This window comes from Zeus faber (genome assembly GCF_960531495.2).
Source record: "Zeus faber genome assembly, chromosome: 18".
Classification (NCBI taxonomy): Eukaryota; Metazoa; Chordata; class Actinopteri; order Zeiformes; family Zeidae; genus Zeus; species Zeus faber.
The window spans coordinates 7,737,519-7,809,607 of NC_137210.1; the positions used below are offsets into that span (position 1 = coordinate 7,737,519).

At 42.9% G+C, this 72,089-nt stretch overlaps 2 protein-coding genes and 1 long non-coding RNA gene across 3 annotated transcripts; all 3 read left to right on the forward strand.

Moving 5' to 3' along the window:
• The first annotated feature begins 113 nt into the window (after nt 1-113).
• LOC307244306 lies at nt 114-1,721 on the forward strand. The gene is made up of 3 exons (XR_013844647.1): nt 114-177; nt 601-676; nt 900-1,721. It is a non-coding gene; the product is annotated as an uncharacterized lncRNA (long non-coding RNA).
• Nucleotides 1,722-5,449: 3,728 nt separating this feature from the next.
• Nucleotides 5,450-20,620, forward strand: epc2 (enhancer of polycomb homolog 2; the record flags this gene model as incomplete). The annotated part of the gene is made up of 14 exons (XM_080019274.1): nt 5,450-5,805; nt 7,120-7,279; nt 9,133-9,278; nt 13,179-13,385; nt 13,567-13,715; nt 13,861-13,990; nt 14,091-14,309; nt 14,578-14,661; nt 15,550-15,698; nt 16,819-17,120; nt 17,878-18,017; nt 19,251-19,404; nt 19,488-19,848; nt 20,551-20,620. The coding sequence occupies exons 1-14, from the start codon at nt 5,653-5,655 to the stop codon at nt 20,618-20,620; spliced, it is 2,424 nt and encodes an 807-aa protein (XP_079875400.1). The 5' UTR covers nt 5,450-5,652.
• A 3,992-nt stretch (nt 20,621-24,612) lies between these two features.
• On the forward strand, nt 24,613-51,146 carry kif5c (kinesin family member 5C; the record flags this gene model as incomplete). The annotated part of the gene is made up of 25 exons (XM_080019527.1): nt 24,613-24,738; nt 32,548-32,635; nt 32,757-32,830; nt 33,797-33,901; nt 34,353-34,401; nt 34,519-34,574; nt 35,097-35,184; nt 35,603-35,727; nt 36,624-36,728; nt 37,607-37,755; nt 38,831-38,979; nt 40,689-40,885; nt 41,915-41,983; nt 44,235-44,441; nt 45,529-45,675; nt 46,533-46,721; nt 46,822-46,939; nt 47,038-47,114; nt 48,039-48,148; nt 48,472-48,573; nt 48,663-48,723; nt 49,307-49,378; nt 49,913-50,017; nt 50,337-50,553; nt 50,935-51,146. The coding sequence occupies 25 exons, from the start codon at nt 24,613-24,615 to the stop codon at nt 51,144-51,146; spliced, it is 2,997 nt and encodes a 998-aa protein (XP_079875653.1).
• Nucleotides 51,147-72,089: the final 20,943 nt, after the last annotated feature.

A 72,089-nucleotide genomic window follows, 5' to 3' on the forward strand; every position in this document is an offset into this window, starting at 1 on the left:
TTCCCTAGCTTCCTTTTGTTGTTGCCTTGAATATAATCTTAAAAATATTCATTAAACGCTGAATATTTTACGAAACAAATGGCTTCAAAATGTTTTCCAGGTTGAGCCTGGGAGTTCCCACAGAACACGGAAGGATGACCTGGATACATTACTCAAGGCAAACAGAATTCCCCAGAGGTGTGTTGAACAAGCATGAATGTTTCCAAAGTAAAATATTGGATTGTAAACCAGTAGGGCTTTTATAATACTGCTGTGTTTTTGTGATACAGTATTCATGTCAATGTTGATGCAAGACGCGCAAACAATTCGTTCGTAGCAAACAAATCCTTTACTGTAAATGACTCTATAGAGTTGGGTCACTCCAGCAAAGTAGTGTAAAGGATTGAGGGAGGAAAGTAAAATCATTAGAAAACTGTTTTGAGGCACAAAATATTTAAGACAAATTCATTTTTAACCAATCCAATTTCTGTCAGATATTGTGATTATGATATACGACAAAAATCACTATGTTTTGGTCAGCCGCTAGCATATATATATATATATATATATATATATATATATATATATATATATATATATCATATCAATTGTCTCTTTCAGTGGTGGGGAAGTAACAAACTACATCGAGGCTGCTATCCAGGATGCAATGAGCCAGTGGAACAAATTGTCTGCTAATGTGAGTATTGATAATACGCCTCTTTGTCTACGTATGTTGAATTTTGTTCATTTAGTTAGTTTGTCAAAAGCCATATCCTCATTTTAGCCTGTAGTAAGTGGTCTCCCGAATTCTAACATTAAGAATATTCCAACTTCAAAAGCCAGGGTTAGCTATTTCATTTTAAGATGTATTTATTTGAAATTACCTGTTTTAATGTTTGCGGTTTGCCTTCACGTCACAGAGAGCAGGACAAGTCAAACCCCCCAAACCCAAAAGGAGAAAGATCGCCAGATGACAGTGAACCAATGGAAGAAACCTGCTTTATTTATTATTTTACTTTTCTTGTGTTTGAGGTACTGTTAATGTTTTATTATTATTATTTTTGTAATAAATCCTCCTGTGACTTCTGTGAAGCCACGAACACCCAAATAAGTGTTCAACAACCAGCAGTTGTCCATTAAACTGCAGACGTAGTGTTGAAGTATTTGGGCCAGAACAAAATATTTTTGTCATCTATTAAAAAGTTGAGTGAAAAAATTCAGATGATCGGTATGATCTGCTGCTATTTTTTAGTATTTGGCAGAAACTATCGAACGTCTTATTATTGATTCAAAGAACATGCAAAAAAACAATAAAAAAAAATAAAAAAATGGCCATAATTCTAAATACATATTATTGATTCGGTCATAAAATCTACAGTATGTTATTAAATAACTACTGTGCTGTAATTTCATGTAATTAATGTAATTATTTTCTCTTCATTCAGGACTCCATTGAAAATAATCCAAAATGACAGCGTTTCACGTATGAGTCACTTTTGGCACTTTTAAAGGGTGAGACCTCTGGAGAATAGCGATGGGTTCACCGCTTAAATTGGGGATTTTATATGCTCCAAATCGTTCAAAATAGTTGTGATGTTCAAGAATGACAGAATATTTTGATCGATTTTGGTCACCCTAGAAATGATTAGGTTTTTTTTACTACTGAATATTACACAGACAGTAAAGTAGTAAAGCTAATGGTTATACATTTCTGTATTTTAATTGGGAATATATTTGTTCATCTATTTATAGATATAATTGGATCACTGCTTTTGAAACCTGAGAATTTATTTAATTGTATTCACTTAGAATACATTTTACGAAAATTGCCCATGATCAAACTGATCAAATCCTTTTAGTCTTGAGTACTTTACCAATGTGCCAATGCACATTATGGCCAGAACTTCATCTCCCAACACTGAGAATAAAAACAAATATCAACACTTAAATGACTCTAAGCAAAAAAAAAAAATCTATTTTACTATTTATTTTCATAATGGAACTTGTTGTTTTGGCCCTATGGTCACCAGTCTATATTTTTCTTCCAAAAATATTGAAATCCTTGCCAGCATGATACATCATTCCATTCTTTTCTACTAATATATTATTTTATTTTGTATTGTTTTAACCAGGACTTTTCATGAGCTTTATTTATATTACTACTTACTTAAACAAATGGTCAATGGGCTATTGTATCCTTTATTATTATTATTATAATTATTATTGTTATTATTATTATATTTATTGTGTTATTATTGTTATTACTAAATGATGATTATATTTATTAAACGATTATTATATTTATTTATTTTATTATTATATTTTTTCACTTTGACAGAAGTCCATTTTATCTAAAACTGTAACGATTTTTTCAAGAAAAAAATGGTCCAAAGTTAAATTGTGATAGAGTAAAATGAGTTCTGCTATAATGTCACTTTTGTCCCATCTGATCTTAGAATGATGTCGTCTTACATTGTGTTTAAATGGTATAAAAATGGAAGCCAAATGTTTGAAATGGAAAAACAAGCCAAAAAGCAAAGGGATGGACTCCTGTTGAATCGGAAAACGTTAATTTAGAACGACTCATACTGTGCCTAATGGCCACCTATGTGAATACAGAAGATAGCAATAATATCTAAATGAGTTGTACTCTGAAAAAAAGCCTTAGAATATTTTTTTCTGCCCTGTTTGTAGTTTTGTACGTTTTGTAAAAATCCTGTGTTAGAAAAAAGAAACAACTTTCTTTTAACCACGGTCTTGGATTCAGAAAGCTGTATTTTATTATTTTATTTAGTCGTAAATGCTTCCTAGTGGCGATATCACGCTATCATTTTTATTTTAATCTCTTTTTGACCCCCTTGGTTCCTTCCTTCCGTATTTTTGATTTTTACTGTGATTGTAATTCAGTATTGAGATATTGTTATTCTCTTTATCTCTTATGTTAATGAGTGTGTCCACTTGCACTGCCTTCTGGATTCTAACTCGTATAGATTATTAGGTTATTATAACCAATACATCTGACATCTACCCATGAACAAACAGAATGTTTTAAATATAAGAGTTAAAAAAAAACATCCACACCATATTAAACCAACTAAGACAGTAGAAAAATAGCCAAATTAACCAGGCTAAAAGCAAAGATTTGTAATACATGCCATTGGAAAACAAAAAAGAATGGAATACTTGAATATCAAGAATGAAATACTTGAATATTATGAACTTTAGTGCATGTAAACAATCTCATGTATCATTTTGCCATTATGAAACTGGATACTAAAAACAATATTTTTGCTATGTTGTTGGGAATTTATGTTATACCGATTAAGGGAAACAGTTATCATGTGTGGCAGAGAGTGCTTTATATTTGAAAATAAATTGTAAATAATTTGGTATGATTCAGTGATTATACCAGTTAGTGACACTGCGACGGGGCGTATAGGCCTATATTTTGTTAACAGAATCTTCCAGTGAAGTTTATTCTAAAGGTTTTATGACGCAGAGGTATTGTCTTTATTTTATATTAAAGGGTTGTATTGTATCAACCGACTATATCTCATGTCTTGATTGCTCACTTTGGTCCAGTGCCTTACAATTAAATAGAACTGTGTATTTAGTATACGCTGTGACGTCATTGCCCAAATTGGACACGGACTGGGGATTTATTTTCGATCCTGAGCATCCCCGATCGCGCTTTGTAATTTGCTCCCTTTCTCGGTTGCGGCAGCAGCTTTTGCTCGTCATCTGTTCAGGCAGTAATGGTCGTATGGGAGTCAGAAATGGGAGTGAGAAGGCGCTTCATGGTCGCGACGGGTGGAGACGGCGAGGTATGCTGAGTTCCGATCAAACTCGGAGATTTCAAAATTGGGGTCTGTGGCAATCACCCCCGAGCGAAATGTTTCGCAGCTTCTGTTCGGGGTAAAAAAAAAAAAAATGGACGCCCGCCGAAAACGTGTTAATTCTACACACCGTCACACGTATGCCAACATAACATACATGTGTATGGATTTTAGATGTGTGTGGCGTGTTTTAAATCAAATATATATGCTAAACAAATTATTGGGGTGTGCCGTTCACATGCAGCAGGGTGTGTCGCCATGTGGCCAACAGCTCTGTTGTCTCGGTAACTTGGTGCCAGGTCTGTCTGTTCCGAAATTCAGACTTTGAATTCCCACGCGTGAATCAATTGGGTCGTTCCTTTGTACTTCTCCAACTTAATGATCCGTATCCGAGTGGGATTTTTCCGAGGTCCGCTGAACGCAGCACGAGCTCAAGCAATATTGTGTTATTCGCGCGCACACGCACGCACACGCACACGCGCGTTCGTCACAGCCACGGCCATACGTCACAGCACACGCGTTGCGCGCAGAACGGATTCGCTGGTTCATTTCGTTATTATAGAAAAATACATTTTACAAATACAGATGCTTGGGGCTGGACAAGCATCTGTATTGGTCCAATGCACTGGCGTGGCAGTAGAACGGAACCATCATTATTTGGTGTGGGAGATTTAGATTGAAGTGTCGTCAGCATAACTGTGGAAGGCAATTTGTTATTTTGCATAACTTGGCTTAAGGGACCATGATATTAGTTCACTCAGACACATAGTTGCCAAGAGAGACCAAAATCTCTGGTTTGTAAATAAGACTGAATTATTATGATTTTTTTTTCAAGGTAACAAGTGAGAAAAACCTGTCAGAACGCTTAGTGCCGTAGCAGGGAAATTATTGACAAAAGTTCACTAATCTATTCTTATAGTGCAGATGTAGTGCACCTCCAAAGCTTTTTTTTTTGATTAGAAGTAAAAGATGGTCTGAATTTTGTATTTATTTTTTATTATTTTCCTTCCTTTCGGGGATAAGAAAAATCGGTCAATAGTTTTTTTTTTTGTGTGTGTTGTAATATTATACGTAAAGAAAAAAATCAGAACTTCGTCAAAAAAACCTTTTGATGGTATTAGGAGAAAAACAACTGTCTCTGTTTTTTTTTTTTTTAATTTGTACTCGTTTTAGGATGATAAATGAAACAGGTCTGAACTTTACGTTTTTTTTTAATATATATTTTTTACTTAAGAATATTAAAAAAAATAGATATATATATCAGAACTTTTGATTTTTATTTTTTAAGGCTGTAATGAACAGATTGTAGGAACTTTTTTATTTAATTATATATATTTATATATTATTTTACTTGGGGGGGGGGGGGGGTATGATATGTGATATATGATATATGATGTATGATATATATAAAATCTCTCTGAACTGTTTAAACTGGCCTTTCTTTCATGTTTAACGTTATTATTTCTCTATTCCCAACCCCTACAAATAAGCCGGGCGTCTTTCTTCTGGTCCTCGGTGCGCGCGTTGCGTGAGCTGCGCACGCAGGCGGCCCGTGTTTTTCAGACGTCTCGCGCTGGCTGCCGGGATCGTGTGGATATGTCCGCCATGTTTTCCACGGCGCGGAGAGCGGACCCGCCGAGAAAAACAGCCATGATAGCAGGTTAAACCCGAGCCAAAATGGCCTTTCGTACGGAATTCCGAGCGAGTGAAAACCCATGAATCCTACTCTGGTGGAAGCAGCCGCGTCCCCCCTGGATTTACGCCGATTTCTCGATCGCGTTCTGGCGGGATTCGACATTTCCTCCGCGTTCCGTGTGATTTACTATCGGCGCAAACAATGAGTAAATTATCGTTCCGAGCCCGAGCGCTAGACGCCGCCAAACCTCTCCCGGTTTACCGCAGCAGAGACCTCCCGGACCTCAACGACTGCGTCTCCATCAACCGGGCCGTCCCGCAGATGCCGACCGGGATGGAGAAAGAGGAGGAATTGGTGAGTTTATAACCGTAAAACAAAGATAATCGGGACGTTGGTCCGCTGGCTATGTAGGACCGCGGTATTCACGTAGGCTCTCTACGCAGGGACTTGGGCGTATCTCGCCTGCTGAGTCCGAGCGGGCCCCTCGGAGTTACGCCGGGGGCGTAGGCGGCTTCGTGGTTTCGGTCCCTTGCGTAGCGGCGCTCGGACCGGGGCGCCTTCCGCCGCCCTTACGGTGGTTTATTGGCGTAGTTCTCTTGGCGACTGGCGACGCAAGCCGCGCCGGAGCGGCAGGCGTGCTCCGGCGCGCTAGCGGGCTCCGCGATAGAGCTGACGCTAGTTAGCAGCTAGCCGGCTAGCTGTAGATGTCAGCCTCAAATCAATGTTACTTTTCCGTCTGCCCAACCTATTGGCCATGTCAATTGAAGGCGTACACTCCGATATTCAATCCGTTGCGAGGCAATTCCCTCTGCTTTATTCATCATGTGATGAAGGATATGGTTATTTATGTATTTGTTCGCATGGACAGGTCCATGTTTACAGCGCAATCTGACCACACACAACCACCACAAGTCCAAGACTATTACTTCTAGTACAATACTATTACAATATATTGCAATAGTATTCTAATAACAATGCAATAACATAGACTTTGGATACTGTAGACGTTGTAATAATGTTGTAATATAATCGCTGTAATCTATACCCATATTTATACCCACAGCCAATAGTAGCAAAGATACTGCTACTTAGCCCCTGCCATATTATTTTAATAGATCTTGGACATAGAACACATTTAGTATACTCTCTTTATTTTGGTAAAACTTCATTTGCTTTTGTGCTTTTTCTAGACTGATAAATATCTTATGCTAATAGTCTGTGCAATAATGCACCAACCCATACCAAGACCAATGCCTGTAAATGTAAACGCTTGAACAGATTGTGATTCATACACAGATCTTTTGAAGGTACTCTGTTTAAACGCATTACTACGCACAACTAATAATGACATGTTTTTCTTTTTAAATAAACGGCGATTTAATGAAAATTCCCAGTACCCATAATAATATAGCAGCGGTAGTAGGAGAGTAAAACTAGTATAAACAGACACGGTGACAGAACTCTTGAGGTCAACTTCTCTTGTCCTCGTCACGCTCCCACTTTTTTACTTGATGGAAAATGAATTCCCGCACAACGTTTATGCAGGAATATCTCAGTTGTTACCCGGGGTTTCATCATGCAGCGGTGAATGCAGTTGTGTGTTTCGGGGCCTCGGGAGCATTGTAGTAGGAGTCCTCAGCCCTGAACGCTGGTGCGTGTGGTCCTCAGGAGCATCACCTGCAGAGGGCCATCTCGGCCCAGCAGGTGTTTCGGGAGAAGAAGGAGAACATGGTGATCCCCGTGCCCGAGGCGGAGAGCAACATCACCTACTACGACCGCCTCTACAAGGGGGAGCTCAAGGTCCCCAAGCAGCTCATCCACATACAGCGTGAGTAGCCGCGTTGGTGTGTTGTGATGCGCCGTTTTATTTTGGTGCCTAAAATGAAAGCTGTGGCCCACAGTTCGCCAACGATCATCACAACATCTGACATGTTTGACGGCATTGTGTTGCACGCGCTTTTTACAATGGCATAATCCCACGGCGATCAAACGGCCACGGCCATTAAAAACGCAACTGATTATTATCATGGCCTGTAAAATCCATGCTCGACTTGCAAACGACTCGCTCGCTCGGGAGTCACTCGGGCGAAAGAGCGGGTGAGTGAGTGGTCTCACAAACTGAAAGTAATTACTGAGGACTAAAGTCCAAGGAAATAGACCGTTGCATTTGGCATGAAAACATGTATATTGGATGCGACTGATTTATTCTTTCATTCCACCAAAATGAATCATTTTGACAGAATGACGTGATTCCTGTGAGACTTGCATTCACGACTCAGAGCGGAATCGACTCTTCTGACTCCTTCACCGTTTGACCACCGACTGACTCAAACGAACAGTAAATGAAACGACAAATTTTTCCTGGTGACTCGTCAGCAACCATATCTCAAAGAATCAAACCTTTCATCGCTATGAATAGTCCTCATTCACCTGGAACTGATGAATAAGTGAAGCCTTGCAGTTTTGATCTTTGAACACAAGAGATGGTTTCCATTCTTTTATTTATTTTTTTATTTTTTTCAAGTGGACTTGTTGGTAGGAAAACAGTGCCTTAGATGGCCAACTAGTTCAATGTGATGGACCTCAGTTTTTCAGAGTCTTGAACCTGAAACTTTGAGTATGTAGGTTGCGCTGTATATCAAAATGGTCTGAATGTCCCAATGATTATCATGATATTATATTCCATATCGCCCAGCGCTAGTGTTAATGGCTTGCTAAGCTCTTGGGTATTTCAGTAGTTAGAGCCCTCATCGCCAACATTTTCACACATGGCGGTTGCATTTCCTGTGTAGATGAAAAGGCTGTATGCTTCTGCGGCCTTTCATGATATCCAAAATCAAATCGAAGGGGGACATTTTTATTTATTTATTTATTTTTTAAATCTATGTAGGCAAGCTTCATACAATACAGTTTCCCCTGTGCACATCAAGCAGAATCGCAAGAAAGCATTCCTGCTTCCGCACAATCAAGAAAAGGTGCACCGTTTAAAAATAGAGGCATGTGTGCCCTGGCTGCTTTTAACGAAACCAACGTTTGTCCCCAAACACTGGCTGTCATGCAACCAAAACTAAAAACAAAGCAGTTATGAAATGATCAGAGAAATAATCTTGAGATCACCGCAGCAATGTTATTGGCAGCAATTATTAAACCTCCATTGTTTTCATTTCCTCCGTTCCTCCTAAATCGGCGTTATTACTGATGCAGCCCGCGGAGAGTCTCTAAACGAATTTCACATTTTCTCTGAGTTTTCCACTGGATTGTGCATGGCCAGAGATACTGTGCATTGTAGCGAGGAGGTAGGAGCGGCGGCCTTGGAAAAACCTCATTATAAGACTTGGAACGCCGAGGCAGCGGTCTTTTCTTAAACACAAAAAAAAACACTCCACGCTCTGTCACCAAAGCACATTGTCGACGTTCAGTGTGTTTTCAGAAGGGCCGTTCACAGGCACAGACTGGAAATCAAATGTATTTATTAGGTAGTTAAAACGTACTCGAGCTAAAAAGCGCTGGCACCTGGGGAAATGTATGCTTTCATACCTCAGCCTTTGTAGATGAGAGGACGATGTCAGTACTGTACCGACAAGCAAATTCTACCAATTCCAATGCCGGGCACTAAATTCGCTATTCAATCATGTTAAGTGTCTAATTGTGTAGGTCTTTCCCCCCCTTTCCCACTCAAAGCTTTGGGCTTGGATAACGAACAGCCCGACTACGACATGGACTCTGAAGACGAGACGCTCCTCAACCGGCTTAATCGCAAGATGGAGCTCAAACCTCTCCAGTTTGAGATCATGGTGGACAGACTGGAGAAGGCCAGCGCCAACCAGGTACGCCAACCAGTGCCCTTTATTGGGCTCTGCCCGCTGTATTCGGGAAACGGGAACGAAGCTTGAATTTCAGATTTTGTTTCTCTTCCTCCACTGCATACCATGATCACTATAGTGTTCCTCTCATTAGATTGGGATCGTTATGATTGGAGTGGTGAGATGTGAAGGTGTATATCGCAGTGTTGCTGCACTTGACATGGTTCACACGGAATGGTTTTCCTGTTCCAACTGATGTGGAGCAATGGACATTGCAGCTATCTTACACTATGGTTCTTCCAACTCTCTTAGTTTCCTAACCCTTTATGCCGAGTTCAAACTCAGACAGATTCTGGCCTGATTTCCCGCTCGCCGACAGGTTTTTGGAGATCTCTGAGTAAAGCCACAGATCTGAGGCAAATCTTCGTGAGTGAGTGATGAGCATGTGGTGTGAACTAGTCACAACGCGATCTGACTGCTCGCCTATGGCTCGCTGACGCCGGCGAGATATCAAGCAGGTTTAATATCTGCTCGTGTCTGGGTCAAGTCTGGAGTGACGCAATGAGCTGCAGCCAATGAGAACAGACAGTGTGTGTGGGAGGGGGTCGAGAAGGAGCAATGGGACTGCAGCCAAAAACACACATACCTATTTTACTTTTCTTCGCTAGGTTTTTAATATATTTCTCATTTAAATTCTGCTTCTGTTCGGTTTTTACACTGAAAAAGAATCATAAAAAATAAACAACCCTTTCCTGCGCATGGTATTGCTTCATTTCCGGTGTCACTTCTCTTGTGTGTTTTCGTGACACCTTCGTCAGTTACTCCTCCTGGTGAATGATCTTGTCACGTGTGAGCCCCTGTCACCGATCAGTCATGTAGTGTGAAACCACAACACTGCAAGATTCCCCATCACAGGACAGAAAGTTGTGTAGTGTGAACAGTACTGCGATCTGACCACTTTGAAAGCCATGTAGTGTGTCCATGGCATTAGTTCCATTCAGAATAACGCCGCTTTATCACTTTGAGTTGGTGTCTAAAACCTCGTGTGCTCGCTTTGCTCACCCTTCTCCCTTTCCGACGGTATAGACAATGTACGGGCTAATGATGCACTCGCCAACGATGTTGTCCCCGCGATCGGCACACCACAACAGTGTGTTAATTTTAAGTCTCCTCATGGAATGAAACAAGTGCGTATGCAACAAAACTGTGCGTAATAGTTTCACTTTCTCTGTGACTCTCTTTCCGATCAACCCCTCTCCATGCGTTATGCGCAGAAAATAATCTTAAAGAGTCTACGAATCGAACCCATCCCCACACTGTTTTTCGTTGTTTTATTTGGAGGAAAGGGGCTCTGCTCTCCATGTTGTTCTCCGCCATCGGAGCGCACGGAAAGCCATGTTCGCGGACGATTCACAAATATATAAAAATATGTTTATGATTCCCCTTATTTATAATTCCTCATTGAAATGTCATCCCTGTGCATTTTGTAAGCTATCTGTTTTATCCTGTTATTGTAATGCACAGACCGGGGAGGGGGGGAAGACTGCTCAATTCTCAGTCGGCTGACGGGTTTCGGACTAATGATTCTTTCAGGGGTCAGCCCGAGTAACCTCACTGAATGGTTTACTATTGAGAAACTCATCACACTTCTGCAGCTTCTCACTGTGCTTAAATGCAGTCCAAGGAGAAAACGAGTAAAACTTAGAACAAATAGAAGACTTAAAATCAACTTTTTCAAAACGGGAAACTCGCTTCAGTTACACCCACCCTTCCTTGTATTTTTTCAAAATTTTTTAAATAAAGGTAATATCCTGTTTTATTTAAAACTTCTTATTAGGCTCAGTGTGATCATGCAAAATTCCAATCACCGATTGCTGGGGGGCAGCGATCGGCGATATACAATTTTATCGGGACACGTGCGTGCGGTGGGGTTCATTCGTGCGTGCACATAGAACGTAATGTAATGTGGCAAATGCAGTCTCCCCCTTCCAGAAGTGCAGGATTTATTATTTACAAGTAAATTATTTATACAAAAACATCCAGTTTTTACTAAATGGTAAAAACGCAATGGGGATGCACAGGTTTTTTTGGAACAGTACGGAACGGGACAGTCCCTTAACTCAGTTGTGTTTGTAAAAAATAAAAATAATTCATACATGTAGGAAACAAACCAAAATAAATTGATTTAAATAAAGAGACAGGCACAGAAGCCAGTGCCCACCACTGTCTGGAGGAGAAATTAAAAAAAACAAAAAAAAACTCTATTCCGATTCTCTGAGTTAGGCTTAGGTTTTTAGTTAGTTTGGAAACAAAATAAATCTAAATCTTTCTCAATGAGATCATATAATATATTGCTATATTGTAATCATAAGAATATTTTTTTTAACTGTTAATGGGTATATGGGTAAAGAGGTAGCGGATTGTCTGGGCACCTGCAATGTGCGCACAGCGGCTCCGCTGTGCTGCTTTGTTTTCCTGGAGCGGCAGAATGCCGAGAACCGGAGCTGTGGGTCCTCTTTGTTTTGTTTGTTTTTGTTTTTTTGAGCACCTGCCCATCAAAGTCTCTGTACAGGACTGTAGAGGGAAAGTGAGACCCAATCATTAGTGGTTACTCGACAGTTCTGAGCGGAGAGGAGGAGAGCCTTCTCCCTCTCTCTCCCCCTCCAGTTTCAGAGCAGCGTAAACTGCATTTACATCATTTCAATGCTTGGATTTTTCCTGGCGGATTGGGGAAAAAAAAAAACCCAATAAGTCTGTCATTATTTTCAATCGAGATCGCAGTCGATCGCCGATAGACGGTTTAATTGTAAATCTGCCCGAACCTATTACAAGAGCGTAAGGTTGGCTACAGCAAGTTGCCATTAAAAGCGGTGCAACTTCCTGTCTGTCTCTGTCTAGTCTCTTACGCTGGTGTTAGGAGAGCCAAAAAAGCTGATTTGTGGGAATGCCAAAAGGTCTATAAAGCACCCATACAGTGGGCCTTTTTTTTCCCCTTGGGTCCAATGTATAAAGACTGTCCGACTATTTATAAATGATGGGAACCAACATTTTACAAGGCCTGGGTTGGAAAAATGGTGAACCTATGCCTTAACCATTTTATTCAGGCTTGTCACCTGTCACAGCCTCCCACTGGAGATTCTCACGCCCTGTGTTTTTAGACTAGAAAACTGTTTAGAGATCCATGTCGCCTTTTCCGCTGCCAGAACCCATTCTGTATCAGCCAATACAGCCCGATCCATTACTTTTAATGGACTGTATCGGCTTGTATAGTTAGTTCAGTGTCATTTGAACGTAATGAGTTCCATGTAAGGCCCTCGATTTCTGTCAGTTATGTAATAGTTTTCTTTAATTTCATAACTTGTCTTTTGCGATTGGAATTGTATGTTGATGTTGAGATATATAATGATATTCTGCTGTACTGATGCCATACAGGTACTCGTCACTTAACGACTGAGTTCTGTTGCTACAACCAGGTTGTTAAGTGAGTTGGTCGATAAGCGAGGACTCCTGTTATTTCACAGTAACGGGGCTTGGCCATTGCGAATGCTAGTGTAGTGAATACTGACAGACTGCGGGAAAGAAACTTAGAACGGTGATGATATGTATATGGTGTGTGTCTATATAGTATATAAAGGGTGATGCACGATGAGTTGCTTGATGCTGAGACGTTCTGGTATTGTACACAGTGTACAATACAGACTGGTCAGAGAGCTGGTCGTCAGTCTGAACGGTTGTTAAACAGGTAGGTCCTTAAGTGAGAAGTACCTGCATTTAATATTTGACAAAATCCAACATCATAGTACGTGCACCCCTCGTCTTTATCAATTTCCTTTTCTCCGATATATGACTTCCGTCTCAGCCACCACTGTCTGTGATTTCTCACTCTCTCTCTATCGCTCTCTCCCCGCCATGCATTGTTTCCAGCTGGTCTCTCTGCCGGAGGCTAAGCTGCTGCTGAACGAGGACGACTACCTCCTCAAGTCCGTGTACGACTACTGGTTGCGGAAGAGGAAGAACTGCAGGGGGCCGTCGCTCATCCCGCAGATCAAGCAGGAGAAGAGGGACGGCTCCACCAACAACGACGCCTACGTGGCCTTCAGGCGCCGTATGGAGAAAATGCAGACCAGGAAGGTCGGTCGCGTTAAATACAAATAAGATCGTTTTCTGAACTCACACTTGTTGAAATCAGCTATCGCTTTAGTACACAGACGTCGGTAGTATAAGCTTGTTGTCCTTTACCTTTACCTTTGGTACAGATTAGAACATACTGAATGTATGCATCCCCCCCTTTCCTCTGTCAATTTTGTCTCAGAACCGTAAAAACGACGAAGCGTCTTACGAGAAGATGCTGAAACTGCGGCGGGAATTCAGCCGGACAGTCACCATCCTGGAGATGATCAAGAGGAGGGAGAAGTCCAAGCGGGAGCTGCTCCACCTAACCTTGGAGGTGGTGGAAAAGAGGTTGGTATTATATCCTGTATGTGTGCAGTGTACTGTCCGGTACACAGGATGGTTAGGGCATCTCTGCGTCACGTTATGTTAATTGTTTGATTTAGGAAGAACAATTTGATGCAAGTAGTCATGAATTCAGTAATTTTTTTTGCAGATACCAGATGAGTGACTTCACCGGGGAGGTCCTCAGCGAGGTTACGGTTCCCCTGGCCGAGAAGCCTGTCTACACGGCTCCGGTGAGCCTGGCCAACGGCACCCGTCACAAGGCAGAGATCAAAATTAAGGTATGTGGGAGGGAGAGCATCAGAGTGTTCTCTGGCCCCGGCGTTGATGTTCTCCAGCAGTTCCTGACTTCTCCCCCCCCCCCCCCCCCTCGTTCTCCAGACGCACAAGTCAGGGCTTCCGCACCCTTACCAGGTCTCCATGAAGGACGACGAGCTGCCCTTCGATTTTGTCAGGCCAAAGAAGAAGTACACCAAAAGGGACAAGCTGAATCCGCCGCGTCGGCCGGGCCGCCCCCCCAGCCAGTACACCGTCAACAAGGCGGACATCAAGCAGTACGACTTCCACAGCTCGGGAGAGGAGGATTACCCTGTGCCGCCGGTCAGAATTATGTACTGCTCTGTAACCATCACAGTGGGGAATCTTTTTGTAATCGCTCACATTGTTTGCTTTCACTCTATCACGTTATGGTTGCCACAATAGTACAAGGCATCAAAGCTCTGTCCCACTGGTCCATGAGCTACCAACGCCACCCTGGTCGTCTGTTAGTCCTCGAATGTAACTGCAAACCACGATAGCGCTGGGTGCGTAGCCGTAATGACCTATTGTGTGCGCCGGTGGTAAACTTGTTTGTGTCCTTTGCCCGCAGTCTCCGCCGTCTGAGCCGGACGAGGAGAACGACCCTGACGGAGCGTTTGCCTTCAGAAGGAAAGCTGGATGCCAGTATCTCTCTGTGAGTGCCCCAATTAAACCTAGCCCAACAGGACTTTCCACTAAACGCTTCACATATTTCTGTCCAAAAGACGGAGCCATGCCAGATGGGTTTATGTAGCACCACAGAAGCCAACAATTGCTAATTCCTTTTTTTTTTTTTTTTTTTTTTTCTTCCCTCCCTTCCTGATTTGGCCTCCCAATGAAGGGGAAGGGGGGGTCTGGATGATGTTTTTGGACCCAGTAGTTTTGAGTGAGAAATTTGGGTCAATCCGACCGAACTCCAGCAGGCACTGCCGAGATCTGTGGTTTGACGCCAAATGTCGGTGTCCCGCAGGTCGTGAGGCACAGCGGCTTTTTTTGGCTAAAATTCCCAGACAATCACCTAAGCACTGCTGGCGTCTTGTCGAGACCTTTTTAGTACATTCTGTCGGTCAAACATGGTAACTATCCGTGTTTTACAAAGCCGCTCGTTAAATTTTCTCTCTTGGTTTTTTCAGCAGATGCTTAAAAGATGTTTTCGCTTGAGCTGCAGCAACACTAGAACCACATAATTTCCCTTATTATTGTTGCTATTTAATTTGGGTTTAATAAAGCAAAAATGCCTCGTTTTTTCATTATTAACGGCCAAATTAACCCCCAAATATGTCCAGTTTTCGAGAGTATTTACTTCAGCCGACTGCTGCGATTGCCCCTTTGACAAATGATTGATGAATTTTCCTATAAGGTGATTCAAATACTATCAATTATAGGTCAATATTTTACCACGAATGCATGAGGAAAGCATGAGATACCGACTTTAAAAAAAAAAAATTATAAATGTAAAATGTTTGAGCCACAGAGCCTTCAAGTTATCCATTAACTGTGGACCCGTCTTTTCTGTATTTTGTCCCGCCTTGACTTGTTCCAGCCCCGGGTGGAGCAGAGCGAGGGCGTCCTGTGGGAGCACCCAGAGCTTGCCGGCATGGACGCCCTCCGCCACCGCCACTCCCTCACTGCGCTGTCGGTGCCGCGGCGCTCCGTGGGACTGGCCCGTCGCCGGATGGGCCGAGGCGGCAGGTGGGCCTTTGTGCTTTGACTTAGTATCTTGTTTTTTGTTTCTAAGTTGTTTATGTTATTCAGCTCAGCTTTCTCACTCCCTACTCCTGAGTCAATTAAATATTAGCTCACGACGAACAAGTTGTTTCAGTCTTGTATTACTGATGAAAAATAATGTCATTGGTGATAAGTTAAAGATGGTGTGCTGTGATATTTGGATTCATCATTTCTGTTGGAGACACGCAACATGGGTGCTAAAAAAAAAAAAAAAAACCCCTCCGCTCCAGTTCTCTGAGTTAGGTTTACATTTTTCATTTTCCATACAAGTAAGAAACGAAGGAAATAAAATAAATCAAAATCTTTCTCTATAAGATTACATAAAATATTGCTATATTATAATAACACGATTTGCATATAGAGTGGCATGCACGTCCCGTTGTATATGCAAATCTTGCGGGTGCAGAGGGTTCCCGAGCACCTGCCCCCCATGAACCCCATGGTGCTGTTTTTTTGTGTTTTTTTTTTTTGTGTTTTTTTTTTTAAGCGTGATGGACATCGAGGTAGCAGGTTGTCTGAAACAAAATGCCGTGCAGCAGAGCTGGGTGACCATGTGCCTTTTTCTTTCTTTTGAGCACCTGCCCCTCTTAGAGTCTCTGCACGGGACTGTAGAGGTGCGATGTGAGATCTGATCACCAGTGGTTACTCGACAGCTCTGTGCAGAGCGGGGGAGAGCCTCTGTCCCCTCTCTCCCTCTCCAGTTTCAGAACACAGTCAACTGCACTTACACCGTTTCAATGCTCTAATCTTTCCTGGTGGATGGAAAAGAATAAGTCAAGGTCAATAGCGATCGATCGCCAGTATACAATTAAATTGTAAATCAGCCCAAGCCTAATGGGTTAATGGGCCTTTGTAAGTTTATGTACCCTTTTATCCTAAGTTTATCCTGCTATCAAACTGGTGTCTGTGGATTTTTTTCTTGATATACGTACCTGTCCAATTTATAAAAGCCAAAGGAGTTCCTCTTGTTACTTTTTTATTTACTGAAGAAGGCCAACTTTTACCATAACTTTATAACTCTATAACTAAAAGAGTCTGAGGTCTTGGAGAATGTTTGACTCTGAACGTGTCCTCTCTCCGCCAGGGTGATCCTGGACCGGGCGTCCTCCGACATGGACGCCGTGTTGCAGCAGCTGGACCCAGATGCTCTGGCGGCCTCCCGGCCCGCCAACCCGGGCACTTCCCCCCCGCCGCTGCCGCGCTCCGCCGCCAGTCCCACCTCCTCCCTGGCGGACATCCTCAGCAACATCCAGGCTCTCCGCTGGCGCTGCTTCCGGCCGCGGCCCCCCCACGACCAGGGTGGCGGGGACGGGCGTGCGGGGAGACCCTCAGCCGACTGCAGGCTGGCCATGGCGCGCCTGGCGGCTGGCATGAAGGGCAGTTTAGGTAAGAGTTCTTGAATTGCAGTTATTCCCAACTCCTCCAGGCCGATCCCCTAGGTTGAATAATGATTATCCAGTAAGTAGCCTGTCACGCAACCTGACAAGGTTTTTCAGTGTTTACGTTTTGTACCTTTGTCTTTCTGACTGCTGGGTCTGATCAAACAATGAATCCCTGGATAAGAGTTAAAAACTACACAGATGGGTCAATGTTGCCACCATATTGAAACAGGCAAAACTGGCCAGTAAAAAATACAAGTAAATGGAGCTGTGCTTTTTCTGGATAAAAAGGACTATAACGTTAACATTTTCATAACTGATTTTAATGATTCATTTTTATATTCACGGGTTTGTGATCTACATGGAGTAGAAAAAACTTGTAAATGTCCTACTCCACGACCGTTCCAATATGGCGGCTTGCCAATTATAATAATTAATAACAACAACAACAACAAAAAGAGCTCTGTTATTGGCTCAAAACATGTCTAAATTGAATGTGTGCCATTCTCTCATTTCTTGCTATATTTGAGCTGAAATTGTATATTAAAATTGGTCTGTTTTTTTTGGTTTTTTTTACACATAGGAGCGTAAAATATATACCTATATTTGATCATCTATCCTTGGTGGGCACATTTCCCTGATCATGATTAACGCCATTTAAAACCAAATCAACATCCACCTCACCTGGCCCGGCCCCTCTTACTACTATGTGAAACAGCTTTTAAGAAAACCACTGACTGATCACCCTGTCCTCTGACCAGCAGGGGGCATCACAGAGGAGCAGTACCACACCCACCAGCAGCAGCTGGCGCAGATGCAAAAACAACAGTTGGCGCAACTACAGCAACAGGCCGCCGCGCCACCTGCCAAGCTTCCCACGCCGCTAGAGCGCCACCCCACACCGGTAACACACACACACACACACATTCAAAGTTTAATGTGAACTCCAGCCAGCTCAGAGCTTTAAAGGAATACTCCAATTTAGGGAGGAATTCGCTTTTTGTCTATCTTGCCCATATTCGGACTAGAAGTTCAACACAAATTTTATCCCTGTGGGTCCAATACAGAGATGGCAACAGGCTGCATGCTAACTGTGTTAGCTCAGTGCATGGCTGCAGGTGGAAGTGCCTAGCTCCTGTGAAATTGGGGAAATACAGCTTCTAGCAGAGATACATTTCTCTGACATTTTGACAAGGAAATGAAACATAATCCCGGTGTTTTTAAATGCAGCTACATTCTGAACTATTTTTGACTCGGAGTAAAAGACCCCAAAAACCTGAGGATTGCTTTAAGCACTTTTTGAAATAACAAATGGGTCAATGACATGACGCTCTTTTTCTAAGTGTTTGTGTCCGACTCAGTTGCACTGTTTCCCATACATAGATTTTTTTTCCCATACATAGATATTGATTTTTTTTATTTTTAGTTTTTGTTCTTTTACTTTTACCAAAGTGGGTAAAATCTTAATTCATTGTAGAGCTGTGCATTGCATTGCTTCGCTTCGCTTCGCTCTGCGCTCACCCGCTCTCTCTATCGCTCTCACAAACACATTGTATGGAAAGCCCTGGATTTCTTAAAAGCCCTGGATCCAGAAAAGCCCCGCTCATCTTTTTATTTTATTTTATTTTTCTTTATACAAAAATAAGAATAGTAAAAAATATCCTGGATCTATTCATCTGCCATGCCGATCATATATTAAAGCTTGCATGATCAGACACAAGTAAAGTACATTCAATTTGGAACCACTTAGATTTTTTTTTTTATTTTGGGAGCTTTGGGGCTTAAAATTCTAAAAATATCAGGCGCTGAAACTATCATTTAGACAGTGCAGAGGCCTGCAGGGCTATATTTACAGGTGTACCACTTTACATATTAACAAATTATGTCAAACATCTAAGAAACTAGGTTTACAACTTAAGAGACATATGTGAATAAACAAATACATTATTTATTTATTTTTATTTCTTATTTAAACAAGATCAAAAACAATTATTGCATGCATCTCTAATTTTTTTATAAAAACATTCTTTTACTCCCCTTTAAAAAGACAAATTTGTCATTTACCCAAGTAGGCTCTGCCTCCTCATGTTGAGGTTACTACTGGGTCTCTGAGTGTTCTCCCTTCGTTCCGCCTCAGGTCCCAGTCGCCCCTAACTCCAAGTCCAAGACACTGGACTCGGCTCGCGCCCAGTTTGCCGCATCTGCCGTGATCAGTGCGCCACCCCAGAGCCACGTCAACAACGAGAACAAGCCTCGCAAGACCAGCGTCAATGGCGTCCTCCACCCTTCAGGTCAGCTCTGGCTGCGTTATTTACATCTATGTCCCGCTGGTTCAGTCTGGTACTGACTCCGCCATGTCTGCTCGCTTCCGCAGGGAGCTCCAGGCCACCTCACTCCTCCACCAGCGGCCCCCGCGGCGGAGGTGGCATTGGGGGCCCCGGGACGGTGTCTTCCTCCACCTCTGCTAGCCCTCTGCTCCTTGCCCACTCCACATCTTCTTCCTCTTCTTCCTCCTCCTCCTCCTCCTCCTCTTCCTCCTCCTCGTCCACTTCCTCCTCTCCCCAGTCTCTGCCCAACCACCGGGGCCATGTCAGCGCCATCTCCCCCGCCCACAGTCACCACGGCGCCCGGCCCTCGGCCCCCTCGCCGTCCGCCTTAAAGCTGGCCACTGTGGCTTCTACCCTGGACCGCGTGCCCAAGGTGACGCCCGCCAGCGCCGTGGGCACCCTGGTAAGGTACGTACAATAGCAGATACCATCTATATTCATAGCATGTACATTTTGCTGATATAATTGTGATTACCTCATGCATGTCCTCCCTAACTGTACCGCCATGTTGTTTCTGAGATGAGGAAAAGTGAGAAATTCTGATTAATTTAACCTTACTCAAGTTAATCAACTTTTCACACTGACCTACGGGCATATTGTAGTGCAATGGTAACATTAGTTAGAAAAGACTGGAGAAGTTGTCTCATTAAATTGCGTAGAATTCTTGCGTATTTTTCCCAACTTTTCTCGTCCTTTGCGTTGCTGTTTACTTTTATACTTTTACACATTGTGAGAGTATAACGTTGTGTGTCCACTGGGGGGCAGCGTCACATTTAGTGAACCACAATGTACAGAAAACACAGAACAAATAGGTTTTTATTTGTCTTTTTTTCCAACTTTATTTGAAAACTTTAGAACTCAAAAATATGGATGTGCAAATAGAAATCCGTGTTCCAACCTCATCTCAAGCCGAGTCTCGTAGGTTTTGAACCCGACAGGAAGTTGGAACATTCAACCAATTGGTGTGTTTGAGGCGCCGCAGAGACGTTAACGTGTCAAAGAAGCATGAGTCAGGCTTGAGTCGTTGAAACCATTTTGTTGGCTATAAACGAATCCCTTGAGTCTCCATCTCCCTGTATATTGACTGTGTTGTTGTTGTGTCTACCGCAGGGAGAACCATGAGCCTGAGAGACTCTTGAACGGGATTTCGGAGACCACAGTGGCGATGGAGGTCACATAGCTGCGCCCTCCCGCCCGCCACGCCCCATCCCGTTTCCTCCCCCCCCCGTCTCCTCCTGCTCCCTCCCTCCCTCCTTCCCTGCCTCCCTCCCTCCTTCCCTGCCTCCCAGCCTCCGCTCTTGACCGGTGAATGTGACGTCTGGACATTTCTTCCTTCTTCCCAGGAGGAGGAAACGCAAAGCCCCCTAGGGGCCCCCGCCTGGGGCCCGGTAGGGGAGGGGAGGAGGGGGCTTCAATTCAAGGACCTATACAGAATCGAGCATATCAAAATATTTTAACCAATTTGTCAATATTATAAGTGTACATTTTGTAAATTGGGAATATCACTACCTTGTAAGATAGTATATTTGTATCATTAGTATATGTATGTTTTTTTTTTTTTTTTGTTTTTTTTTTTCTTTTCTTTTCGTTACTTGAATCCGAGCAAAATTTGTCGTCATGCTTTTGCACTTGAGGAAAAAAAAAATGCAAATTAAATAGTACACACACAGAAATGCAAACCGTTAGTTTGGGGATCGTCGTGTTTCCCATATCACTCAGATTCACTATTTATTTTTCAATGTTTACATTTTGTACTTCACAGAAAACAAACGGGCAGAGTTTTGTCTGCGGAGACGGGGAACGGTTGTCCTGCCAGCGTAGTTCGTTTTGGTTTTTCTTCGTTTTTGTTTTTTCCAAAGAAGGAACGTTCAGCCTGATATGATTTGGTTTAACAAATTGGATATATTGACTTTTTTTTGTAAATTAGATAAGTGGCATTTTTTCCCATTCGGACGAGTATTTGCTCTCACCGTGTTTGTATCAAGAACTTTATTTTTTGTTTTCTTACCCCCCTTTTTATTATTTTTTTATTTTTAATTGTTTTGCTTGTCATTCAACGCATAATTATTCAAAACCAACGAACCCCGAAGCGATCTCGCGATTGTCTTCATTGGAATCTATTTATTTAAATTCTTACTGGAAGAAGAAAACAAATATGCATCCTTCAAAATAAAACAAAACCATCAACGTGCAAATATACAACAGGACACTTTTTTTAATGGAATATTTGCCTTTTTAAACGGGTAGGGACTTGAAGCCAATGAACACAGGAATAGAGCATTCTATGTATTGTGTGTACTTTTTCCGAATACTTGGTTAAAGTTGAATGGCTGCCGCTTCGAACTCCGGGTCGCCCAGCCATCAATATTTTTTGGGGGAAAAATTTCTTACATTTTTCTTTCTCTATTTCTTTCTCTTTCTCTCTCTCTCTCTCTCGCACTCTCTCTGTCTCTCTCTCTCTCTCTCTCTCTCTCTCTCGATCAAAGGGGCAAGTAACATGTTGAAACGATGTCTGACGGTCAGTGCTTGGAACTTTCCCAAATAGTGTTAGTGTAGTCAATGTAGTGAATCATGTACAGACTTTAGAGGAAAAAAAAGAAACACATATAGATGAATGCGTCACGCCCAGTGTTCACGTGTTCACGCACTATGTCTTCAGACATGCATTTTTCCCTGTTACTTGTTCTTGGAGTGTTTCAGAAAAAAAATGCTGGGAAATAAAAAATACATATATACAGTACGACCCACCCCCTCCCTCCTTGTTTGACTTATTTTCCGTCTTTTGCGCCTATCAATATAATTCAAGTCATTTTTATTTGTCTGTTCAAGTGCGGTATAGTAGAGCAATATTTTTACTGTGTGGGAGAAAATGTCTCCAGCTTTCCATATTGTTCCCTTTTTATTTTTGTCGGCTGAGACCACGAACCCGTCTATTGTAGTTTAATTTCAGCGTTATCCCAACAGGGGGAGCGTTTTTATTGCTCCTGGTGCAGCAGCAGACAGTTGAACCCACTGAACTAAGGTTAACCCCCTGTCCACAGCGCCTCTTTTTCAGTTTGTACCTTTTTTTTTGTCTTTTTTTTAATTTTTTTTGTCGTCAAAAATGTTTCCCTGTTTTGACACAGCTATGTATCGCTGTTTGATAACGCTAGGAGTGAGAGGGGTTTTGTTTTTTTTTTGTTTTTTTTTTTCCCCCCGGTTGTCACCTTTAAAAACGATATCGCCCACTCACCTACTCTTAAAAAAAAAAAAAACAACAAAAAAAACAAACAAAAAAAAAAACAAAAAAACTTGGGAATTAACTGTCTATCGTGCCCAGATTCAGACAACGTCAAAATGAATTCCATCCCTGTGTCCAGTACATCGATTGCAGCGGGCTGCATGCTAACTGGTTTAGCTCAGTGCATGGCTGCAGATGGGATCAACTAGCCTAGCTCCTGTGAAATTGGGGAAATGCAGCTTCCGCTTTGCTAAAGCGTTGTTTTTAGATATGTCTTGTGTCCGTACGCCGAGTAAAAATGATTTTATAAAAAGACCTTGCAAAGCAACCACATTCAGAACTATCTTTGACCTAATGGCCATTTATCCCTCCACTGGCCACAGTGGTTGAAATACTTCTTCCGAATTCTAGGGATCAGCGAGTGACCAGGGCCAGCGGGTCAGTTCCGATGTGCAGGTTTTATTTTTGAAACCTATAGCTGAACTTGTAAAATAATCAAGGACAACGCACACGTCTCCATCAAATTATCCGAAATGCAATGGGTCAAAGTGAGCAAATACATTTCCACACACTGTTTTGTACTGTTTTATATGCTTTCCACAGTCATATGTTTTTATTGTTGTTGAATTACATTCAGACGTAGTCGGGTGACTATGTCAGACGTCTTGTAACTTCACTAACTCGCAAAATAAAAAGATTATTAAAAGTATCTGCAGGATTGGAAGTAGTAAAATTCTGATTGGGTGAGACAGCAGGTGGGATGTCAGGGAAAACCGGCCTCCTTCTGGTGGACAATGAGTGTGGAACCGATGGTATATTTTGAGGTTATCGTCTAAGCTGGAAATGAATTCTAATTCAAAGTGTGTGTGTGTGTGTGTGTGTGTGTGTGTGTGTGTGTGTGTGTGTGTGTGTGTGTGTGTGTGTGTGTGTGTGTGTGTGTGTGTGTGTGTGTGTGTGTGTGTGTGTGTGTGTGTGTGTGTGTGTGTGTGTGTGTGTGGAGACTCCCACGCGTTCCAGGAAGACTTCAGAACGCTACCTCGTAATTTGACTACAGCTCCCACAATCCCCCGCGGCCGGGCCACAGCCTAATGGAGCTGTGGTACTGATGAGAGATTCGACTACTTTTTCTGAGATTTGGTTCGGCACGAGCCATTCCGCTAAAGGAGTCGTTCGATTTTCCCCGACGCTTCGTTGGATCCACTGGGTGTACCGCACGGGTGAACGAGGGAGGAGTTCCGGTGAACAATTAGAAAAAATATATATTTTTTATTTTGGCAGAATGTGATTTCGCAAAAATAAATATTTTCAAAATGATTTATTGTTTATTGTGGTGAGAAAGTGTGAATCAGTCCCATTCAGTGTGAAGAACGCAAAACGCCTTTATCCTTTAGTGCTTAGGGCTAGTAATTAGCTCAACTTAGTCCTCGGTAATTATTTTCCGCTCCACGAATCGAGATTCGAGTCCCAGTGGAACACCCGTGCGCCGTGGCAGCAGCCACCGGTTGGCAAAAAGACGCGAACGAACGAACACGCCGCCGGGAAGGGCAAGTCCGAGTCCTTCAACGCGGACGAGTCGTTCTCGCGTCTCGCGTCGGCGGCCGGAGGACGCGCACCGCGTCAGTGCTGAGAAGCCGTCCGCTCCTGGGGGATGGACACGCGCCTTGCCGCGGAGAAAAACACCAGCACCGGACACAAAAAAAACAACAACAACGGCGGGGACGGCGTCAAAGCAGCAAGCGCACGCGTTTAAACGATCCGTCAATCAGATTTATCCAGGGACTTTCGATCTGATCTAGGAACTGCCCCGACGGACCCCCCCCCCCCCCCCCGGGTGTGTGTGTATAGGTTGTTTCTCCTCTTTTTATGAAGCGCCGTGTTCGAGCGCCGAGCTTGGAGAAAGTTTCGTGGGATTTCACTCTGCTGTTCGGCCCGAGCCCTTTGCCCTTTTGGAGATGGTGGACGCGGCGGAGTGCGGCGTGAAGGTGATGTGCAGGTTCAGGCCCCTGAACGAGGCGGAGCTCACCCGGGGGGACAAATACATCCCCAAATTCAAAGGGGAGGACACCGTGGTCATAACGGTGAGTGCATGGAGACGAAACACACGCGCAACGCGCAAAGTAGCGGGAAGCGGGCGCCGACACAATTATGACACCGCCATGGCAGTGTTATGACAATAATGACACGATTATGACAATTACGACAATAATCGCCTGATCGCAATGACTTGCGAATCGTGTGATTGGATCGTGTGAATGGAGCGAGTGTCCGTCTGTTGGGGTTGAACCGGCTGGCAGGTGTTGTACTCCTCACATGCTCATTGTCAAAGATAGCCGCTGCGCAATAGGTAGAGACGCGTTAGTATTACATCATTGCACACAGTGGCACCGCATGGGAAACGGAGCGAATTCTAAATATCAATCGCGATTATTTGCACAACGACACCAACAAAACAACAACAAAACCTGAAAAATAAGAGAAAAGCAAATCAGACAAGAATAGTGTGCCGGTGCACGACCAAGAACCTTTAAAACACGCAAAAAACCTAGCCCTACCCGTAACCCAAAAATCAGTGAAAACATAAGAGCGATTAAAATACAAGATCAAATAAACGTATGAGTGGCTTATCGTGTTCTCTCGTGGTGACAATCGGAAGATTTCAGTGTGCTGCCAACTCAAACTAGAAGGACACGACAAAATGTGACTGAATGGAAAAGCAAGTTAAAGCAACCAAAACGGAGGCGTTATCGCCGGTGGCGTTCATCTCATCATCCCTTATCTGGGAAATAAGCAGAGGCTGCTCCCAGAAAGAGCATCCTGTCTGATCGGGTTCCTCGTTTCCCAGTTTGGACAGGAGTCCGGTTGCCAAACAGATGGTCCAAATAAAAACAGCAGAAATGATTCTGTTTAATTATGTTCCAATCCATGCTGTCAATGCATCGACCCCGACGAGGGGTCACGGGTTCTGATAGGAAGCAAGTTTAAAGTGGTAATTGGCAAGATTATTTTGTCAAAAACAAGTCTCATATTTGATATTTATCTCTGTCTATCATATTTATGTGTTTATTTATTTGTTTCGCACCTTTATAACGCACGAGCTCGAAGTGAAAAGCAGTCAGATTGAATAGAAAAGTTAGAAAAAAAAAGGACGGATAACAGACGGATAAGTTAAATAAATTCATTCTTATGACATTTTAAGTGTCCTTTTGATTCTGCTATTGATCCTAAAATCAAATGTCAATCAATAATAAAGATTATAGTTTTATCTGTTATTGTAAATCTGTATTATTATGACCATAATAATGCATGCTTGATGATGCTTTGCTTTAAACTTTAGCACAGTGCTGTAGCTATGACATCTCCAAGACATGATCGATGATATTATTCTGTATATATTCAAGACGATAGTACATACAGAAATGTCCCCCCAAAAAGTTGGCTTTTCATGACAGACTAAAATGAGGAGCACTCATCTTCCACCTGGGAGCTAGCATAGCATTCTTCACTTTAGCGTCACGCTTTGTGTACCCGTCTATACCTGCTGATGTGCGTGTTTTATTTCACAGCGATTCATTCGATTATTTTAACTTGCTGAATCCACAGCAGCAGGTGTTCAGGTCGTTGGCGGCGTCACTCCGCCCGAACCGAGACCATCAGGGCTCCGTCTGTCCCCGTTTCGATTCGCCAATCCGGACTCCATCCGGACTTTGTAGTTAAGCTCAAGTAAATAAGTAGTGTTTTTTGCTCGCAGAAATGGAAAAAAAGGAGGGGGTTCGGGTGCAGCGTGGAGGGTGGAGGGGGCGGCACAATATGAGCTGCCGGACATGGCCGCCCACCGCACGTCTAGACACGCACTCAGACATTCATGCCGCGTTACCGCCATCGCCGCTGCGGTGTAAAAGCGCCGCCTGCGGCCCCCCCCCCGCGTTCAGCCGCCGGGCTTCCTCTTCCTCTTCCTCCCCCCTTCCTCCGCCTCCCTTCTTCATGCTGCGGACCTCGGCACCCAGCCGGGATCCCGTCCGCCCCCTCGCCCGAGGGGTTGGAATATGGGATTTCTGCAGGATGGGAGCCTTCAAAGCAGCCACTCAGCGCATGTTTGGCTGGGTGTGCTGAAGGAGGGCGTCCCGCATCCGCCTGGGTAGCTGCTTGCAGGGCTGTGCTGGGCAGGCAGAGCAGTGGGAACCAAGGGAAGGATATGCAGCGGTGTCCGTTCAAGAACAAAGGATGACCTATCCCCGAAATAAATGCCCAGATGACTGATATACGCTAAGAGGCAAGGATTTGCGTAATTAGTACCATATATCATCTCTCCGATCCCGACTGGTTTGTCCTGCACTGCTTCGGTGCTTTGACAAAAAAAAAAAAAAAAAAAAAAGCCTGAGATTGAGCATCTCGATTGAGGGTGTTTTTGTTTTCATTGAAACGGATCTAAATGCTTGCGTTTGTAGTAATGATCAGCCACCCGCTGCTGATGAGTCTGCCACCGCCTGAAAATGAAATAATAGTGAATATCTTTTTTTCCATAACAATCGCAGACTCCATCTTGGCAAGTCCCGCTCACTATGACCTGCTGCATTATGAATGCGGTTGTAACCCGCGGTTACCCCCTCTTTGTTTACACCCCTGCTGTAGCCTCGCTGGAGGAGGAGGGTGTGGGCCGATGAGGATGATGAGGGTGATGATTGCGATGATGATAATGACAATGATGATGATGACGATGATGATGATCATGACATATGAGTAAATGAACGCGTGGACTTGTGATAGGGAGGGTGTGTTAATATACAGAGTGATTCAGTTTAATCCGTGCTACTGAGACCTTTCACCCATGATGCAACACAGACGTCTTTGCTGAATGCTAATATGTGAAGCCCTCTGGCCTCTGGTGGCCTTGTGTTTATGCTAATGATATTGATTAGCAGCACCGCCGACATTTTCAAACCAGACGCTAATCTAGATGGAGGCTCATTACGCAGACCATTATTTTTTTTTAAGAACTCCTTAACATTCGTCGACAAGAATGAAATCAAAATGTTATGATTGTGTCAGTGGAAACTCCACAGATAGAAATCCCAGAGATGAATTGATTTATGACACAGGTTTCCCAACCATCTAGCTCCATCGCTGTTGAATGGGAGATTTTGTTTCATTTTGTCCTTTTTGCTTCAGTTCGACCTCACGCCTCCTGTAGATTCCCCTGAACATGTGACGGATCCCACAGATGGGCTTTGCTCATTTTTTTTTTTTTTTTTGGCGCCGTTTGTCCAGGGGATGGGGGCGGGGTGTGTGTGTGTGTATGTGTATCATTTATATTATTTTATATTATTTTACAATAAACGGCAGTTGCTTTACTAAATGTCGTGATTTAGATACTGTGTTGGCCAAAAGTACCAAACATATTATTAAAAAAGATAATGACATTATTATTATTATTATTATATTATTAATAATAATAATAATAATAATAATAATAATAATAATAATAATAAAAATGATGATAATAATAATTCCCTGGATTGATGTATTTGTAGAAACAAATAATAATAATAAAATAATAATAAAAAATATCAAGAAATAATATATATTGAGGGATAACCTCACACGTGAAGCTCATCTCCCCAGAATGTATTTCTGCAGATGAACTCAAACTGAACCCTTCCATAATATGAATATTTTGAAGATAAGGGGGTCTTCCTAATAAAGGAACTGTTTACAATCTAACATTCGAGACATTCGGGCAGCTATTTGTGGAGCAGTTTTTGTCGCCGTTATGAGATATGTGCAGCAGCGTCTTCTGAGGTAGGGGGAAATAATGAGTCCACTGGGTCTCTTGGGCAATTTGGTTTCCATGACGACGACAGGCAGGAAGGCCTGATGAGAGAGGCGATCAGGGGAAGGGGAACAGTTGGATGCACGCCCCTCAATAACAATCCTCACAAGCAATTACAAGATGGGCACACACACACGCACACACACGCACACACACACACACACACACACACACACACACACACACACACACACACACACACACACACACACACACACACACACACACACACACATATATCCCTGAACTGGTATCAAAGTGAGTAAATACACCTGGTAAGTGAGGATCCATGTTTGTGGTGCACTTCAATACCAAAAAGTAGTCAATTGGGAGACTGGTCTTCACAAGTATAGTAAAACAAACACACACACACACATTATTGTACTGTACTCATATCAAAGTGAGGTCTGAGTAATAAATCTGCTCACTGAGGACCCATGTTTGTGGTGCATTTCTAAACCAAAAAATTGTAGATTCAGAGGCCAGTCCTCAGAAGTATAGTAAAACAAACACACACACATTGATAGTTATTCTTCAGAATTACATTTTCACACACTTTTTTTAGCGCTCATGTCAACAGAATGCTACACAATAGGGTCTGATCCAGCCCGCTGTGAGAAACAAACTCTCTAATCACAGCTGGTGTGGGTTTTATTCTGCGTCAGTCTTTTCTTCGGGGGTGGGAGACATGTTCTCCAGCGGAGCTTTCTCACCACCCTGCGGGATGCCGCATCAATTATTGAGAGGACCAGCTTGGCGTTTAGGCTCCGCCGCGTATGTGTGTGTGTGTGTGTGTGTGTGTGTGTGTGTGTGTGTGTGTGTGTGTGTGTGTGTGTGTGTGTGTGTGTGTGTAATATTTGCATCTCTGGTTTCACATTTCTATCTCTAGCCAAGCTCGGTTTAATGTCCACATTGTATAAGGCCAGGAAAGTGTATTGAAAATGGGCCAGACAGACAGACAGATAGATCGATGGATGGATGGACGGATGGATGGACAGACAGACAGGCTGGGTGGATCGATGGATAGATGGATGGGAGGATGGACGGATGGATGGATGGATAGATAGATAGATAGATAGATAGATAGATAGATAGATAGATAGATAGATAGATAGATAGATAGATAGATAGATAGATAGATAGACAGATAGAAACCCAATTGAACTCATTTATAAATAATAAAATGAACATGACAAAATAAAATGAACAATAATGAATTAAAGAATAAACCTAAACATTGAACAAGAAACATGTGGCAATATACAATAAACCTAAAAACAATTAACAATAAACAAACGCATGTTGAAGTTCATTATCTCTCTTTGTGTCTTTCTTTACAGAAACATTTTTCAAAATGTCCTTCCTAAAATTCCCATTGGGAACGAATACAGTGCTTATCTTATCTCATCTTATCATAACATATTTGTGGTGTGGGGATGGTGTGGTTTGAGCGGCCACACCTGTCCTGAGTCTAGGTTTTTGGGGTCCAGGATCAGAGTGGCTGTATACCTGTTGTTCGTTGGTTGGTCTAACGAGCAACAGGTAAAACCCCCACCCCCACACACACTCAGGAGAGTCATGACACGTGTCCATCTGCTCCTGGGCTTATTCCACCTAGCCCACTCTATACAATAAAATGTGTCTGAAACCCCATCGTCTGTGTTTCTGTGCCGGAGGTCCCTGAAAACGGCAGTTGGGTGGCGTGTGGTAGGCAAAACTGCCACAATATTCGATCTATAAGCTACTATAATTCCAAAATCCAGGGCAGAATTTCTGGCATTTTTACAAGGGTTAACTCAATGGATAAATTGAGTTGAAATTGAGAAATCGCTCCATCTCTCCATCTCTCTCTCTCTCTCTCACTCAGCAATCAAGCTTCAGCCCTGTTCCGTTATTTTTTTCCCAGTGACACCTGCAAGCAGCCGACAGCCAATCAGCACAGGCTGCTCCCAGCAGCACAGTTTCCGTGGCGACAAGATTCCTGGTGGTGGAAGCATCTCCCTCTCCCTTCTCTCTCTTTCTACCTCTCTCTCCATCTCTCTCTTTGTTCATGTCTGTGTGCCCAGCCCCCACTTTATTCTCTCCCTCTCTTTCTCTCTCTCGCTCGCTCCCTCCCTCCAACAGAGCTCAAAGCATGACAAAGAGAGCACACACACACACACACACACACACACACACACACACACACAGGCGCGTGCACACACACACACACACACACACACACACACACACATACTGTGTATACCTGTATACTAGACAGCATGCACTTTACCATCCATTCCTTTTGGCCGCAACATGTCTGAATCGCAGGACCCGAGGAAGACATCTTGCGTCCAGCCGTGTCCGGCATGAATGTTTCATGGGATCCTAATGCTAGTAATGGTGGACAAGCTGGGCTATTTATGTACTTGCAAAATGTTATTCAACGCTATGCCCAGCACACATGTATGTGTTTATCTGCTGCAGCCAGCGATGACCAATGCAGTTTACTGTCGGTGTGTGTGTGTGTGTGTGCGCGCGCGCGTGTGCGTGTGTGCGTGTGTGCGCTTGTGCGCGTGTGCGTGCGTGTGTGTGTGTGTGTGTGATGCAAATGACTGGAAATGAGTCAGCTTGAGGTCAGCTTTCTTGTTCCTGCTTCTCCAGGTCCTTGGCAACCTTGGTCTTTGGCATCACAACATTAAAAAATACATCGATAAATAAAGCTATATTGTGTTTCTCCTAACAAATATTGGCCGAAAGCAGGAAGACAATAGGAAGACAAAAAAGGCACCTGACCCAGATTTAAATACAGCACAGCCACAATTGAGTATATTCTGTGGGCCATTAAGAACCCCAAAAGAATCTAAATCTTTACCCGTATCTTTATTGCCCCCCTGAGCCAACTTCTGGCAAGATACTAACCTTCCGGCCAAATTCTAATCATCTGGCCAGATGCTAACCTTCTGGTCCCATGGTAACCTGTCTGTGTTATAGAAAACTGATGTTGCTTGTCTTTGTCGACTGTGATGTACAGTCAGTTTGACTCCTCCTGACAAATGCACTTGCTGCAATTTTTTCACCTCAGATTAACATCTACAAAATGGTGAAAGGTGCTGCTGTAGTTTAAAAGCTTGAATGACTATCAAATGCAATTATGTAGTGGTTGGTTTGAGCACAGCGGTTTCTTCTTGGTTGAAATCAGTCCAGAAATTAAATTCTATTGAGGAATCTTAGTCCAGAATATACTGGTGAGGAAAAGGTTACTTGATGTTTCCACAAGTGACATTGTTCAGCGTTCCTCCTCCCCTGGGTGCACTAATGCCAAGGATACATCCTTCCTTCCAAACCAGCGATATCCATCCCTCAATGGCAACCTTTGCCTTCATTCACTAAATCAACTCAATGCTTCAAGACTGTGCTTTTCACGGCGATTGCTTTTTTGACTGTTTTTAATATTGTAGATTACTTTGTCTGTCCACATACGTCCATATCTTTTATTCCGATCCCTGGCCCGTGGTCTCGGCAGTTCCAGACGTCCCCATTGCACTTGACAAAGCGTGTCTTACCTCGACAGCAGCTACGGGATGACATGTCCCAAAAATGCTTCCTACAGGCTGTTGCCGGGCACTGCCAGCTGCCCGGGCGCTGATAGAGAACGTCAACGTATCTGGAAAGACGGTGCTGGTTCTTTCGACGTTCCGCTTGTTGGAAAAAATTGTTTCCTGAACACCCAGGGGAGGGCTGTGTTCCACTTAGGAATATCAATGATGGATTTGTGGTTGGAGCTTTGAGCGAAAGTGGCATACATGCATTTTAACCAAAGCTACGGAAATCAATTTTGATACAAAATCTGTAGAGTATTTTTTTCTGGTGAAGTGTAATTCTGAACCCGATTCAAGTAACATATATTTACTGTGCATAGACCTAATAATAGAGAATCCAGTTTCAGACCATCAAGACTTCGTAATATGATTTTGCTATGTGCCTGCCTACTGTTCCTACATTAAGATTCTAACTGAAGGTAAAACAGCATCTGGGTTGGTGGAATCTTCTGAGAGCATCTTGTTTTTGTCCCCTGCAGGGAAAGCCCTATGTGTTCGACCGAGTCCTGCCGCCCAACACACACCAGGAGCAGGTCTACGACACTTGTGCCAAGCAGATCGTCAAAGGTCAGACTTAGGATTCTAACTACAGGTTGAGATAAATGCACAGCCCTGTGAATTCATCTGCTGGTTATGGTTGAACGCCTTGCTTTGAATGTACCAACTACTAAATGATTGTGTATTTTAGATGTTCTGGGCGGATACAATGGGACCATATTTGCCTACGGCCAGACCTCGTCAGGAAAGACCCACACCATGGAAGTGAGTCCACGCAACGTTTTTTAGGGTCTGAATTTTTATATTCGGAAAGGCCTATTTTTCCATATTGTTCTGGCTGCCGCGGCGCTAAATTAACAGTTCGCTGAGCAAGCAAATGTCCTTTCCAAAGATGGGTAAAAGCGATCACAAATATTGGAAACACAAAGAGACACAAAAAGACAGCATTGGAATGATGGAAGCGCAGACAGGAGCAGAAAAGAGGCCAAGCGATTGAAACGGAGGAAAGAGGAAAAGCAAGACGGTAGATACACCCACTGTAAAAAACGGACCGCTCTGATTATTTCCACTCTGATCGGTCTGCCTGAAAAGAAAACATTTTAAAAATGGACGATGTTTAGTGTCTCCCTATAGCTTCCTCCTCTAGACTTTAGAGGCACTGACCCAGAGAGGGTTTGTGACCCAGAGCTTAACCTGATAATGTGACTGAATTTCCTCTCTTTATAAAAATGTGTTGGACACTCATTACATTCACATACTTTGTTGCCTTGGAAACAGCCTGGAGGCTGCCCACTGTAACTAGCTGCTGGCGTTGTGTGTGTGTGTGTGTGTGTGTGTGTGTGTGTGTGTGTGCGTGCGTGCATGCGTGCATGTGACATAGACCATGATTGTGATGCAACAGGCACAGAGCGGCTGGGATAGTAAATAACTTATTTATTATTTATTATGAGTCAGTAATATTTTATCATGTTTATCTTGCCGAGGGGAATGGGAAGGCAGAGCAGACTGAGTCAACACTGTCTAAACAAACTCAAAAGCTCAAAATAAAATGAAATGCCCTTGGGTTTCCATTTAGATTTCACATAGAAATTAAGAAGAATGAGGTAAACTTCTAATTAAGACAAATTAATTGGCTGCGTATTTTGAGAAAAATTGAGTGAATCCCACATTTTGAATATTAAACAGGTATTAAGTGGTTGAGTAATGACGTCTTTCTGTGCGTTTTGGTAGGGTAAGCTCCACGACCACCACCTGATGGGCATCATCCCGCGTATCGCCAGAGACATCTTTGACCACATCTACTCCATGGACGAGAATCTGGAGTTTCACATCAAGGTAATAATCTTCCACGACACTGTGGCCAAGTTAATCCACTGAAAAATAAAACAAAACACTAAAGGAGTAAATAGAAGGAAGCGTGTGGGGATGGTGATGTCCACTTCCGACGGTCCAGTGACAGATGCTGCTCAGGTTTCCTATGTAGAGGGTGACATACGCCATATGGCGAACAGGCCATCAGGCCATCCAGCTGGTCTCTGTGTGTGTGTGTGTGTGTGTGTGTGTGTGTGTGTGTGTGTGTGTGTGTGTGTGTGTGTGTGTGTGTGTGTGTGTGTGTGTGTGTGTGTGTGTGTGTGTGTGTGTGTGCGTGCGTGCGTGCATGCGTGTGTGTGTGAGTGCATGTGTTACATTACCAAAGATGGATGGTTTATCCAAAGCACCGTGGGGTGGTTACATTATCGATAAGTTATTAACAGGTGATTCACGCATCTCTCCTTGCTCACCGCAGGTCTCCTATTTTGAAATCTACTTGGATAAAATCCGAGATTTGCTGGATGGTAAGCCATTTCTGCATTCCTGTCTGATTTCCGGGTGACAAGAATGAATATGACAAGTAGTGGACAAGAAGCAAGAGCGCAGAGTTAAAAAACAAAGTGATTTTCTTTGTCTCTTAGTGTCCAAAACCAACTTGTCTGTCCACGAGGACAAGAACAGGGTCCCATTTGTTAAGGTGAGTCTTCAACGGTTTGTTTGAGGTAGGCTGTCGTTTCCCCAAATTTGACCAATATACTGTACTGTAAATCAAAGTACTCAAGCACAAGGAAAGCTCATTACCAAAAGTAGTAGTTGAGAAAAGCCACTTGTTTAAAATTGTATCGATAAAACATATTTTATGCTGCGATGGAAAATGCTCTTTGTCTTAACTTGACTTCCAATTTATGCCGTGGGTAGGTAAATAATGGCAAAATCGCAATGCGTTTGGGTTTTGGGTCTGTCCTTGTGTCATATCAGTAAATATTCTAGCATTGTTTAGATGCATAAAAATTGACACTACTAATGAATGAAACTAAAAAACCAAAGGAAAATATAAAAGTCCAGTTACATAAAATTGTCTTCCCCATAAGTCGGGTTGAGACGCGACATTCACTCACTCAGAGGTGAGGAAAGAAGCATCGGCCACAACTATTACATAACATAACACTTAGAATTGTGACATCATATGACAACAGCCCCCTCTCTCTCTCTCGTTCAGGGCTGCACAGAGCGGTTTGTCTCTAGTCCTGAAGAGGTCATGGATGTCATTGACGATGGCAAGGCCAACCGCCATGTCGCCGTCACAAGTGAGTCCTCATGTTTTTAGGATGTCAAACGCTGTTCTACAGCCAGCAAAATACAACAAACACAAGCTGCCCCACATCCTCCTCCATCAGTGTTACTCATACTACCCCAACTACGACTGCTCGTTCCAACAGAATTGTCCCAAAGACAAAGCAGCATACTGGGAATCGCCATTGGTAGCTTCAATGGCCAGTCCATCCCTCAATGAAAGTGCTTGAGAACAAAAACTCTGAATGTTTCCCCCTTAAATGCTTAAGCTGAAATTATCCATCTTCATCAAATACATGAAGAGGATGTTACTATTGGTAGGGTGGCAGCTCTTCACATGATCTTCATCTCTTCTCCATTGCGGGAACCCACTTGTACCGTGTTAGACCATGATGAACCTCCTCCTCGCCCCCCCCCCCTCCCTCCTTCCAGACATGAATGAACACAGCTCCCGCAGCCACAGCATCTTCCTGATCAACATCAAGCAGGAGAACATGGAGACGGAGATGAAGCTGTCGGGGAAGCTCTACCTGGTGGACCTGGCGGGAAGCGAGAAGGTGCCTCAAAGTTTTCGATCCCGTTCAAAGATTATGGAATGGGGGACACCTTAGGGTTAGTTAGAAGCTCTCAACAGCTCCTAGAGGTTAAGGGGTCCCAGTAGACTTGCCATGAACATGGTCAAGCATCCTAAAAGGTTATGGAAATAAAGACCTTTTAGGTCATTGCTGGGCCCTATTATATGTATTCCAGACGATTGGCCATCAGAGGTGTCACCACGCTTTGGGCTTTGGGCACCCCCTGGGGAAGCCCCCTGCATTATTCCGGCCATGAATACAACCATTTATTTTAATCATTCTCCCTGATCTATCGGATTTAGGTTCTGGTGATTATCTTCACCAGAACCTAAATACACTAATTTAATTAAATTCTCAGTTCAGGCTGAGTGATGTCAGCAAAGCCTTCCAAAATGAAATTCCCCTATTTTCATTTGTCTCAATGATTTCAATCCAAAAATCTTAACAATAGAATGCAGACCTTCACCACAGCAGCTCAGTTTGTATTTAACATACAGAATAAAGATCGTCATATCTTAGACATGGGTGTGAGTGTGTCGTCACGGCTTGGCATCAGCACGAGCACTTAGACAGCACTTTGATCAATTATATAAGAATGCTCTCAGAGATGCATCAACCTCCTTGCCGGTCCTTGATTTTATTATTGATGTACTCATCCTGTTGGGGATCAAGTGACCTGTTGGTATTTTGGAATGTAATGATGTAGACAGGACCGCCCTCTCTTCGTCTCCACCATTTAAAAAGTTATACCCATACTGCACTCAGTACTCTGCACTCACCCATACTGCACTCCGGACAGAGTCAAGTTCCGAGTTTACATCCTTCTATCCCCGTACCACACCTGACACCTTGCGGACGTGGTCCTCCTTCCTTTCCAGGTCAGTAAAACGGGGGCGGAAGGATCGGTGTTGGACGAGGCCAAGAATATCAATAAGTCCCTCTCCGCCCTGGGCAATGTCATCTCCGCTCTGGCTGAAGGAACCGTGAGTGGGCTTTTTTGTTGGTCTGACATCCTGCTTTGTCTGTTTGGATCCGGTCCTCGTGCTCCGGGGAGCTTTAGTACAATTTCCATTTCGTCTCGCCGTTGCAACTTGTCACCCAACTCTTGTTTCTGCGGTTTTGCCCGCACGAACGTCTCCTCGGGGAAAGTGGTTGATGGTCGTATACATTCACCCACGTGAAATCAGATCTCCCAAGGAAGGAGATCTGCACCACACCATCCCAAAAAGGCCTTCCTTGTAGCCAGAGAGCCTGGAAATTGCACTTATTGTTATTGTGGTTGGGATTGTTTTCAGTACATTGCCTAAAAGTAAACATGAAATGGGAAAAAAATACATATAATAATATTATATGTATATTTTTTTTTTGTTTGTTTTGTTTGTATGTTTCTTACTATGTTATAGTATAACATACAATACATAGTAAGAAACATGTAGGGTGTTTGCAGGTCCTTAAAAGCCTTAAAGAAGTCACAACAAATATAGGGCCTTAAAAGTCATTAAATAGTCCTTCACTTGAATTTTGGGGTCTTACTTTCAATATGATCATTTTTTCAGATTTTATTTATCAATATATCTTTTTTTGTCAAAATAAGTCTAGTTCTTCCGCATCATTCAACATCTGTGATGGGGCATTAAACCCTAAGCCCCCACCAATTGAGAGACCGTTCGTCCAAAAATGTCTTAAATTTAGTTAAGATGTCTCTGATACTTGAAGACTCCTAAAACTTAACATAATTCTTGGTCAATTTATTCATCAAAAATAGTCAGTTTACTTGTTATTATTTGTAGTAGTTATTATTTTTAGTAGAATTAGATGTAGTAGAATAAGTGATGATTTATCATTTATTCATATGTTTTAGAAAACTCACGTGCCGTACAGAGACAGCAAGATGACCCGTATCCTACAAGACTCGCTGGGGGGGAACTGTCGCACCACCATCATCATCTGCTGCTCCCCGTCCGTCTACAATGAGGCCGAGACCAAGTCCACGCTCATGTTCGGACAGAGGTGAGCCCGGTACCGCCAAGGTACCCCTGTGTTTTAGTCGTCGTGTTGTTTTTGTTCATTTGTAATGTTCCGTAGATGTTGAGCCCTAAGTGCTCCCCAACTAAGCAAGGGATAATATTCAGCCATCGTGCCAGTTTGGTATCACTCTAAAGGGGTTATTTTGCGAAAATGACCGACTGGCTGCACATTATCCCGCTTATCACGCAGCTACTCGCTAAATACACAGAATACTTACATTCATTATTAACAGACATCGACCATTATTTAGAGATAACTAAGCGCTGATTGCTACTATTGATCAATCAGGATGGAGTATTCCACAACAATGCCCTGCCTGGAAAACACTGCCATGCCACCTTAATTTAGTTTCTATTATTTTTTGGTGGCAGATAGTACTGTAGCTGACTAAAAAAGACAAATAATCTTGCCACCTGCGTTGTTTGGTCAAACATCAATATCTGGTAGCGTGGTGAGAGGACAATCCATTATCTCTTCGCTTTGTGTCAGCAAGCCAATGCTAGCGTGTGATTTATGGAGTGTTGGGGGTGGGTTTCCAAGCAAACACACATTAGTAGTCCTAATCACTAGGAGACCCAGCTGTGGACCGCCACATACCCCCACCCCGCATGACATACCATAATGAAAGCAACAAGAAGCTAAAGCCGGTGGGAACCTGCCATTCAAGCACTGAGTCGGACTCTGGGCTGGAAAGCAAACAGATGAAGTCAAAACCATGAATACAGATAAACTGCATTCCCCTCGGGGTCCTCTCAAAGTACTTGTTTTTGTTCATTCATCCACCCATCCACCCAACCATCCATCCATCCAATCATTCATGCATTGATTCCTCCATCCATCCAACCAACCATCCATCTATCCACTTCTCTATCCATCCATCCATTCATCCATCCATCATCCATTCATCCAACCAATGACTCCTCTATCTATCCATATATCCATCCATCCATTCACAGCGTGCAGATCCTTAAAGTGTTAAGAAATCTTAAATATCTATCTATCTATCTATCTATCTATCTATCTATCTATCTACCTTTCTATCTATCTTTTTCCGCAGGGCAAAGACCATCAAGAACACAGTTTCTGTGAACCTGGAGCTGACGGCAGAGGAGTGGAAGAAGAAATACGAGAAGGAGAAGGAGAAGAGCAGGAGCCTGACGATCATGATCCAGAAGCTGGAGAACGAGCTTAAGCGCTGGAGGAAAGGTGAGAATGTGAGGGAGTAAATTACTGAGTGAGTGAAAGAGTGATTGAGGGATTAGATAGTGAACGACGGAGTGAATTAGTAGCCACAGAACCTGTGATAGCAGCGCCTGAAGTCAGCGTCTGAACCATCACACCACCAGGTCACCTCCACGCCAGCCTTGTTCTCTGGGCACTGAGGTGGAGAAAGGCCTCACATTGGTCCTGGCTAGGGCCTCCAAATCCGAGCCAAGACCGCCCTTGCACACACACACACACACACACACACACACTCACACACACACACACTGACTGGGTTCTCCAGCAAGCTCCTGTCTGGTCGGAATTCTAATGAGCTCATCTGAGCAAAAACATACACCGTCCATTTAAAAAATAGCCATTGCATTTCTTCTTGTTTATTTAAAAGAGAAAAAACAAACAAAACAGATGATCGCGACATGGGAGCCTGTGTACATGTTTTGCCGTCGGTATGGGCGGCTATGTTCCCTCTCTCTCTTTCTGATGTGATCGTTATAGCAGATGTCATTGAAAAACATCAACATGAGGGATGCAAGGTTTTGGATATCATATGCATAATCCAATGTAATAGGATGCCGAGAGCAAAGGAGACGCTCCATAAGCCACTCATCCGTGGTGTACATTAGTTATTTATTTACTTCTTTTCATTTTGATTGCCCTGGATTTTGGCTTCTTGTATTTTCCAGAGGGGGCAGGGGCATTTTGTCCAAACTAACCTAAGCTTCGGTCCGCTCAGTGGAAATGTGTGTGTGAATCAGACAAATGTCAGTCATTAGCATCAGGCATTGAACTTGTCTTCACCTGCATGCCATTTGAAAACCCTGGATTTTACACTGGTTTTAGCCTTTGTTATCTTGATCTTTATCCTGAAATTAAGTAAAGATGGATTCCTGATGTCCCCCTCTACCTTGACGTTTCCACTCTTGGCTTCACTATTTTATGCTTGGTGAAAAAGCACACATCTATTTGTCTCCAGTATATATGACATAATGACATACAGTTTATAGAAGCAGCCATAGAAGAAGGTCCATAGAAAAGCCCTCGGCGACATAGGCGACTCCACTAGTTGCAGTTAAGGCACACAAAGCATTACGGCCATTGCCATGGTAACTGCGCGAAGGCAAGAAGTAGGGAAAGACACATTGTTTCATTTCTGGCTGTGTCGCCTCTCTATCTTCCCTACCTGCTCTTTAAGTCTGCTGTGAGATAAGAGCGACAGCCTCAAACACACCGACAGTTCCCATGAAAATGTCAGCTGCAGGGAGTTCAGGATAAAAGCGAGACTTGAAAACAATCTGTGGATGCACATGGACTATCTCACACACGTACACGCACACACACACACACACACACACACACACACACACACACACACACACACACACACACACACACAACATACACAATAAGATTGTTTTGTTGGCTCCATATAATATTCAATTCTGATTGGTCAGTAATGACAATCAGCGGTCAATTATTTCTAAATAATGACCGCTATATATTAATAACGACCACTGTCCAGGGCAACCACTCCGTCTGTATATTCACAACCCTCATTTAATAAAGGAGATAGTGTACACCTAGCCGGTCATTCTCGCAAAATAACCCCCTTTAGAGTGATACTATTATTCTTGCGAAAATTATGCTGTACATTATCGCTTACTTAATATTCAGATCTGTATCACATGCTCCAGGTGAGGCTGTTCCGGTGGAGGAGCAGCTGAGCAGCAAGGACAAGCGGGGAGGCGGCAGCGGCGGCAGCGGCCGCAGCGGCGGCGAGGCCACGCCCATGATGGAGACGCCGGCCCCACCCACCGTGCCCCTGGCCGACGAGGAGAAGACCCAGTACGAGAACCTCATCACTGACCTCTACCAGCAGCTGGACGACAAGGTGAGACCAGGAGGAAGACCTGGCGCTGGCCTTCGTCTGCTCCTTCATTCAAATAAAGCCATTGTTATTGGTTGGTTTGTTGACTGTGGTCTGGACATATGTATTTATTTTAAATCGCCTTGAAGCGTCTTCCTAAATGACTCAATCGAGCGTGATGCAATTCAGACAAGCGGGACGGGACCCGACGTGAGGCATATTAGGCATTATATAAAAGCAAAGAATAATAAAAGCATAGAAATACAAAGCTAACATTTGATGAAAAGACAAAGATAACTCACAGAGATTACAGGTTAACGTGCAATCTTCTCTTTCAAGGGACCAGATGGGAACGTCTTCATAGATAAAATCACCCCTGAATACTTCGAATGAGCTAGAATTTTCAGACCATATTCATTTAGCTTCTTCCCACCTGTCCTGTTTTGGGTCCAAATAAATAATGATAAATCAGTTAATATCACTTATGATTAATTGAGCTGTATCGAAGTTATATTCCCATTGAATGCAGAGGTTTCTTGTTATTAAAAAACAATAATATTCCATAGTTTTGCTCTAACACTGTAACATAGATAGAAGTATAGATAAACACTGAAATGGATGGAAAAAAACATTGGTGTTCTGACGTAAATAATTTCATATGCAGTCTGCAGGACATGCTGCGGTTCGATTAGATTCAACAAATTGTCATTGCACAGAGCACAAGTACTATGGCAACGAAATCCCTTTCTCTACATTTTACCATCCTAGTGACTGACGTATCCAGGAGCAGTGGGCTGTCATGTAGCGGCACCCGGGGGGCAGTTAAAGTGTTAAGTGTCTTGCTCAAGGACACATCAGCACACTACCAGGAGGAGCCAGGGATCGAACCGGCAAACTTCTGATTACTAGACAACCAGCTCTACCGTCTGAGCTTCTTCCCACTTTACCAATTTACCTAATGACGGTGATTTGGCTAATTTGCCAGGGTCCCTCCTTGATAACCATCCAGGCCTGGAAACTCTCCGTCTCACAGAGCTTCTGCTTTGTTTTCAGGACGATGAGATCAACCAGCAGAGTCAGATGGCTGAAAAGCTCAATGACCAGATAATCGATCAGGATGAGGTAAGCACCAGTCTGATATTGCCACCTATCAAGTCAACTTCACCCTCAAATATACCTCTCGTATAGCCTTAGAATACTCTTCACGGAACAATATCACAACCCAGACACCCATTAGAAAAAGTAAACCTAGATCTTGACGCCCTAAAGTAATTTGGAAAAAAAATATTAGCCCTGTATTTCGACTGAGTTTCTTCTTTTTCCGTTGACTTCCATTCAGTCAGAGATTTTCTAAAGTATCTAGTGGCCACTATCTGAACTGCAAGTTAAAGACGTTTTTTCAAAGCACCTTTTTCTTATTTGCATTTTTGCATTTTGGATTAATTATTGGTATTAAGGTTGTCCATATCATATTGACAGTGACGAGCGTGACCTGGTTTATGAACGGGATAGTAGGACATTTCCCTTAAAACCCCGATAGGGGCACTGAAAAACATACAGAGTAAATAAAAAAGAGGAGTATCTCTAATGGTTGTGGACGGAATTTTATTGAATTAGAGAATTTGAATTTGAATCATTTGTATTTGGCTTCTGGTTTACTGGTTATCCTTATGGGATGTAGAGGTACTTTCAGTGAGGTCTACATTTTTCATGTTCAACCATGAAAACATTCATTATTAATCAGTCATATAGGGCTAGAAAACCTGCTTTACGAGTCTTGTATCCTGTTAGAAAATGTTGTGAGCCAATCTCGTAGCTATACTGTTCTATTATTATCTATTGTTGTCTATTATTTATCAGCAGTGCAGTGGAGGGTAGGATGTGGATGGTCTGGGTACTTTACCCCCCTACTCATGGCGCCGTGTGAGATTATTGGCCTCTAAAGCAGCAATTCTCTTGTCTAGTCTAGTCTTCAACATCGTAGCCGTTGCGTGCCGTGGTAACACTTCTATGGTATTTGGAGAACCTTATAGAAGCTGATGCCTTTTGCAAGTCAAAACTGAGAATAGTGTATTTTGTTATTATTATTATTATTATTATTATTATTATTATTATTATTATTATTATTTATTTATTTCTTATTTTTATTCTTATTCTTATTCTTATTCTTATTCTTATTCTTATTCTTATTCTTATTCTTATTCTTATTCTTATTGTTGTTAGGGATCCATCCCATAGGTATGAGACCCCTATTGTTATTGTTTGGATTTTTATTATTTTTCTTCTCCTTGGCCCTTTTCCGGCTTAAAGTGTCTGAAACAGGACCGACACGACCACTGGGGCTACGGACACGGTTGAGCTCTCATTAGAACCGGGACATCTCAGAAATCTCATGGTTCAAGTTTCATCCAAATCTATCCCATTCGGAGTAGGAATTAGTGGAAAGATGATTACATTTGACCGGAAGTAGCCGAACTCTCGTGCATGTAGATGTAGATGAAGATGAAGATGTAAGATGCTTTCTTACATCTTCATCAAATTTGCTATGAATGTGCAGGTTGTAGCTCTGAACATCCATTCACATCGTGCGTGGTGCGGGGTAGGGATGAAACTGTATGAAATTTCACAGTATGGTACGGTATCTACCAAAACACTGCGATATACAGTATTTGACTGTATTAATTCCCCCATTTGTTTTCTGTGTATTAAAATAATAAATAGTTAAAGAAAGACTGTGCGGCCCAGCACGGGAAGGCGCTTGTCAGGGCCTTTCAAATTCACAGAAGAGGCAAAATTAGACATATATATCAAAATCAGATTTTTTTGCTATATTTATTATCGATACTATTATTATTATTATTCATTCCTTGCCAGTGGAGTGCACCATTATTATGTCTGCAGAGCTTCAGCTAGAAAATTAAGATCCATCACATATCTGCAGGGGTTAAATTGTGTTTTGTAAGTATATCATAAATAAGGACAAGCATCATTTTCAGTTTTAATTTAGAATTATCTATTGTCCATTGGCGACATCTAGTGGAGATAGATAATTTAGCAGAATAAATGGCATGAATGTTGTTTTTTTTATGGATTTCACATGTTTTTCTGACTATATGGCATATATTCTCATACCTGGCGGAATATTAATTGACACAAAAATGTGTTACCTGATGCATGACTTTTTTCATCCTTATTTTTTCGTTAAAAAAAATAAAACGGGGGGCGAGTAAATCTATCTCTTCCTTCATCAATTTATACCTACCCCACTTTGAAAATTTTGTCTCTCTCCATCCATCCATCCATCTATCCATCCACCAATCCATCAATCAATCAATCAATCCGTCATCTCTCTATCCATGCATTCACCCACCAGCTGCTGTCCTCTGTCCGTCGGGACTCCGAGCACCTTCAGGAGGAGCTGTCTCGCCTGCAGCGGGAGAGCGACTCGTCCAAGGAAGAGGTGAAGGAGGTGTTGCAGGCCCTGGAGGAGCTGGCCGTCAACTACGACCACAAGAGCCAGGAGGCGGAGAACAAGAACCGCAACAACGAGCAGCTCAGCGAGGAGCTCAGCCAAAAGACCGTGAGTGGTGTCACAATTCACTGAAGGGCGGGGGGGCGGTGTAGGAGTTTTGAAATAGTTGTGGAGGGACAAGTGAATACATAATATTAATATCAGAAATATCATATTACTTATTATAAGTGTCTTAAACCCCCTCCCCCCCATCAAATTCACACCATCCTTCCATCCCCATGACATTTGTCTATTAAATTAAAGCTGTTCTGAAGGTATGCTCTGGCTCCACCTAGTGGCCAATCAGTGTAATGCTCTAAATATTTCAGAATCATAACCAGAATGAGTTTATTTTTAATGATTATTTTTATTATTAAGTACATTTTCAAATACAAGGAATTTTTCATGGTGAGGAATGGTGTGTCTTTCTAGAGACAATTAGCATTCACACATAAAAATGTATAAAAATAAAAATAAAATAAAACAAAATAAAAATAGCCAAATATGCAGAAATAGACAGAAATACAGAATAGATATATACACTCAGATATTCAATATGTGAGACATGAGTAACACATAGATAAACAGGGGATTGGAATATATATAGAATATAGAATAGAATTTATACAGTACCGTATGCAATTAGAATAAAAAAAAATCTATGTGAGGTATGAGTAACACATAGATAAACAGGGGATTTGAATATATATAGAATATAGAATAGAATATATCCAGTACCGTATACAATAAGAATAGAAAAAATCAATATCAACGCCAATCTGTCACATTGTCACTGGCATTCGTTCAGAAATAAGGCAATAGAAGAACACAGAAGAGATGAGGTGGAGAGTAGAAAAAAAGCAACGTTGTACAGGGAAAACTCAAACATAGAACACATATCGACAAATATGACCAAATAAAAGAAGCGTTTCTTTGAATACTGTATTGAAATCTCCACATTTAAAAAGAAAGTTGCATTTTCTTATTATGATTATTGATTATTTTCACTATATGCAAATGGATTGTGTGCACATAGATGTGTGTACTGATTGTCTTCAAATGAGACCCACTGTGTGTGTGTGTGTGTGTGTGTGTGTGTGTGTGTGTGTGTGTGTGTGTGTGTGTGTGTGTGTGTGTGTGTGTGTGTGTGTTCCAGAGCACCTTGCAGGGCGTGCAGAGGGAGCTGGCCGCCCTGCAGGAGCTCAGCTCCCACCACAGGAAGCGAGCGGCGGAGGTCCTGAGCCTCCTGCTGCGGGACCTCAGTGACATTGGCAGCGTGCTGGGCACCAGCGACCTCAAAGCTGTATGGGACGCTTCTGATTATATTGTTATTCGATTATGGCGTCGCTGTGGGTTGGATTTGAGCTCATGCCGTTATCATAGCACCATCTTGACGCTTAGAATCTTCGTCATCTTCGTCTTTATGATCAGTGCCCTCTGTGTCCAACCCTGCTTCCACCCGCTTCTCTATGACTGAAACCTTTATCATTCTAGATTTAAATTAGTTGTATAGGATCAGTTCAAATATTAAAAAAACATGTCTGTATTAACAACATTTTATTTATTAGATATTTACTTTGTTTAAAAATAATTATGTTTCATTTCAACTAATAGTAGATATAGTAGATTATAGTAGACTGGCAAAAACAAAACAATTTTGAAAAATTGGCAAAAACTAGACCTACTCAATTACTAAATTACTCAAAAATAGAACAATTGGCAACCTACAATAAATCAAAATAATTTGTAAAACAATCAGCAATATTGAATGAACCTAAAATGTAACTAAAAATAGACAATTTTACAATGAACCACAAAATTTCCTGAAAATAGACGAATTGGCAATGTACAATAAATATTAAAAATAACACAAAGACAGAAAAATTGACAATATACATAACCTTAAAAGATAACAAAATCATTAAAAAAACACAATTTTTTTAAACAAAATTGGCAATATGCAATAAACAAAAATAAACAAACAAAAATAGGAATATGCAATAAACTTGAAAATAAAACTGAAAAATTGTCAATATAATATAATATAGTATAAGTATAATATAAGTCTTAAAAGTAGAGTTTGGAGTTGTTTCCTTAAACTCACTCTCTGGCTCCAAATCGACCCTCCCAGTGTCTCATAGCGTCTCTCCCTGAGCTCAGATGACGGAGTCGAGTGGCGTGATGGAGGAGGAGTTCACCATGGCGCGGCTGTACATCAGCAAGATGAAGTCGGAGGTGAAGTCCCTGGTGAGCCGCAGCAGGCAGCTGGAGGGCAACCTGGCCGACACCAGCCGTAAGATGGGTGCCAACGAGAGGGAGCTGGCCTCCTGTCAGCTGCTCATCTCCCAGGTAGAGAAGCTCCAAGGTTTCAGTTGCGTTGTGGGAAGGGTAGTCAGGAGTTCTTCGAGGTGGCCTCTGGCCTTTGACCGTACTGTTGGTCTCTTCTCAGTACCAGGCCAAGATCAAGTCCCTGACGGACTACGCGCAGAACATGGAGCAGAAGAAGAGGCAGCTGGAAGAGGGCCAGGACTCCCTGATGGAGGAGGTGGCCAAACTGCAGGCGCAAGGTCCTTCAAAAGTCATCAAACAAATATATAGGTGAAAGGCCGACTCCTTTCGCGTCGTTTGCTCTGAAGGACTTGTGTCTTTCTGTCGGTGTCTTCAGGGAAGATGCAGGAGGTGTCGGTGATGGACAAGGAAAAGGAGCACATGAGCAGGCTGCAGGATGCCGTGGAGATGAAGGTGAATTTGATGAACTCTGTTCTCCAGACCACAGATACGTTTTGGAGCTGAACGCCAAAACCATGTTATCAATAACTTGGATTAACGGGGTCGGGGGTCCCAGTCCATAAGGTCCCCAAAAATGTATTTACACATTGATTTTCCTCCCAGCTCTCAAACCATAGGCTATCGTAACATAACCAAGTATAATATCGTCAAAAGGCTGAAAAGCCTTTACCCTGGAACACATCAAACATGCTTCTATGTACTGATCATGGACGATGGTATAGACTCGAGAATTGTGTTTCCTTTGACAACAGACATAACGTATTTGTAGTGATAATTTGATGGACGGGTGGATGGATGGATGGCTAGGGATAGATAGATAGATAGATAGATAGATAGATAGATAGATAGATGGATAGATCACATAAAACACATAAACAACATAGACTAAATGGCAATTTACAATTAACCTAAAAATTAACAATAAACCAGAAAAATAAACTTAATAATTAACAATGATCATAACAAATTCAGCAATATAGCCTACCAAAAAACAATCAAGTATAAAATAAATAACCTAGAAAATAAACAAAATAGAGAAATGGCAATATACAATTAACCCAATTTTTTTTTTTACAATAATAAACGACATAAACATAACTTCAACTAAACTTTAATGCATGAACACATTTAAATGTTTATTTAAAAACACCTCCCTAGTCCACGCTGGTGGCCCCAACATCCCGTCCCAGCATTCGGCACATACAGTAGTAGTTAATAGTACAGTAAGTCGAAGTAGTAGTAGTAGTAGTAGTAGTAGTAATAGTAGTCCATTTTTCTTAATGCCACGCTCCCTGTCGGGGTTTCCACAATAACAACAAGAGTGTGTCTGGTGACGGATTGTCCGGCCCTGAGGTGACCCCCTGTCCTGTCCCGCAGACCACCCTGGAGGAGCAGATGGAGAACCACAGAGAGGTCCACCAGAAGCAGCTGTCACGCCTCCGGGACGAGATCGAGCAGAAGCAGAGGATGCTGGATGAACTCAAGGAGTGAGTGGAATGCGAGGTTATAGTCCGGGATAAATCCAACCCCCACCCCCCCCTATCCATTTAGGCATGATATTAATATAGCAATACATCAATTGACGATAATTGATTGATAAACAGATTGCATGATAAAGTGCTCTTAACAAAATATAATTATCATTGACTGAGATGATGATTTTGGTTTTTCTTGTGTTTAACAAAATACTAATGCGTACTGTACTATTTGCCTGAATTTAACGATTACTGGCTGCTGACCAAAACGTGCTCGTGAAGTATAGATTGAAGAGAAGTGCTTTAGTTAACGTCCCATCTCCGCCCTCCCCCAGCCTGAACCAGCGTCTGCAGCTGGAGCAGAGGAAGCTGCAGGTGGACTACGACATGCTGAAGGCTGAGGAGCAGGAGAAGGACCGGCAACTGCAAAAACTAATGTGAGATCGACAACTCTCTGCTTCCCACGGGCTTCTTGTGAGTAGTCATTGTCCTCAGGAAGGATCACTCTCTGGATTTGCCCCCTCAGGTCCCTGAACGAGAAGCGGGAGCAGGCCAAGGACGATCTGAAAGGCCTGGAGGAGACCGTGGTACGTTGAGTGAAAGCCATGCAGCTGTGGGGTTCTTGATCTGGGGCTCTATACCTTAAGGGCCACCCGTGGATTATTTTCCGTTGTTTTGGTCTGTCTTACCCCCATAACTCCGCCCCTAAACCTGCTCACCCATTCCCTGGGTCACTGCCGGCGGGGGTAGCTGAAAAACATGTTTTAAAGCACGGTCCTCGGTCCACCTCTGTTTTGGCTGCACTGGAGTTCTTCCGACCGTGCGTCTTAACTTCCTACCGTTTCTTACCGACACCCCGCTACTCCCCACGATTGAACGCGCGGTGGGCTTGTCGGTTTCACGCCGCCTTAAACAAAAACCAATGGGCAAAACCACTCGGGTTTCATCTTCAGCTCCAAAATAAGCCCACAGAACCACCCCCGAGGACGTCCCGATCACCTTCTCAAGCCTCGAAGGCAGAGAAGGTGGAAGGGCGTGGTAAAGACTGAAAATGGCTACAGATGACAAATTTGGCAAACGAGGCGAAACCCTTCACGGTATACCTTTAATTACTCTAAATGAGGCATTGAGAACGAGCTCCAAATACCTATTTCTCTTGCAACCCGGCAGACCAAAGAGCTGCTGATGCTTCACAGCCTCCGCAGACTGTTCATCGATGACATGGGCCTTCGGATAGAGAACGTGAGTACGCTCTACCTGCCTCCACGTGGTCTTCCGCCTCTGACTCCAGCTTCAGCCCTGCCTTCCACTACCGTGCTTTAACCGCTTCTTTTGCCTTCTGTTACTTTTGCCATTCCATACTGTAATAATGTCGTATCTGCGAGACAGGATTCAGTTGTGCATTCCCAAGGGGCTTCACATATAGATCTCCTTTATTTTCCCTGGGTTCTCAGCCTCTCATAAGTACAGTACTTTCACTGCTTTTCTGGTGGGAAAGGGTGAAAATTGAAGCCGTATATTATCTCTAATTTGATAGCAAACAGTTGTGTTTATCAAATTAGGGAAGGCTTTTATTAAATCACACCGGAGGAGACTCCGGAGGAGGTCGGGACCAGTCACTAGTAGAAAGGATTTTCTCGAGATTTGATCACAAATAATAGCATTTATGTTGAATTCAAATGTGTTTAAATCATTGACCTTTTAGTGGCTAAAGAATAATGATCTTATATCTACGCGCTATGGCCTCGCCTGTCCCTGGTGCCTCCGTCCAATCAGAGCGCGGACAAGGACAGCGACGAGGCGGGAGGCAGCCTGGCCCAAAAACAGAGGATCACCTTCCTGGAGAACAACCTGGAACAGCTCACCAAGGTCCACAAGCAGGTAAGTTAAAATCATGACCTCATTCTCTCCTTTCAGTTCTCTTTTTCTTTTCTGTGGAGTATTCAATATTTTGCGATGATGACCGGCTGGCAGCGCGCTATCCTTTACTTAACTGTTATCACAGAAAAATACACATAGGCGCTATGGCAAATTAGAGTCAAGCCAAAATTGCGGTGCATCTCAAGATCTTTCTCCCCCAGACACCGTTGGATGTCACCCCAGTTTAGGGAACACTGTGCTATCTATTCACACACACACACACACACACATCGTCATCATAATTCCCAAAAATGAGCCTCCGTTGCTGTGTGTTCCGCAGCTGGTGCGGGACAACGGCGACCTGCGCTGCGAGCTGCCCAAGCAGGAGAAGCGTCTGCGGGCGGCGGCCGAGCGCATCAAGGCCCTGGAGAGCACTCTGAAGCAGGCCAAGGAGGGAGCCATGAGGGACCGCAAGCGCTACCAGGCCGAGCTGGACCGCATCAAGGAGGCTGTGCGTGCCAAGAGCGCCACCCGCAGGGTCAACTCTGCACAGATAGGTGAGGGATGTCAATTTATTCGGTAGAAGTGACAGAATTGAATTGGCGAAAAAAGTCATAGGGATATAATGTGTGTCATTTTATATCTCAAATATATATATAAAAATATAATATATATATATATTTATAATATATATATGATAATGGCCGACTGGCCTCTACTAAATACATGAAAAAATAAATCTTGCGTCTTTCATTTAGAGGAATCTCAGATTGATTCGGGCTTGATTTCGGGGGGTCTCTGAGGAGAAAAGCATGGGAAACCCGACTCTAAATAAACGGCAAACCAGGACGAATAACTTACTTTCTGAGTAAGAAATGCAGTAATTCACCAAGAATGTACACGTTTTTTTCTCTTCCTTTTCTGCTTTCCATCTACAGCCAAGCCTATACGTGCAGGCCACCACCATCCACACCCGCACCACCCTTCCTCCTCCTCCCCTGCTTCTGCTTCCTCCTCCTCTTCCCCCTCCATGGGACATTCCATCCGGGGCAGAGCCGGAGCCACATCCAGCCCTCGTCACCATCCCCACCCTCACCCCCATCACCCCCGTCAGCAGCAGCCCCAGCACCCTCAGCACCACAGCAAATAGGCAGCAGGTGGGTGGAGCCTTCTCAGGTCTGATCTTGATATATATATATATATATATATATATTTCTTTTTTATTTTTTTTACCTGTGCTGTCAGCATGCTGGACATAGAACACAGAGTATTTGTTTCATTGCATCTAGGACAGAGTTAGTCTGCAAATGGAGTCCTACTTCTCAACCTGCAATGCCACTTTTTATTCATTCTTTAATCATCAAGAACTGCTGCAAAAACTCTGTCCTGTGGACGACCTGTGGCATGACAAGAGCACAGCTTTTTGTTACACAGAACAGCCACCAATCCTCCTCTTTGGAGAACGATCTTACCATGTTTTGGTCTAGAAACAACTTATCACTACTCCAAGAGGGGGAGAATCACCACGGGTGAAAAACACGGAAACAAACAACATTTACACAAAAAAATATACATTGGTCGATGACATGTATTGAAAAAACAGAGTTAATTAAGTCCAGGAAAACTGGAACTACAACTACAACGGTGGGTGAGTGTGTGATGGGACCGCCTGTGTGTGTGTGTGTGTGTGTGTGCGTGTGTGTGTGTGTGTGTGTGTGTGTGTGTGTGTGTGTGTGTGTGTGTGTGTGTGTGTGTGTGTGTGTGTGTGTGTGTGTGTGTGTGTGTGTGTGTGTGTGTGTTGGAAACTGTTCCAAAATATGTTAGGACCGCAATATTCAGAAAAATAGGGACAAAAAATTGAATATTGTATTCTACTGTATCTTAGAATATATCATTAGAGACCTGCCAATACCTGTCCCTGTTAAAATCCATAATGGAAATTCATGCTTCCCATTTTTCAAAGCAGCATTTGACCGCATCAGTGTTGATCAGTGTGATGGCATGGATGATGAGGAGACAGGGCTGTGTTCTCCCCCCTCTCTGACATCATCGTTGGGTCCGTCTCTGGGTTTCACTTGTCACAGCTGGAAGAAATAGCTGAAGGACTGAGATAAGGAAGAAAGGGACGAGACCGACAGGGCTGTAATGAGAGGAGTGGGACAGATCCTGATGTGTGTGTGTGTGTGTGTGTGTGTGTGTGTGTGTGTGTGTGTGTGTGTGTGTGTGTGTGTGTGTTGGTATTATGTCGTGGCTCCCCCAAGCAGTGGAAAGGGCCCCGACCCCCTCCAAGCTCCACAGCTGCATAGACACATTGAGCTGTAATGATATATTCATATAATAAGATACAGATACTCCTGACTTAAGGACCTACCTGTTAAACAACCGTTGAGACTTAGGACCAGCTCTCTGACCAGTCTGTACTGTACACTGTGTACAATACCACAACGTCTCAGCGTCAAGCATCTTATCACGCATCACCCTTCATATACTATATACACTATGTATACTATAAATACTATATACACTATATACACTATATATACACTATGTGCACTATATACACTATATATACTATATACACTATATATACTATCTATACATCTCATCTCATCACCGTTCACAGTGTCAGTCTCGTTCCCGCAGTCTGTCAGTATTCACTACACTAGCGTTCTCAATAAGGGGCCACGCCCCCTTACCGTGAAATAACACAGGTCCTCGCTTATTGACCAATTCACTTAACGTCCTGGTCCTAGGAACGGATATATCATAATAAGATACTGTACATATATACGTATGATACATACAAACACATACAAATACATACAATATATCAATAAATACAGAACCTGATCAATTAGTAGCCAGTACTCACCGGTGGTACTCACCGGTAGTGCTGGGCATTATCTTTAAGGCTGCAAGTAACGTAATTTTACACTCTTCTAGTTGCAGCTGTTCTAGGATTATTTCTCTTGTGTGTAAATAACTCATGAAGGCACCAATAATCCTCCCCAAAATGTATCTATATGTATATGCATATTATACATATAGATACTTATAGTATATTTATATGTACGGTATATGCATATGTATATGTACATGTACTGTACATGTATGTTTATTATATGTGTACTGTATATGTAAAATATGTACTGTATATGTACTGTTTTATGTATATGTATATATACATATATGTATGTGTAATGTGTAATATACGTATATATGTACACATGCATATGTGGTGCATATGTATGCTATATGTATATATATATGTCTATGTACTGATAAGTATATATACATATACTGTATGGTCAGTATATATGTATATACAGTATACAGTACGTCAGAATCAGAAAAAATATACAAAATAAAATGTCGTCATATTTTCAATATCGAGGTCAAAATATATTGTGAAATTTGATTTGGTCGATATCACCCCAATGGCACTCCACTCATTCCACAATTGATTCCGTATGTGGTCTTTAGTTCAAAGAAGATTTGATGATTCATATGACAACTATGAGTTATATATCCATTTTCTTTTTAAATAAATGGAGGTGGAAAGCTGAACAAAATGTGCCAAAGAAAAATCAAACACCTTTGATATTTTTTCTTATAATTTGTACTGAACTGCTCAGAAACAAGTGTTGAAACGCAGCTTGTTGCCAGGTGTGAATGCCATCTGTGTCCATCTCAACCAGACTGAACACATCTGGATACGGGTTGCCAGGTTTGAGCGGGGAGAAGGTTGATTCTGGAGTGTACGTAGAAGGGTTTATTTGGACAGGAAAGACTCCAGCCCTGGCTCTCAACTGGAGATAAACAATTCTCTTTGACCACCGGCCCGATTCCCACACTTGTCTCCCCCCCCCCCCCCGTCGATTCTTTGATTCGGTGGCAAATTGAATTTTAAACGACATGCCCACGGTGGAGGAGGAATTAATCAGATTGGCTTAATTGCTGTTGGTCCACATTTTTTGTTCGGTTGGCCTTTTGTGAAGACGAATCCCCCCCCCCCCCCCCCCTTTACACACATACACCGGTTGTAGAATCCACGATAATTAATGAAGTTTCAAAGGCACTGGGGGATGAATTAATCCTGCGAAGTTTCCCTGGGAGTCTCCTCAGTCTGAAGTGCTGCTTAAGCCGGAGGAAACCGCATGTCCATATTCAGATTCTCCAAACAAGGCTCTCCGAGGTCAAAATAAGCCTAATTGTAATTATCTGCCGGCGTTGTATAGTGTATTTTTGTTTTTTGGATTTATGTAGCTCAACAGTTTATATATTTATGTTGTTAGATAGTTACATCTCCTTTTATTTGGTCTGAGTGGCTTCTTATAAGCATTTCTTCTTCTTAGAAGGCTTTGAAAAAGTACCACTAGGTGGCAGCACACATACACATACGTATAGAGTACATGCAGTATACATGTCTACAAATGATTATTTTGTGTACAAAAGGGAATCTAATAATAAAAAATATAGATCATTACAATTATAATTCGTATGATAATTAATAATAATGTAATTCAAATAATCAATCATGGTAGAATAAAAATAGGTTAACCATCTGAAAAAAAGCCACATAGAAAACAGAAATAAAAACCAAAAATATACAGTATAGAATATACAAAATGCGATTCCATGCACAGGATATAAGTTATGTTAAGAAGCAATGGCTGGGGCACAAGTGGCGGTATGGTTGCTAGTATGGCTATGGGTACAAAATATAAATATAGATATATTATAGAAGATGAATAAATATGTATACAATAATACGAGGCATGAAACAATGAAAAACTAGGTATAAATATTATTCAATGAATACTGTGTTATATAATGAGTGCCAGTGTTACACAATGCTATACACTGCTGTTTGTTGTGTGTTTGTACTGCAACGGAGGCATTAGACTTTAGAGAGAGTTATGAATGCAGGTTGAATGCACAGATCATGCAGGCCTATGTATCCATTGCAACAAATCCAATCTATTCCTTTTTTTCACAGGTGGCAGATGAAACATTTACAGGAATCTCTCTCTCTCTCTCTCTCTCTCTCTCTCTCTCTCTCTCTCTCTCTTCGCGATGGACCTGGCCATCTCCTCCTCCTGGACTTAGGGAATATTCTTCGTTTTTTTTTTTCTTCTGTGCTTTTCTGCATCAACAGGGGAAGCCTCCTTCCCCCCTTCTCACCAATCTGCCTTCACTGGAACCACAGACTCCTCATCTACCAAACATTCCTTCTCAGTATACTGGCTCCATGTACAGTACATGTATATGGCTGAAAAGTGCTTTCTTCCATCTCTCTCTCTCTCTCTCTCTCTCTCTCTCTCTCTCTCTCTCTCTTTCTGACTCTATGTTTCTCGTAGTATCTAGGTATATCTCCTTGACCTGGTGGATTTGGGTTTAGAGGTGCTTTTTTTTTCCCCACCCATTTTCCCGCCAGGAGATGGATGGGTATATTATTGTCATGTCTTTTAAGAATACGTGAAGAGAGATTTGTTCAGAATGGCAGACTGGACGGGTTTGTCCCGCCAGTGGTTTCCGTGTCGCTGGCTTTTGTGGTGAAACTCACTTTGTATTTTGATGTTTACTTTCTCACCGTCCTTGTTTTATAGTGGGTGAGCACTTTAATTTTCACAGAATATATATATATTTTTTTTTTCCACCAGATGTGCACACTGAAATTTGATATTGATTGTTTCTTTACTGGTTTTGTGTTATTATTTTAATTTGTTATTTAATCAATTATTTTATCTATCTATTTATTTATTTATCTAATAATTGTTTGTTTATTTCTCTATTTCTTTTTTATCTATTTATTTCTATATTTATTGAGAGGATTTTCTTTAATACATTTTTGAAGATTAAAGTGGTTTTTCGTCACCTTCATATACATACTTTCATACATATATGGAGTGAAAAAAACATGGTTTTGACAATATAGCCTTCATTTGAAGAGGTTTTTTATTTTTTTATTTTACATTGTTTTTTTATTATTTATCAATTGACTTATCTATTTATGGGAGTTATCTTTAAAAATATGCTTTGTTAAATGAACTTTTTAAAACTTTTTTTTGACAGTACAGCCTCACACTGCGAGAGGTGGAACTCAATGTGTTTGTATTTGTGTGTGTTGACTCTTAAAAATTCTCGGGTGCAAATCAGTGTTGATCAGCTACCTATCAGTATCACGACTGTCTCGTAGACTTTGTAGAATGTGAATGTCCTTGATGCGTCAAGACATTTTTTCCCATCATTTCAGAGAGCACAAGAGTCCAAAGGCTGCCTTTGCGAAACCAATTCCTTTAAAACTTTATTCCCTCCGGGTTTCGGTGGTCGTCGATACAGCCATGTTTACAAGAACGTACCCTCTGGAACCACTCGTTTAAAGTGCAAGAAAATCTATAATCATTTATCTCTTGGAAAAATAAATCATATAAAGTGCTAAACTTTATATGAAAAACTTTAAGGCGTAAAAATCGAAGTAAAAAAAAAATCACAGACTTAGTTTTGGGGCTGCTAATTGCGTTTTCACACCAAAATTAGGCGATTGACCCCTTTCCATTGCCAGGAGAAATGCCGTTCGACGTCGCGAACGTGTCGGAAAAGGGGTGCGTCATGGTTCCACAGTGCGACGGGGAACAAAACAGTAGAGGAGAAAGGAACTTAAAGAAACAACCACATGAAACTGTAAAACTGGACAAAAAGTATTTTGAGCCGAAACGGATTGTTTATGAACGACCAAACACTGCGGCAGAAGCAGCGCGGAGCAACGGTCCTTCCTTCGGCGGCGGGGGCTGGTGGGGAGCGTGGGGGTTCTCCGCTGTGCTCCCCACGGTGCCATCCCCACACTCACAACATTTCATGGTACCCCATGCGGAAAAAAGTAATTTCTGATTTTGGATTCTGGTTTTGGATGGATGAAACGAGTGAATAATACACAGACATTCCTGTCTATTTATGCACCAGTGTCTGGAACTTCAACGTGCCTCGCATGGTGCAGGTAAACGGGGCCAAATTGAGCGTGTGGGCCTTGGTGTCCTGTTCACATCAGAGCCGATCGAAGGTGGAGCCGATTTCAACCCGGGACTCAGACCCAGGTTTTTCCTTTCCCACTGGTGACAAATGCCGATTGTGAGCGGATGTTACCGGGTATTTGGTGCAGTGGGAAAGAGGCGTAATGGAAAAAAGTGAGAATATTGCAAATAAAAAATCTTCTCTATTAAACCCCCTCCCCAGCAACAGAATGGTTCAGCCCATCACTATGTAGATGGACTATGTTTACTGCTGCTTTAAAAAAAAAAAAAAAGAAAAAAAGAACAGAATGTGACATTGGCTGGATTTTCTGCCAAATAGATAAACAAATCAGTCGTTTTGAACCCTTGGTGAAATGAGGGTGTGTGAGTGTCCCCCCCTTCGCGCTGCCGTGATGCTGATCATGCAGTCGCTACATCATTTGACGTGGGGGAGCGGGGGATGATGGGGTCCAGGAGGGTATTTTTGAAGAAGGGTATTTATAGAGAGTTATTCGCTTGGTGGAGAGGTACGTTGCGGGGTCACGGACTCAGCGGGACAAGCCAAACTGCTGACATTTGCTACGGGGCAAAGGGGTCGGACCCAATCGCTGTTCTCTCCTCGTCAGATTCCATTTCCGCCCATTTTGTAACGTGATACTTTCCTAATTCAAGTGTTTCGTATCGACTTGAGTGTTCGTCGGTAGATAACTACCGTACACGTTTGTTTGTTTTTTTGTTTCTCGTTTTCTTTTTCCACATTATTTCTTGCGATGCCGCTCGTGCAGCTGGTGTCCGGGTGTAACTCACACTGACCCTTTGACCCTTTTGATTTGTGTTCTGTCGTCATGACGCCAAAAATAAAAATACAAACGTGACGCTCACCTGAACCCATGAGTCGTATTTCATGTCCAAACCTTTCTGTCTATTACAAAATGATTTTACGGATTACCACTTTAATCTTGATGACTGACTGGACTTGGACTCGTCTTTTGCACCTTTGCACCTCCTTCCTTCCATCTTTCCCTCTTCCCTCCCTCCATCCCTTCCTTCCCTCATTCTTTCCTTTCTTCCCCTTCCTTCCTTCCTTCGTTCCTTCCTTCCATCCTCCTTCCTTCCCTCCCTCTTCCCGACCTACCTTCCTTCTCTCCTTTCTTTCCCTTCTTTCCTTCCTTCCTTCTGTTGTTGCTTATTTCTGTTTTTGGCAAACAGGCACTCCCGTTTGTACCATTTGATGATGTCCATTCCAGTTCAAACTGCAGCTCTTCCGATTCGCTCCTGCTGCCCAACATGTCAGACACGTTGCAAAATAAGGGAATCAGACTTTTCTTCCCATCTGATGAAAGACATCCAACTTGATAGACTGAGTCATACTCCAATGCACTCTTTACCTGTTCTCTTTATTCTCCCAAACAAGTCTCCTCTTCTATTTGTTCTCATGTCCTATTTTTATTCAGCGCATGTGTTTTTTTTTCTGATATATTTATATTAATACACACTGGCCTTTAGTACCACCAGATATTATTAGCCTATTATTGTAGACTTTTAAAGGACAGAAGCTATACTTAACCTAAAATCCAATACTTTTTCACACACACACACACACACACACACACACACACACACACACACACACACACACACACACACACACACACACACACACAGACACACACACACACACACACACACACGTCAGGCATCTGTCCCACTCCTCTCATTACAGCCCTGTCGGTCTCGTGAAACCCAGAGACGGACCCAACGATGATGTCAGAGAGGCGGGAGATCGCAACACAGTCCTGTCCGCCTCATCATCCATGCCATCACACTGATCAACACTGATGCTGTCAAATGCTGCTTGAATTTCCATTATGGATTTTAACAGGGACAGGTATTGGCAGGTCTCTAGTGATATATTATAAGATACAATAGAATACGTCATTTTTTATTTTTTTTGTCCGTATTTTTTTGAACATTGCGGTCCTATATGTCAATTTCTTACATTTTCAACATATTTTTCTTGCTCGCCTTGGCCCTAACTGGGGCAAAGCAAAGTTCTGCCGCATTTTGTATTGAAAGAACAACCTCTGCTCGTGTGGCACCATCGGCAACGTTCGCCGTTTGAACCCCGAGAGCCTTTGTTTTCTGACTCGACAAACGGGGGGGATCTTGTTTTCATACTAAAATGATACTGTGCTACTTCGGCCATGTTGTGGTCACAATGTGGAAAATCTTGAAAAACTCCAGTTTTTGCCTCCCATCCCTATTTGATTTTGACCAGTGTATCCAGACCCAAATATACCATGAAACCGGGTTGATACCTGAAACGTAATGCTCGCTCATTGGGTCATGTTTCCTTGATAAGAAGTCACTTTGGCATCACGTAGTCGTGTAAGATATAGAATTCCCGTGCAAATAGAACACTTTTAAGGACAGAACCTCTGATTGCGTTTATCGGCCCCGGCCTTGGCAGTCTGACATAACACACAGTATTAAGAGCCTCCCGCCGTTTGCCGTCCAGGAGGGTTGTAGTTGTAGATGTGAGGCCTGCCGACAAAGTGTAGCGCTGACTAATAAGGTGAGATTAGGGTTGGACAATGACTGGCTTACTGGAACTAGTTTTATGCCCAGAGCCCCGTATGCAGCCGAACATCATTTTAGCTTGATAGCTTGTGCAACGTGTCTTACAAAAACCCATCGTGACCATTGAAATTCAATTACGTGCAAGTTCATGAGATGTTCTTGAGAATGAGCCTTTCTATACCTGTACCTCAGCTAAGTCACACTCTTAACGAGTGATTCCTGGAAGGATTGTGAGTGTTCCACCATCAGCTGATCTGAGCTCGCTTCTGCTCTCTCTCGCTCTCTCTCTCTCTATCTCTCTATCCCTCTCTCTCTCTTACTTTTTGGTGAACTGACCTCACGAAGGCGGACCCGGCTCAAGGCAATTACCGAGGAATTTGAGAGGGGGTCACACACTACCAATTAACTTTTTACCACTGCGGCTGAATAGAGGGCGCCTTCTTCCCGGTCCTCGTCTTTGATTCAGGCACTCTGGGCGTGGAAGGGGCGGCTTGGGAAGAATAGAAGAAAGCGAGAGAGGCCGGCGGCCGAGGGGAGTGAACTAAACGCAGCGTTTGCAGCCTGCCGACGAAAAGGGAGAATTTTGCGTTGTGCACTGTGTTGGAGTACAAGCCGACGGCTGTACTTCGTCGATGGTTGCAGAAATCAAGTCCTTCCGAGTACATGAAATATAAACCGTCCTACGATTAGCCGTGTGAAATTACAAGGTATCTGTATAGTTTGCATTCTTCATATGACCTTGCAGCAGCATCAGAAGGGTTGTTCAACATGGCGGAAGAGCCACCCACTGAGGCGAGTTCCTACACATTGCAATGTGACTGCAGGAGGAGGTAAGGTGACTATATATCACGGATATCTGCCCATGCAGTATATTTAGAACACGGTTGACATAAGCATTTGGAAAGATGGGGTCTTCAATTAGCACAAGGAAACAGGTCGACCCCAAGGCTACGAACAGCCCACAGGTGTCATTTCACTGCCGCTTATGTCACACAGAAAGTTGATGTTATTGAAGGTTAGGGGTGGGAGCGCACTTTGTTCAAAGGTTCACCTCCCTGTGAGTTCCTGCAGAAAATCTGCCAAATGAAGATAAATAAATCACCCCTACACTATGCATGTTGTATCTCTGCTTTTCTAGCTCGAAATTCAAGGCTTTTAGTAAAGGGAAACCTCTGCTTTTTGATTAGGCCCAGTCAGAATGCATGGGGATGCATAGCTTGTTTCAGTTGGTGCAAGGTGTTTGCTTTTTGGCCGCAGTGGATGGCTTTTGTACCCAATGGCTTGTCTCCAATCGTATGGTCCTCATTGGCTTGTCTCCAATGTTATAGTATTGTCCCCATTGACTTGTCTCCAGTGGTATGGTCCACATTGGCTTGTCTCCAATGGTATGGTATTACCGTGGTAAAAAATCAACACCAGTGGGTGTGTCAGCAGATGACAAGAGTTTAGTCTGTTGATTGACGGGGAAGGTGAACTTCTCATCCAGAATGAGCGGCGTACTCGGATGACCTGGCCTAAGGCACACTGCCCGCCCCGCAGTGACTTGACCTGTGGCGAACAATCAAGGACAACATTACTTTGTCCTTCTGTCCAGATCTGTCAAGGTGATTGATAAAGGGTCATCAATGACGCTCTGGACAATTCCTTTTATATGCAAAAAAAAAGAAAATCTTGCTTTCCTTCCAAAAATTGTTAGGTCAGGCCCTCAGTGCATCCACATTCGAAGCTAATCATACGAAGCTAATCTGCAGTGATGGATGGTAGAAAATTCCACAGGTCCAGCCCAAATTGAGCTGGACCTGTGAGACTCAGTTCTTCCATTTTCTCTGAGCATTTTCTCTTTCTCTTTAGCATCACTCATAAATGCGTGATGCTAAATCTGGACAGGTGCACTCCAACAGCTGTCAAGGGATGGGTTCAGACAGTCGGATCCGTGCACTGAATCCGTCATCGGATTCAGTGTAAAGACTACTTTAAAGGAAAATTCCACTCTGTATCACTCTCACTAACCTACTGAGTAAAAAACCCCTCTCAAACAGCCTTTAACACACCGGTGATAAAGCCCTAAACTACCGTGCATGTTCTGGTTGGAACAGGTTCATCTGGTCTGACTCTTCAAACTGCAGTAAATACTAGGAAAATTACATTACAGTTTGGGCGCTTTGCCACTCTCCTCCAAATAAGCCACAGATGTCAAGGTGATGCGTGTGCTGCCAACTTGATAATGACGCATAACACCTATTGCATTTTCAGAGTCTTACACTTTTATACGAAACATTTTTAAGGTTTTTAAACACAAATGTCTAAAATTATCAGTAATTTTCTCTGAGAAACTTTTGATTTTTACGTGATCTGACGCCATCATGTTTTCTGCGCAGTCTAAAGAAATAATCAATCCAAATTCACATTATCGATTTGGAAGTCATGGGGCGACTACAAAATGACCCTCTAATTCAAAATCCTGCCACGTTGACTACAACAATTTTTTTTTATCTCTGTGACCTGTGCTGACTGTGATGGTGCACGGCAGCATTTTAAGGGTAATGTTAGAAATGTTGGATAGTTGTTGGGCCCCAGCGTGTTCAGTATCCAAGCAAAGGCAGCAGCCATGCCTGGCGAAGCGGCGGAGGGGAGCGGGATTATTCTTATCAACCTGGCCAGACTCATTGTGCAGGCGTCCTATCTCATTGACCTTGGCCTCAGGCCCAGGTGGGACAGCCCATTGGTTTTACTTCATCTTGGGATAGAGGTCTCGATCTCTCATCATCTCAGAAGGTAAAATCTTCAAGAAGCAAGGCTGCTGAAGGAGCGGACCAAGACAATCACCAGCCCCTTGCCCGGGTCCATTAATTCTGCCGTGGACCACTCCCGAGGCTTTTTGTCAACTTACTTAAATGTGGTAGAAGACACTTCACGCTAAAGTAGAAGCTGGAAACATAATGCAGAAAATAACCAGCTTGAATGTGCCAATTATACAGACTATAAAGTCGTATCACTTGAAGGAAAGTTCCTTGTTCTGATTTGCCTCTAAAGTAAATGTACATTTAAGTTTATCACCACGTACTCCAGGCATGGAGTATACGGTTATAAAATACATTCTTTTGGTCTGTTTGGCTGTTTTAAAAACATGTTATCTCATTTTCCAGTGTCATCAAGATCCAAGATCCAAGATCCAAGAGGTTATGTGTCACATACATATCCATACGGTCTGGAAATGGCTATAATGTGTTTTTTTCCGCCATAATATTTTGGGTGATTTTTCAAACTGATTGCTGATTCATTGCCTGCTTTTTGGCATTTAGTTACATCATTGTCTGAAAGAGTCTGACTATATGCAGTTGAAGACAATAAGACGGTGCCAGTTTCCATGCAGAGATCAAAAAACAAAACAGAATTCCTTCCATAGTCACACCTCAAGGAATACGATGCGTGTCCGTAAACCTTTCCACTCGTGAACCTTTGCACTCTCTTGTATTCCTCAGACAGCTCTGCTCCTCTGCAGGATCCACTGGGGTTTTATTTTCTGACGGATTATACTCGTTGTACTCAATTTAACAGTCCACTGCTCCGTGTGTGGTGTCAACCCTGACAGGCAGGCGGTTACGCACTGTACTGCACACCTGAGGTGGGCGGAGCCGATAGCTGGCCATTTGAAACCGTTTGAAACTGAAGGAGGATAAGCCCTTTCTCCCCCAATGACACGGGTCAAGCTGTCAAAGCACAAAAGATGCGCCACGCAGTCTGAGATTCCGATTCTGCGGTTGTTTAGGGTTGGACGAGGTCCCAAAACTAAGGGTGCTCCTATCGATCGGCCACCAATCGTTATCGGCCGAGCGTTCTCAATAGTGTGATCGGTGATCGGTATGAAGGCCGATCAGAAGAACCGATGAGACGACACAAAACACGAGACAATTTCTCTTCCCCATTATGCAAAGCAGTGTTTGCCATACGTTGATTTCTTTGTGGCGATTCACCACAATATCAACATATTCATTTTCAAAATTTTTTTACTATTGAAACTAAAATCTTAATCGAGCTGCAAAGCACGACCCGAGCCCGTGCACATTCTGTCTGAGCCCAGCATGGGCCCGTTCCATTGGCTGCATTGATGGGCTTGGCCCGAGGCCGAGCCTGCCTTTAAACTGAAATTGAAAAACCAAAATTTTATTAGTTAGTTGGCTGTTTATCAGTAGACTAATTCCGAGTTGTTTGAATGATAGAAATCTTCCCAGAATTCCGTGCGGGAGCTTAGTGAATAGCTCACTTCCTCTCGCGAGAAACTCGTAACGCCCCGAAAACCCGACACTAACATTTCAAATCATAACCTTTGATTGACCGCAGCGTTGTGCCGTACATGCCGCAGATCGGGACAGCGGAGAGGATCCACCACAGTGTCTCGACAGCGGTGTAGACAGATGTATTCATTTTCGTTTGATTCCTACTTGTATGAAACAGTTATTTTAGACAGTTAAGGGACTTTCCCGGTCACTGCATTATGGAATGATGGAACGCTGTTTTCTGTTGCTATGGGACTTTATTTAGTAAAAACTGGATGTTTTTCTATAAATACTTTACTTCAAAATGATAAATTTACACTTGCTAAAAGAATGTGGCCATATGCGGCCAGGACCACCTCCGAATGTGGTCTGAGCGATCGGATCTCAAACCACATTGAGGACACGTAGGGTGCGTTTACACCTGGCATTAAACCTGGGATGACACCTGGTATTAAACCTGGCATGACACCTGGCATTAAAGCTTACACCTGTCAATGCCAGGTGTGAATGGGGTATAAATCAAAAGTTTTGCCCATCATGCTTTGACAGAGAGAGAGAGTGGAATATGTTGTACATGTTGCCTGACAATAAATAAACAGTTGATTCAGTCATTTCATGATACTTTCTATCTACTATCTCTTAGTTTGAAAACTTCATATACAATGTTGTTAAGAATAGTTGAATAAATAACTAATGCTACGCAGTAAATCAAAGGCTTCAAATAGACCCTGTGATCGCAGATGCTGGTTCCAGTGATTCGGCCCCGAAAACCCAGATAGGAGCACCCTTACTCAAAACTCAATTGGACTCAACATGTTTTCTATTGCTCAAGCTCAACCTTCTAGTGATACTAAGAACCCTTGACAGAGTCTTACCCTCTTCTGTCGAAGGTACCCTACCTCAGCTGAAGGTACCCTACCTGGGCTGAAGGTACCCTACCTCAGCTGAAGGTACCCTACCTCGGCTGAAGGTACCCTACCTCGGCTGAAGGTACCCTACCTCGGCTGAAGGTACCCTACCTCGGCTGAAGGTACCCTACCTCGGTTGAAGGTACCCTACCTCGGCTGAAGGTACCTTACCGCGGCTGAAGGGACCCTACCTTGGAGGGTGGAGAAGGTCAGCTGTACCCCACCTCAACCAGGAGAGGAACTCTCTGAAGAGGTGGCTACATCCAAAGACTTTTGGCCTGAATGTACTATCCACTATTTCTGATAAGCTGGTAGGCACCCTTCAAAACTGTCAACCAATTTACACCTTGCTCAATAGGTTCCCTGTTCATTGTTTAGAGACGAGACACCTGAAACTACTGAGTAGATTTTTTTTCATGGTCTGGTACACCCCGTTCCAGCTTTGGCAGGTAGTGGGGAGCAAGGGGGGTTGGAGTTTTTGATTTCCTGGTGGAGTGTGTGGCACAAAGACTGGCCTTGTCTGGACCCACTCCGCTCCTCCGGTCCCTGCCTTGGCTAGAAACAGGAGTGCAGGGGAGGGCGGTAAGGGAAAGCGGTGCAACGTAATCAGACGGTCAATTTAACTGACCTGGGTTTCTCACCCTGTGTAATGACCGAGCATTAAAGGCAAGATCACGAGATCTCCGGAGGGAGGTATAGACTTGAGTGGAGAGGACAAGGGTGACCTGGTCAAATGGTATCGTGGCTACACTGTGTCCCTTTAGAAGTCATACTACAGAATATTTCCCCTCTATGAATATTTTGGACATATCCATGATGCTGCCGACTGATAAGTATGATTACTTTCCTGTTAATCCAACCTTCATCCTAGTATGATATTCTCCCAAAACAATCCACTACACTGCAAAGAAAATCAATGTAAAATAAAAATGGTGGGTGTATAATTGTGTGTGTGTATGTCTATATTTATTGTAGTTGTTGTTTATTGTAGTGTAGTGTGTATTATATATATATATAGTATATTTTTTTTGGTTTATTGGCCAATGGGGTGAGAACATTTTACTTAACATGATTTCTCATATTGTTCTCTCTTATCTCACAGTTATTAGATAAGAAAACACTTAAACTCCAGGGATAAATTGCATAATTTTCTCAATGATAGCTTGATCATGTTCCATCCATACAATTCTACGCCAGTCAATTTATTATCTAAAAAAAGGATTGTTTCTTTTCAAGATTTTCTGCCTTAAAATCGTCTTTTTTTGCAGTATAGTTGCAAGGCCGAGTACACTGGGCGAAGCTGAAAGCCACAAAGAACATACACATAATGTTGTGGCAGCCTGACATAACTAATTAAGGACAATGTTTCATGAATCAAAACTGAAAAAGCCACAATTTATGTCTTGCTGGGACTGCAGATGTATGAATGTCTGTAAACATTAAGCATTACAGTACATGTACTGTATAAGTAGAGGAACTCCATATTTGGCATTTTGTGGGATTCCTTCCAGAACAGTGCATTGTACTCATTCAGCAGACACTGTCTTTGCTTGTCCTTCTCTTGTTCTAACAACGTAACCCAGGCTGATTGCAAACAGCAGGAAATTCTACTATAACTATAGTATTGCACAAAAAGTCCCACACCTTTATAACAACCGCCCATTACGCTCTCCAATTTATTACTCCAGGACCCACTTCCTATTTTCTGGGAAAAAAACAAAAAAAACAACAACTCATAAGTCAGCCTTAAGTGTTGGTTTAATACTGTCACGCCAAACCGATCCCCCCGAGGCACTTGTTTTCAGATTTGTCTTGGCATTGCGCTGAGCAATTTCCTTAGCACAAAGTTGCCTTTTCTTGTCCTTTCATCCGTGTGAGGCCATTTATTTTTATCATGGTACATCATTGCATACCAAAAAAATTATACCATTGGTGCGAGAGCCAGTTATTACTTCTGGGAGGCCACTGGGTGACGTGACAGCAGCTAGCTTTATAGACCCTAACTGTTTGTCACATGAATCTCCCTTACCTGATAGACCTCCTACTGTTGTTTTGATGCCTGAAATGTGATGTTTTTTCTGTCTTTTGGAATGTGGCTTCATACAAACAACCCCTTGTCCAGCTTAATTGGAATAATTGATTTGCAGTGGTCTGCTTTGTTTGCTTGGTCGTATTTGTTATCGGTGGCCAGTGAAACATAGTACATTTGCCAAATCTCGCCTTATTTCGCATCTCAAAGTCATTTCAAAAGCAATATGGTCACTCAATCTTGTGTGTTTTCAGTAGGAATGGCGAGGGAAAACAAAGGCAACAATGAGAGAGATCAAAGATAACTCTCCTTGCTCCCAGCATTTCGGAATGACCAAAGACATACCGCACATTTCTTAAAAGCTTTAAGACCAAGGACTGCTCTGGGCCGACTTCTTTGTCACACTTCGGAGCCCTTATCTAAAATAAAACTCTCCGTCTACCCTGGGATAGTTGTGCATATGCACCGCAACGATCACAGGGCAGTCATCCAAAATCCATAAAATACTGAAGACCCAGGTTTGTTCGCCTTCCTCTGTTGCTATGTTCTCAAACAAGGATGAGGGTTTTTAATATATTGGTGTAACAGATAAATACCTCTAAATTGAAGTGTTCAGATAAACTGCACTGCCTGGGCATTAAGCTGCACCGAGGTAAAACGTCATCAGTCTAGACGTGCTTGCCTTCTGCAGAATACATCACTAGCTCCTCTTTATATCTGGCCTTTTGATCAAGGGATGGCCTGAGAGTTTTACGACCTGCGTGCCTGTCTTCTGACAGAGTGGCATTGTCATACAGGTCAAACAGCAGCCTACGCACTCATAAAAGAGCCATAAAGGCAAAGAAAGAATGGGCCTAGGATTTTTTTTTTTAACACCAAGGGCCGAAGGCTTTACAACCGGATTGCCCCTCCCCACCCCCCACATGAGAGCAGGCAGACAGACAGACAGGGTTAAATACCACGTGAATAGAAGAATCAGGATTGGTTTGGGCTCGGCCCCAGACCAGACCGCTCGCTTTGGGAAAGCAAACAAGACTTTTACAGTTTCCTACTGTAAAACGACTTTCACGAGTATCACCTTTTCCCTTCTTTTTTTTTGGCATTCGACTTTAGTTGATGACAAGGCTTTTTTTTCTTCTGTTTTGCTTTTTGCCCCCCCCCCCCCTTGCAGTGTTTCGGTTTTCTCATGCTTACATGTTTGAACTTGCTCCCATGGCGCTGTACGAAACAAACAATTTGTACTGAATTACCGAGAGGCAGAGGCAGTTAAGTGGCGCAGATTAAGTGCCGCCACTCAGCGAGCAAGAGATCGTTCAATTTTCCAAAGGCCCCCCTCTTGTTTGTTTGAAGCACAGCCTCCGGTGGGAGTTTTATTTGAGGAGAGGAGCCTCCGTGGCATCCCTTTGAGCCATCTCCAGTCACCGGCCCCTCTGAGCTCCACACAAATAGTAACCTGATCCTGATACAAGTAGCGGGCACATTCTTGTGGGCAGCGGTTGATGGTGCTTCGCTCGACAATGTGTCCGGGCCAGGGTGGGTGCTGAGTTCTGAGGGAAGGGCTTGACTAACATGGGGGCGAAAAAAAAGTTGAGCCCTGAACCTCCCAATGCGGTTCAGTTCACCTGGTCGACCAGAATGAAGTCATCATATCCAGGTGTTTCTCTTGGCGATGGCCCGGACCACATCTTCGTCGTCTTTTGAAAGGCTTCGATCAACATGGCAGTGTTGCTCATCGGAAGTACCAACCAATTGGAGGCAATACCCTAAGCCCTACTCATCAACTTTTATTTCCCTTGAGTTTAATCGTCGCACCTGCACATGCACGTAGAGGCTGGTGTCTCTTGCACCAACAGCTCTTCCTCTCTTTCTTTTGCCCTGGGGACAAACAACTTCCCCTACTGTGAGACCTATAAAAGCCATGACTAAAACATATTTTCCGCCTCCACAACCAGCTTAAAATAGTCACCTACTTTGTCCCAGTTTTGACTTTCCAATGCTGGATGCCAGCGACGCATCACATATAGCCATTGTTGACCCAAAGCCATGCTAACAGTCAATATTAGGCTCAATGTTAAGGATTTCACTGACTCTTTCTCTCACATTTTGGCCTCTGCCAAAAACAAAGCCTCAAATCTGTCATTTTAATCACCAACAGCACACCAAGCAGGTAAAGGGTAATGGTAGACAAACAATAGTTGCAGCGTTTGGGTGTAGCTCTCAAAGAGGACGCTTGATATGTGTCAGTGTGGGTGTGTTGGCCTCTATAAAGCCGTAGGAAAATAGGTTTTGGCTAAAACATCCTCGGGAGGCTCTTGTCCCATCTTGTTTCATAACTGATTGAGCCACCATAAACAGTAATTACGCTCCCACTTTAATCAAATCCCCAGGCAGCCTCGTGATCAGTGACACTGACGGACAACTAAAGAGCAGTTGGTTCAATTATTATACCGCCGCCCATTATAGAAATCTTGCACATCAAAAAAACAAGCCAGAATGCTGCCAACATGACCACGTCCCTGTGGATTATCTTCCCTTCCCTGTGAAGTGGGTAAATGATCGCGAAAAATGAATGAGAATGCTCATTCCCCTTGGAGGTAGTACAGCACAGCGGTTCTTGCGGTGGGTTTTGCATTCCCAGGTTTTCCCAGGATAGCACTCGCCTAGTCATTATCTCTCGCCGAATGTTTGCCACCCCAGAATCGACCCACTTCCATTTGCTGCAAAGGATACATTGGCATGGCACAGGAAAAGGTACAGTTTGGGAAGGATTTGGTGAGACCTACTCTTTTTATTATTCCATTCTGTTGTTCTTGGTGCTTTTTGCAGTCAAAACTATGACTACCGTTTGTTTTGAGTGTCGGAGTCTCGCATAAGAGGTGTTTGTGAGATAAGAGGTGTATCGCAGCGATGCAGACGTTCCATCTTCATTTTAATTCTATAGATTTCACAAGGTGAGAAATGCTTCAAAGCGGTTGGAAACATTTAATCGGTGTGAGCAGTAGCGTTTCATGAGGATCCTGTTTTGCTGCTGACGAGTCTTTTCCATGCTTGGTTTAGGGTTAATGCCTGTGAGCGTGTGCAGCGCTTAGCAAAGATCGGCAGGCATATGCAGCCCATAAATTTTCACAGAAGTTTGGCATTTAAGCTACGTGTGTCACGACACCTTCTCCATTTACGTTATAAGCCTTGGGCTAACTATTGGGCAATTATTGTGGTCTCTGGCTGGCTGGATGGAGCCTGCCGGCCTTTCCTTATCTGATTGCATCCTTTATTCCCATTCCAATGGCAATCCATTACTTTCATCATGAGACTATAGACCACCTCTTATATGAAGGGTTAGGGTTAGCTTTTCGTTTATGTTTAGATTTTCCTGATCACTCAAATTCAAATTCCCACAGAAGCTCGTGAACACAATAAAAAAAAAATCAGCTGGGGTAAGGGGAGCTGGAGGCAAAGCCGATGGCTTAAATGTAAAGCTAGAGTAATATCAGCACACACACCCCCTCCCACACACACACACACACACACACACACACACACACACACACACACACACACACTCTGAGGATGTTATCACACCCAGGTGCTTGGTTAAGTGAGCAGGAAGCCAGTCAGGATCTGGAATGTGTTTCTATTTTTTTTTATTTTTAGACAGCGGATCAGAACCCCAGTGGTGCAGGCTGGTTTAAGCCCTGTGAGATAGAAATGGGGGGCGGTTGTTTTCCAATGGACTCAACATTGTGATCCAAGCCTTTGCACTGGAGCCTAGGCTCAGGTTTAAAAAATACTGTGGAATTGTTTTTAGCCTTTACAGCAATAGCTATGTTATTCCTCTAAAAACTGTATTTAATTTTGGGTTGTAATCTAGTCTTTGGCTTTTAAACGGCTTCACCCTCTGATACATGGTGTGATTGACTCGGGACAGAAATCTCAGGCCGTGCTTATCTGAAATGATCAGGCCTCAGCTGATCTTAAGGGCAAACACAATATTAATCTCATTATCTGTGCATGGCATTGTTTTCCAAGTGCCGGTTAATAAACTGTAGTGTGTGTGTGTGTGTGTGTGTGTGTGTGTGTGTGTGTGTGTAGTGCAGAAGCTGACTTGCTTGAATGGCCAATGTTGAGTGTTGGGAGGCAGCCTTCAATTTTATAGAAATGAACTGATAAGGCTGTTGGGTCTCCCTTGTATGACTTGTTGTCCATGTGACCAGCGAGTCAACACCGGGAGATTGGGACATGGTACCAAACCAGGGTAAATAAAGCTGGAGATGGAGGTTCCCATGGACCTTTGGCCTCCTACCTGCCTTGACTTACCTTGGAGAGCAACGGCCTATGTCATATGATACGTCTTTCCAGTAATCTCTCTGAAGTGCGTTCAATCTTTCTTTTTTTGCGGCAATATCTGCCTCGAGGCTTCCACTCGAAAGAACGAGGGAAGAGAGCGCTTGTCTTTTGGTGGTCGCAGGTCTGTCGTTTGTGCAGGTCCATACCCATATCCGCGTGTGTGTTTTTCTGCATGTCTGTGTGAATGCTAATAAGGTGAACCGAGGGAACTGGCTGACACTACCTTGCTAGATGGTGGCTGTTCTGTTCCCATGGTTGCTCCCCCCCCCCCCCCCCCCACCCCCCGTCTGTTGACCAATCACATAGTCACATTATCATCAGGAAGTTGGGGGTTGGGGGTGGCTGATGGAGCCCCCTCCGGGTGAAAGGGGTGGTCTCCAGGAAATGACTCGTAGTTCTTCTTTAACTAGGAATCAATCCATTTATGCACTCTTGACCTGAGTGCTCCTCAGTGTGCAAGCAACCTGCAAGCCTCTCTCCAGAAACAAAAAGAATGACAAAAAACATGCTTTCATTAAGAAGTGTGTCTAACAACACAGGAAGGAAAAAGTAGTGCTTTAAAGCTCTGTGCGATGGATTTTCGGGAATAAGCCTGACAGGGGATGACTGAAATATTTTGGTGAGTATTGCGGAAAATTTGCCTCTTTTCTGCCTATTTGTATGGGAAACATGGTGTGACTTAGTGTCATGATTCATCATTCTGAAATGGAAACTGTATGATCTTCACTCTGTGTGTAAGCCAATGTGGAATTGGCTTACACACAGAGACCTTTGATTATTGAAACGATCTTAACATCTTATGACTTGTGGTTGTTTAACAAAGCAAGGTATTTATTTAGCAATTTGAAGCACTAGCTGTCATAGTGAAGCCGCTGGTTTGGGACAGTAAGTGATGCGCCATGGTAAATAAGATGCCAGACGATGAAGGAATGGACACTTTAATGG